Here is a 71,970-nt window from a genome sequence, read left to right on the forward strand (position 1 = left end):
TCCTCAGACACAGGGGCATTCCCTTGCAATGACTATTACTGATCAATGAGTATTAAAATTTCTATAACAGTCCACTACGCCACCACCACTCCATATTAAGAATGCCACCTATATTAAGCATATTTTGACTGTAATAAAACGGGTTCCCAAGGGGCTGGGCACACAAAAGTGTAATATGTTTCACGTGGAAAGATCCCCATAGCGTGTGCAAAATTTGGGAACGATCGCTCGTTTCTAGCCAACACAGCGGCCTAAAACGTAATCATTTCACATAGGCCCTTTATGGTTTAACCCTGCTGGGTGGCAGTCTATACAATGTGGCTCTATGGAAAAGTGCTCACAAATGTTAAGAGTTTTTTACATCTGAGGTGTACTGTTGCAGAAATTATTTTTAATGTCATTCTGAATTTTGCAAGCACAATATTAAAGTGAATAATTCAGGTGGAAATATACAATTATACGAGGAAAGTTTTATTGATGGAATAATTCGGATAATAACAAGAATAACTATAAATATAGCTGCAAGCAGCAATGCGATTCCTCCTCAAAATGGCAAATCATTTAAAATTGATCAGTAGAGGGTTGGGGTTAAACCGTCTCAATGGATGAATCCAAAAAACATGTATTTCTGTCTGAATCCTAAACTAAACATTTTCAGTGTACAGGAAAATCCATCATACCAGACCTTATGGATCATTGAGGCTTTTTTGTTTCCAATGAGAAATGAGGTATGTACATTAAGTTTCAGAAGAATTGAATAAATGTGTTGGAAATTACATAACTTTGAAAATAGGACATTTGGGCATGGTCTGTAGCACCCTCTAAGGGTAAATGTGGGCCATTCTTGGTTTGTGGGTTCCTTTTGGCCTGTAGTATCAATGTACCAAATTAGAAAAAAATTTTACCGAAAATGACACATTTGGGAGTGGCCTGTAGCACCCCCTAAGGGCGAATGTGGGCCATTCTTGGTTTGTGGATTCCTGTTGGCCTTTACTATCAATGTACCAAATTAGAAAATGTTTGATCAGAAAATGGGAATTTCGGCATGACCTGTAACGACCCCTAAGGGCGAATGTTGGCCATTCTTTTTGCGGTACTTCAGAGTGAAGTCATCTTGAAGCATGTTAGGTTTGAAAAACCATCAGTCAAAATTACATTTGATTTATTGACACGTATATATTGTTAAAATGTGGACATTTACGTAAACACGCTCCTTTCAGCCATTTTGTATCGTATTCATTTTTCCAAAGTCATTTTTTCAAAGACTTCAATTCTACACGTGTACCAAATTTCAAGTAATTTGGAGCTACGGTTCAGGAGAAGAAGAGTTTTGTAGTTTTTCGCAAATTTTCACCGTATGGGAAAATCCATCATGGCGGGAAGTTATGGGTCCTTGAGGCTTTTTTGTTCCCCATGAGGAATGAGGCATGTACACCAAGTTTCAGAAGATTTGGACAAATAGCGTGGAAATGGTATCACTTTGAAAATAGGACATTTGGGCATGGTCTGTAGCGCCCCCTAAGGGTAAATGTGGGCCATTCTTGGTTTGTGGGTTCCTTTTGGCCTGTAGTATCAATGTACCAAATTAGAAAAAATTTTAACAGAAAATGAGACATTTGGGAGTGGCCTGTAGCACCCCCGAAGGGCGAATGTGGGCCATTCTTGGTTTGTGGATTCCTGTTGGCCTGTAGTATCAATGTACCAAATTAGAACATTTTTGACCGGAAAATGGGAATTTTGGCATTTCTTGTAGCGCCCCCTATGGACGAATGTGGGCCATTCTTGGTTTGTGGGTTCCTGTTGGTCTGTAGTATCAATGTTCCAAATCAGAAAATGTTTGATCAGAAAATGAGACATTTGGGAGTGGCCTGTAGCACCCCCTAAGGGCTAATGTTGGCCATTCTTTTTGCGGTACTTCAGAGTGAAGTCATCTTGAAGCATGTTAGGTTTGAAAAACCATCAGTCAAAATTACATTTGATTTATTGACACGTATATATTGTTAAAATGTGGACATTTACGTAAACACGCTCCTTTCAGCCATTTTGTATCGTATTCATTTTTCCAAAGTCATTTTTTCAAAGACTTCAATTCTACACGTGTACCAAATTTCAAGTAATTTGGAGCTACGGTTCAGGAGAAGAAGAGTTTTGTAGTTTTTCGCAAATTTTCACCGTATGGGAAAATCCATCATGGCGGGAAGTTATGGGTCCTTGAGGCTTTTTTGTTCCCCATGAGGAATGAGGCATGTACACCAAGTTTCAGAAGATTTGGACAAATGGCGTGGAAATGGTATCACTTTGAAAATATTTTTTTGGGCGTGGCCTATTGCGCCACCTATGGGCGAATGTGGACCATTCTTGGTTTGAGGGTACCCGTTGGCATGGAGTATCAATGTGCCAATTTAGAAAATTTTTGACCAGTGACTTTTTGAGCTATTGGGGCTCAAGGAGAATAATAATAATAATAATAATAATAATAATAATAATAATAAATGTAGCTGCAAGCAGCAATGCGATTCCTCCTCAAACTGGCAAATCATTTAAAATTGATCAGTAGAGGGTTGGGGTTAAACCCTCCCAATGGAGGAATCTAAAAAACATGTCTTTGTATATGAATCCTAAACAAAACATTTTCAGTGTACAGGAAAATCCATCATGCCGGACCTTATGGATCCTTGAGGCTTTTTTGTTTCCAATGAGAAATGAGGTATGTACATGAAGTTTCAGAAGAATTGAATAAATGGGTTGGAAATGACATAACTTTGAAAATAGGACATTTGGGCATGGTCTGTAGCGCCCCCTAAGGGTAAATGTGGGCCATTCTTGGTTTGTGGGTTCCTTTTGGCCTTTAGTATCAATGTACCAAATTAGAAAAAATTTTAACAGAAAATGAGACATTTGGGAGTGGCCTGTAGCACCCCCTAAGGGCGAATGTGGGCCATTCTTGGTTTGTGGATTCCTGTTGGCCTGTAGTATCAATGTACCAAATTAGAACATTTTTGACCGGAAAATGGGAATTTTGGCATTTCTTGTAGCGCCCCCTATGGACGAATGTGGGCCATTCTTGGTTTGTGGGTTCCTGTTGGTCTGTAGTATCAATGTTCCAAATTAGAACATTTGTGACCAGAAAATGAGACTTTTGGGAGTGGCCTGTAGCACCCCCTAAGGGCTAATGTTGGCCATTCTTGGTTTGGGGGTAACCGTTGGCATGGAGTATCAATGTGCCAATTTAGAAAATTTTTGACCGTAACTTTTTGAGCTATTGGGGCTCAAGGAGAAGAATAATAATAAATATAGCTGCAAGCAGCAATGCGATTCCTCCTCAAACTGGCAAATCATTTAAAACTGATCAGTAGAGGGTTGGGGTTAAACCCTCCCAATGGAGGAATCTAAAAAAACATGTCTTTGTATCTGAAACTTAAACAAAAAATTTTCAGTGTACAGGAAAATCCAACAGGAAAATTCAGTGTACAGGAAAAAAGGACCTTATGGATCCCTGAGGCTTTTTTGTTTCCAATGAGAAATGAGGTATGTACATGAAGTTTCTGCCCATCCCTACATTCTTTAGACATATGTTTTAAGTTTGTGTTATAAGTTTGTGTACATTTTTGTGACATGTTTCAGAAAGATGATTGCGAAGACAGAGACGGCGCACCCTGTTTATGATGTATTACATGTATCTGTATGGGCAAAAATAACAGTATTTTGTTTAAGCTGTTAATGCTGTTTTGAGAGAAAAATCTAACAGGACATCACAGCAGCATCAGTGTTGACCCGTTAATAATGCCAGAATTTAAAGGGGCCCGAAAGTATGGGTCCTTGAGGCTTTTTGTTCCCTATGAGAAATGAGGCATGTACACCAAGTTTCAGAAGAATTTGACAAATGGGGTGGAAATTAAATCATTTTGAAAATGGGAATTTTGGGCGTGGCCTGTATAGCCCCCTATGGGCGAATGTGAGACATTCTTCCATAGTACTTCAAAACTAGAAAAAACTCTATGATAACAATAAAACAAGATCACTTCAAAAATATGAAACGTGCAATTATTTGAAAATTGTTTAAGCTCTCCATGTCATAATTCCACATACGGCATTCACTAAGATTTTCACTTTGTTCTAAGACTTCATTTTATGCATTGTAAAAATAAGTGAATGTTTGATCATTTCCTCACCCTCATGCAGTCCCAAGGCTGACTTTCTTCTGCAGAAATTGAATGAAGATGTTTAGAAGAATATCTCAGCTCTGTTGGTCCTTTCAATGTAAGTAAATGAGAAGTGGTGAGAAACAGATCAATAATTAAGTCATTTTTTACTATAAATCTCTACTTTCACTTTCATAAGTGCTCTTCTCTCTTAAGAGTTCTTTTTGTGTTTTTTTTTTTGTGTTTTTTTTGTGATTTACATAAGCATATCACCCCTCCTGAGCAGGGAGGACAATTTATAGTCAAAAAAATAAAAATACTATATATACTACATATATACAATATATACTATTGATCTTTTTCACACCCACACCTATAATATCACTTCTGAAAGTATGGATTAAACCACTGGAGTGTTTTGGGTAAATTTTATGTTGCATTTATGTGTTTTTTTGTACCTTCTGAGTTCTGATCACCATTCAAGTGCATTGAAAGCATCAACAGGTCTGAGATATTCTTCTAAAAAGCTTAATTTGTGTTCAGCAGACGAAAGAAAGAAATACACATCTGGGATAGAAAGAGGGTGAGTAAATGATCTTTTTGGGGTAAACTAATTTTATTTGAAAGACTATCTAGGCACGTAATAACACTGCATAGCTGTGACTGTTTATAACTATTTCAAAATGTACAAGCTCACACTTTAAATGGTCAGTGCTTTGTTTTTTAAATCATTAAAATAGCAACAGATCCAGTTAAAAAAATGGAGATTGAGTGATTGTTTCTACATGCCATTCAAAAACTTGGCATTTTACAACGTAAGAGAGAAATAAAAAAACTTAAAATAATACAATTTGTACTTTTCAATTACTTGGGATGTCAATGCTCAGAGCGAAGGCTAAATTGTTACTGTCTCTTTAAGAGGGTTTTAGCGCATGATACGATATTCAAGGCACAGTTCAGTTTAATCTTTTGAGAACTGTGAAGTATCATCATTTTCGTTCTGTGCCGTGCTTGTTGCATCTGTATTCATTTCAGAGATTATGGGTGTGAGGTGATAAAATACAGACTGTGTGAATGGTTGATTTGGTTTCAGAAAAATAATCGCTAAGACAGAGACGGCACACCCGGTTTATTTTCTTTATTTTACAAAAGCATAAGGTTTTGTTGTTATTGTAAGTGTACGCAAATAAAAGTACACATTTCATAGTTCGTAATGATGTCTCGCATGTTTCTGTATGGGCAAAAATGACGCAGTATTTTATTTAATTTGTTTCCGCTGTTTCGAGAGAAAAATATAGCAGGACGTCACCTGGAATAATGCCAGATTTCAATATAATTATACCAGATTTCTTTCTCAACTGTTTGCTCACTTGAGACATAACAGGTTCCTCAATATATCATGTATTTTTACACTTTGTTGTATGAAATTGTCCATTCAGACGCAAGAAGCAGCGAAAGCGAACTCTCATCGGAGTGCGTGCGTTAGACGCAACGTGGCTCGCTGTGTCACACAATCTGCTCACAAACATTTGAGTTGTTTTGACATTTGTTGAGTTGAATAGTGTAAAATCGCTTGAATGTTCAAACAGGCATATATTGTATACAACAGACAAACCTTTGTGAAGATGCGAGCAAAAATGATCTCGCCTCGTGGATCGCGTGTTGTCAGAGACAACCCTAAAACAACATCATTCTCAGAAGTTTTGATACGTTAGGATCGATCAGCCCATCCCTACTTTCTTTAGACATATGTTTCACGTTTGTGTTATACGTTTCTGTAAGTTTTTGTGACGTGTTTCAGAAAGATAATCGCTTAGACAGAGACGGCACACCCGGTTTATTTTCTTTATTTTACAAAAGCACAAGGTTTTGTTGTTATTGTGAGTGTACACAAATAAAAGTACGACTTTCATAGTTTGTGATCATGTATTAAATGTATCTGTATGGGCAAAAATAATGCAGTATTTTGTTTAAGTCCTTACGGAGGAATCTAATAATAAAACTGTCAATTACAATAGATTCCCTCCTATTGGAGGAATCTAATAATAATAATAATAAAAATAATAATAAAACTGTCAGTTACAATAGATTCCCTCCTTACGGAGGAATCTAAAACTGTCAATTACAATAGATTCCCTCCTTACGGAGGCATCTAATAATAATAATAAAATCAATTATAATAATAATTCATTTAATTTATGAAGTGCTTTTCTAGACACATTCACAGCAAAGGCTGTCCATTTAACTGGCCATATAAAAACAGCATGTTTTAAAAACATTGCTGTAAAATAAAGATTTTAAGCAGCATAATTTACTTTGAAAATCATTGTATTGTATGAACAGGAACATAGTTTGTATTTTTCCTGTTAGATTTCTTTTGCAAGTATTTGTAAACTTCAGTTTTATTGATATATCATTCATGTTTCAAATGAACGGCTGTTCTTACATGGCAGTTCTCAATATGTCCACTATGTGTATTTGTGTGTATGTGCGTATATATTTGTATCTGTAAATCGTAAATCTATCTTTCTATCTATCTAAATATCTGTCTGTCTGTCTGTCTGTCAATCTATCGATCTGTCTTTCTGTCTCCGTCTGTCTGTCTGTCTGTCTGTCTATCTATCTGTCTGTCTGTCTGTCTGTCTGTCCGTCCGTCCGATGTATGTATATCTGTCTATCTATCTGTCTGTCTTTTCTATCTATCTATCTATCTATCTATCTATCTATCTATCTATCTATCTATCTATCTGTCTGTCTGTCTGTCTGTCTGTCTGTCTGTCTGTCTTTTCTATCTGTCTATCTGTCTGTCTGTCTATCTATCTATCTGTCTTTTCTATCTATCTATCTATCTATCTATCTATCTATCTATCTATCTATCTATCTATCTGTCTGTCTGTCTGTCTGTCTGTCTGTCTGTCTGTGTCTGGTTTTGTGTGTTTGTCTGTAACTAATAAAGCTTTTAAATAATGTTTAAACTTTTATTATTATTTCACAATATTTCTTTTTCTTGTATGTAAGGATTATTTTTGAGTCCAGTTAATTTTATCAAAGATATGTTTCCAAAAATGAAATAAATAAAAAAACAATAACAGAAGGATATTTTGTAGAAAAATTTTTTTTTGAAAATAAACTGCTTCAAATATTGCATAGGTTTGAAGTTGTAAGTAGTAAAGTGTAATAACGACTTTCACCCTCATTATCTCCACCCTCAATTGCATATCGAATCTAATTGGCTGGATTGTTTCATTTGTATACTCGGTATGCTGTATTTTATGAACACGAGAGTGAATTTGAGACTTTGAACACACTACAAGAGTCATCTGATACTTTTAAACTATCTTTTAAACAAGAATGGTAAAGTTTCCCCTCTCGGGCTCATTAGATTTCTCCGATAGGTCCACATTCGCCCATAGGTGGCGCTATAGGCCAGGCCCAAAAAAAATATTTTCAAAGTGATACCATTTCCACGCCATTTGTCCAAATATTCTGAAACTTGGTGTACATGCCTCATTCCTCATGGGGAACAAAAAAGCCTCAAGGACCCATAACTTCCGCCATGATGGATTTTCCCGTATATTGAAAATTTGCGAAAACCTACAAAACTCTTCTTCTCCTGAACCGTAGCTCCAATTGTCTTGACATTTGTTACACATGTGTAGAATTGAAGTCTTTGAAAATGTTACTTAGGAAAAATGAATACAATACAAAATGTCTGAAAGGTACGTGTTTACGTAAATGTCCCCATTTTAACAATATATACGTGTCAATAAATCAAATGTAATTTTGACTGATGGTTTTCCAAACCTAACATGCTTCAAGATGACATCACTCTGAAGTACTGCGCAAAGAATGGCCAACATTCGCTCCTAGGGGGCGCTACAGGCCACGCCGACATTCCCATTTTCTGGTCAAAAATTATCTAATTTGGTACATTGATACTACAGGCCAACAGGAACCCACAAACCAAGAATGACCAACATTCACCCTTAGGGGGCACTACAGGCCACGCTGAAATTCCCATTTTCTGGTCAAAAATTTTCTAATTTGATACATTGATACTACATGCCAACAGGAACCCACAAACCAAGAATGGACCACATTCACCCATTGTTGGCGCTACAGGCCACGCCCCAAAAAAATATTTTCAATGTGATACCATTTCCACGCCATTTGTCCAATTCTTCTGAAACTTGGTGTACATGCCTCATTTCTCATGGGGAACAAAAAAGCCTCAAGGATCCATAAGGAAATCCTCAAGGATTTTCCTGTACACTGAAAATGTTTCGTTTAGGATTCAGACAGAAATATATGTTTTTTGGATTCATCCATTGAGAGGGTTTAACCCCAACCCTCTACTGATCAATTTTAAATGATTTTCCATTTTGAGGAGGAATCGCATTGCTGCTTGCAGCTATATTTATTTAATTAGTATTATGTCTGTTTCACATATAAAGGTTTGTATCAGTTTGTCTAAATGATAGTTGGCAAGTGAATATGGTGAGTGAGGAGTATTGTTTGAGTCCAGTTAATTGTATTAAAGAAATGTTTCCAAATATGAAATAAATTTAAACAAATAACAGACGGACTTGTAAACATTTTGTTGTTTTGTTTAAAGCATCAGGGGGCAGCCCGGCGTCCACCATTCGAGTTTTGGAGCTGTAGCTGCAACGGTGCCTCAGATGGACCGACATATCTGAATTTAGTGCCAACGGGCGGTCTGGAACCAGCCGGAACTGCCCACGGCCGGGTGGCAAATCGGTCCATTCCTTAGATAGACCTTTGGATACCCAACTCGTATCCCGGCCCCTGTACGTCGGATTTTAACGACTTCGAATATTAACGGTCAAAACTTTGCTCGGTTGGCATGGCGGCGGGCAGGAACGACCGATCGGCCCAGATCTCCACGAGCGGCAGAAGGGCACTCGCCCCAGTCGCCCGGCAGAGTTTCGGCCCCACCGTGCGCAAAGTTGGAAACGGAGGCTCCGACCGGCCCGCAACTCCATGTGGGAGAGCCTTGAGAACTTCAGAACCGCTGCGCCTATGGTGTCGGAAAACGGCAGCCGAGCAATCCGGGGCATGGTGTTCCGCCTCGCAGCCCCCCAGGGACCGACATATCCGAATTTGGTGCGAAAAGGAGTGCGGGAACCTGTTTGAACGGATCTCGGCCTCTGTATTTAGTTGTACAGCCTTGGAAATGTATAACTTTGGATCCAAAATCCTTCTCACGCATGCGCCTTTTACCGAACAGGTGCCGGAAGAAAACTTCTGGATCCTAAAGCCTATTTATGACTATCAAATATCAGAGATTTTCAAAATCAGACTGATTTGCTACAGTAGTACTATGTTTATATTTTATTTTAACTTTATCCTGTTATTAGCCTTTGGCTGCTTAGCCTTTCAGAGTGGCCTTTTGGCATGTAGTAGTTGGCGTTATAGCACTTATCATTTATTGGTGTGACTGTTCGGATCTGGATAATAAGCCCATCGGACTGGCTGTTTAGCATCATGCGTTTGCAGGAGAAATAAATGTCCAGCTGCTGTTCAAATAATTAGCCCTGTAGGCCTCACAGGTTTGAAGCGGGTGTGTTTATTAGCAATAATTAATAATTATCATAGACAACCATCAATTATTAAGTAATAGAACATTGATTAGAATCAATGTTACATGGGCACCAATTTATGTAGGCTCACAGGTTGGTTAGATCAGTTTTACTATTAGACATAAATGAATAATTAATGTTTATTAATTATTAATTAATAATTCAGTTAAATAATAGAATTTAGTTTGTTAAATTCTATCCTCGGGGCACCACTCTAAAAATGATAGTAAGTGACTGATCAAGTATCATAAAATTCTACCCTGCAGATTGAGTATTGTAGTGGTAAAAACAAGTTTCCTTTTTTTAATCCTTGTTTCTTGTCCACTGTGGGAGATGCTGATGCTATGATTCTGACGCGTGCAAAGTACCATAAATAGATCCAGAGAGGCGTGTTGATGTTCCAAACAAATAACTGAAGTTTATTAAATCAAAAATAAAGATGCATTGTAACATAAACAAAACAAACAACTTTTAGGCCGCTTGCAGGTTTGTTGCACCATGCCACCCTAGCTCCATGTGCACAGTCAAAAGACTGTGTGCTCTTGCAACAGCGCCCCCTTCCTGTCAGGGGTGGCCTATCCTTTATACAACTTTTCCCCTCTCACCTATAGAGGGCACACACTCAGATAAATAAACACAATTAACAATACACAACAAACTGATATTTAAATTAACACATTTATAAAAATTAAATAAGGTGGTAAGTTTGGCTCCTACAAGTATTTTGATTGAGAACCAAAATAATCAAAAGGGGAAGAAGTTAGTCAAATTGTTGCCATATGAACCCAACAGTAATCTGGTTACAGTTTGCTTCTAACAACAACAATTTAACAGTACTGAAGTAATACAGGAGTTCTTGACGTGGCAGAGGCTGGCTTCAACACAATATTCAAACAAACAAACCAGGAATACTTATTATAATATAACAAAATTTATTATAATCAAACAGTAATGAACTGCCAATACTAAATGAATATAACACAAAAACATAAGATGGAGATCCTAACTAAATGGTGGAGCTATATGCTAGTGTGTGTGTGTGTGTGTGTGTGTGTGTGTGTGTGTGTGTGTGTGTCTCGAGTCGGCAACCAGGACACAAAATGGCGGACTAAACTCCTCGTGAGGAACTAGTCAAAATGGAGGGCTAGGCCGGAAAGGGCAGAGCCAACGATTATGTGAAGGTGTAGGGAAAAACAAGATGGCTGGATCAGATCCAGCACAACGGAGCTAATACCACGTGCGGGTGTTAATGAGCAGACACAAAGGAACTGAATGAAACAGGCGGGAGAATTTGAAAAACACCAGCCTGATTCATACATAAACTGAATTTCATTGTGTGTGTGAGAGAGAGAGAGAGAACGATCAAACAGGGGTTCATGAAATTTAACAGCGACACGTTGGTAACAGCGCGATTGAATCGTTGATTCAGATCACTCAATAAATTAACATTTCCCCAAAAATGACGATCTCATAACTCCAAACAGTAATCAGCGATCGTAGTTAAATGTAAAGTTTTAAACAAAACATCAAACATTCAGCGATCGTGGTTAACATACAAATGTATACAAAACATCAAACATTCAGCAATCAAATATATATGATTTAGTTTCTAAACGAAATCTGCCCAGATAACAAGCCTTACTTGTGAAATCCTGTGTGATTTCAGCAGGGTTGTCTGTTGGATTCCTGTTGCATTGAGCGGTCAGGAGAAAACAATCTGGATTCGGTCCTTGGTCTCAAAGCTCGTCAGTGAAAAGACGTGTCTCTGCATTGTTTCTCGGGTCTGGTGATCGCGAGAAACGTGAGAGGTAGTCAGTGTTGAGGGAAAACAATTGAGAAGGGAAGCTGGTCGCCTTTTCCGTTTTCTATATAAATTCTCTGTTGTTTCACAGTGAAGATGAAATGAACCGGTTGTACACTACACGACTGGAACAAAGCTAAGTTAATCTTACTCTTCTATGGCCAGATGGTGAGGTTTAGAAAAACATGGTCTTTCTTTGTACAGAAGGAGGGAAATTCCTTGGTGTAGATATGTCTCTTTAGAGCACAGCGAAGCTGTAGGTGTAACAGTCAGGCTGGATGCAGAGAGAGAGATCTCAAATGTGAGCGCTAGTTTTGTTAAGAAAATGACGTCATCGGTCATAGGCCGCTTTTGACCAATGACGTCTGAGATTGAGTCCATGGGCGGGACTTCCGTCCGGTTGCGATGCATTCTGGGAAACCGAGTTCAATGTCTCACCTTTGATCATAGAACAAAGGGCCATGCTGTCTCTGTTGCCATTTTCAGTGGGGCAAGGCCCTTCATCCCCCCTTTTGGTCTTAAGTTTGCAGTTCCTACCACAGTCCTTGAGAGCAAACCAACAGTTGAACAGTTCCCAAGTCCCTGAGAGCAACCCGAAAGTTGTTCAGTCCATATGTCCTGAGTTTGACTTTTTGACATCTGGGCAGTCATAGTAGACACATCTGGGCAGATGAATTCTAACTAGGCTAACTAACATAACTTTATCACAACATAGCATTTTTGTTATGGTAACACTTCAAACATTGCAACAACCCTTTGTTATCCCTGAGTTTTCAATGATTATTAAAAGGAAAGTGGAAGAGATTGTTACTGTTAGTAAGGCTGTTCTCGGGACAAGTTAGGAACAGTTAGTGGTAGAGGGGTAGACAGGTGTTTGAAACACTGTGGAACGAGTGTCATTGCATCCAGTCTAGTGTGTAGTGTTTGGATGTGTGCAATACCTGCCATAATGCGATTAATCGGGCGATTAAACCGATGTAGCGTTCTTGGTACAATGACGATTTGCTTATGACTATGAAATAGTGGTCAAGCCAGTCGGTTTGAGACTGAACTTTACCAATTTCATCCCTTCAGCATGGAGCTGCTGTTGAAGGGTGTCATGGTGAGGTTGTGACCTCTAAACAATTGACCTGCGTCATGTTTGTCGATGTTGAGATGATGGAGGACAATATCGTCAATGTGCACGGTGGTTCCTTGGGGTTTAGTGGCTGTATCATGGTAGTCGTATGACAGTAGGACTTCGGTGGCTGGTGTGTTGACAAGCCATCGACTGCCAGCTCCTTCTACCCTAGTTTCTGTGCCCTTGTAATGGGTAAGTTAAGGATAAATCCTAATTTGTGTCACTGCCAAGGCTGTATGCCAGATGTATTTGAGAAGATTGCACAAATGGTGGTAGTGGAAGATCTAAGGATTTGTTCGGCCATGTTAAGGAGAACCAAGTAGGATGGGATCCTTCCACCACTCAGGCTGTTAACTTAAGTGCTGATTTCCCTCACAAGGTCATGCATTAGAGCTCTTACCACTTACACATTATGTCTGATCTCATTAATTCTGACAAGGCATCCAAAGCATGCAAAGTGTTATTCAAGATAGCAGAATGCATGTTTACAGTGAGTATGTTACCCGGCAGGGTTTTGCCCAAACCCTGTAATTGTTCTTGTTGGAACAGGAGTTTCATTACCTGTGGTAATGTGGTATTAGTGTTAGTGCATGCTAATGTCGTGAATAAAGCATGCTACGCTTAACTATGGTGGACACTATTGTGGTGGGTCCACCCCCCTTTGGAGTGCAGACTGTTGAAAGGGTTTGGTCTGGTTTGACTGGACCCACTTGTACAGTGGTGTCTGCGTACATCGGTCACGTACTGATGTGCAGTGTATGCGGTTGCAAAACTGACATCTTCTGGACGGTCCAGCATAAATGGCCACTATGCAACCTGTTGGAGGGTGTGGTAGGTAGCTTTGTAGCTCCTGTGACCTCCAATGGGAGCATCGTGGGCATGTAGCAGCATCACCCCCCCCCCAAGGCTGGACGGAATGACCCACCAGGGTGGACCTGGGCCATGGGGAACAAGTTTCAGGTGTTGTTGTACCTGACAGAGAGCTTTTAGCCCTTTTGAGTCCTGTAAAGAGGGTGGTAGGAACTTTTGTGTCTGAGGTTCCATCAACTGCTGTCAGATTGTCTTGATCACCAGGTTCCGTTTCTGCATGACTCTCAAGTCTGCATTGCCCGGTTGTTGACCCAGCTTCACAGTCTGTAGGCAGCTTTGGGGATTTTCCCCATTCTCTGTCATACCTCTGTGCCAGGGCAGCGCTGAGGCAGGGGGAGGAGAAGCTTGCCTTGATGTGAATCTCCAAATCCTTGTCTGGGTAGACGAGGAAAGGGGCTGAACAGATCTTGGCCTTCGGTTCTCTGAAAGCCTGCTCTTGCAGGTCTTCCCTTTCAGATACCATGTCCTTCTGGAGGAGCTTGGTAAGGGGACTGTTTTGTGTGTAGCTGACAAGGCTCACATCACAGGGCTCTGTATGCAATGGTTTACCAAGGGAGAGCATTGCCCTGGCGACTTCTGCTAAAGTCTCCTTGCACCTTAGGCTGATTTCAGACCCGGTGTCCAGTAACGCACGGAGGTCTATACATCTCCCTACCAACCCTGAGGTGTATATGTGTCTGGCATTAACCTTGTGGACAAGGTCTCCCAAAAATTTAATGAGCGGAGCATGGGTTTTGTACATGACTGCCACTGGGAGTGTTGGAGTCTTCCCGGTGTTCTTCCCCCAGCCTACGAAGTAGACTCTGGCATTTGAGGGGGGAAGAGACTGGCATAGTCATATTGGTGGATTGTCACTATTGGCCCCCTTGTGGTCATTGTCTGACCCTTTGGGGGGACGGTGAGAAGCATCGAGGTGCTTCATCACGTCCGCTAGTTGTTTCTGGAGGAGGCTGACCTTCTGCTCCAGATCCACCACTTTGGGAGGCCCCGAATGATTCCCTTTGTTTCCATTCCAATGTCTGGGGTTCTTCTCAAACCCGACATTCCTTTTCTTTGGAAAGGGATATCGTTCTTTGGGCTCTTGCTGAACCTGGGAGTGACCCTTATGGTCACACCCCCTGTGGGTGGTTGGGCACACGTTTTGGGACAGATGCATTGCTGCGTACTCTGGGTTGAGGCAATTCGTGGCCCTCAAGCTCTAAGTCTGCCCTCTCAGAGAACTGGATGTCCAGGACTCTGACATCGTCGTCTTGTTTGTCAGTCGGACGCACAACTGTTTCCCATGTCATCTGGGCCATCTTCCTAATCTCCTGCATGGTCTGTTTACCCTGCTTACACATTATTGTAACGTGCGTTCGCATGGAGGGGTGGAGATTATGGAGGAAGAGAGATCTGAAACCTCGTTCTTCTTCCAGGCCTGGCTCGTTACTTCCTTGGAAGTATGCGTTCCTTAAACACCTGTAATACTCCCTGGGAGGCTACAAATGCTTCTGCTGAATGCGGATGGCACTGAGGGTGGCTGATGTTACATCAGTGTATGGCGAGTACTCCTCGCTCAGAACCCTACAAAGCCTCGGGTAACTGTTCCGAATGCGCGGTGGTTGAGTCTCGATGAAAGCGTGGACACTTCTGGAAGTGGTTTTCCAGATAAGCTTCAATTTCTCACACGCTGAAGCATGAGGCAAGTCGGCAAGACAATGTTCGATTTCCCTGAGGTAATCTTTGACATTCAAATCTTGGCTTGCTGGGTCGAAGCGTTCTATGTCCTTTGCAAAGGAGACAAGCTGGCGCATGCGCAGACCTGTGGCTTTGTCCCATTGGTGTCCATCTGACTCGGCAGAGGATGAGTACCAGTGCCTGCCCCCATTGCCACGGCGTTGGGTGAGACCACTTCCTCCTCCTGGTGAGGGAGGCGCCCTTCTGGGGCAGGGTCTGACAGGTGCCTGAGGGGAAGATTGCCGGAACGGGGTCTTGAAGTTTGATGAAACTTATTGGGCCATGCTTGTGAGGAGGAGATTATTTTGTTGCGAGCAGAGCAGACTTGAGTCCAGTAAATATTAAAGAAATTGTTCCAAAAACAAATGCATCAGAAAATAACCGAAGGACTTGAAAAACTTTTAAGAATACAAACGGCATCGAATCTTGCCACGATAATGGGATGACACACTTGTTAGGAGCGTTTTGCCCTTTGAAATGAAATCTGCAAAATCCAATAAAGCCCCTTCGTGGTTCAATCACTGAGTCATCGATTACAATAACAAACCATCAATTCAGATTTCCTTAAAGATAACTTTTTTTTTCTTTTTTTTATTAATAATCATGCCAAGGTCTTACATGAAATTGTGTCCAAAATTGCAGAACAAGAACAGCAAAAGCATTTAAAAAAAAAACACACACATACAACAATTATAAAAAAAAAAAGAAAAAAAAAAGCCAGATGGAGAAAAAAATAAATTTTTTTGTTTTTTATGCCCATCAAAGACATAATATAGAAGTTACAGTCAACCAGAAAAAGTGACTTGACATTGCAACTGTTGTAAACTTTTTCTTCGTCGTCGGTGCAGAGACCAGGAGATGTTGGGATATCTTTTAAGCAGAATTTACTCTTTATTGAGAAGTCACTGTTGCATCTCTGTAGTCATCCAAGTCTGACTCTATAACTCAGTACGATAGGGTTTTATACCTTTCAAGGGTGAGGGGACTTGATTATACTTAGAGGTGGAGACACTCTGAAACAAAGCATGTAAATGAGGTACAGGAGTCAACTCGTTACAGGAAATTCCCCAGCCCTGATCTCATCAGCATACCAATGTGATTCGAATGCACAGAAACTAATCTAATCAGTCGGACTATTCAACGACTGGGTCAGGGGCTCCAAGAGTCATTTAAGGACAAAGGGTGACAGTCTCAGCAATCTCAGTCTCAGCAAAAGGACAGGCAGGAATCTCCTGCTGGAAACCCTGACAGGCAGGTCTGTGACATCATTTATACCTCAAATAGTAAATTCAATCTACTAAACTTTCTCAGTTTATATACTATTGTATTGGAACCTAAATTAAACATTTAATAAATTTGTAATACAACAGAACTCTCAACGTGTCCAACTTGATGAAGCCGGCTAACCGTTGCATTTTAGAAATGAGTTCACAAGTGAAGGGATGATGAATTTTATTATGACAAGATGAGCTTTAAAAACAACATAATAACAATAAATAGCGATACGTGAAATGGCTGAGGCTCCAGTGAGTTAAAATTGTAACTACATGGTTTTGCGATGGGTTTTCACAATTCAAAGCCTTTTTTAAGACCAACTGAAGAAAACTCAAGGAATCGATTGAAAGGAACAATCAATCCGCCAGCGAGCTCTCGAATTGTAAACGTCTAGGGAGCGCATGAAGATTTACATTTGTAACGACCCTTCAAAGTTTAAAAATGCAACTTAAAGGCTTGAATCCCTCTGCTCCCAACCACCAGCACGTGGTAATAGCTTAGCCCCCTTAGCCAACACAGCGGCCTAAAACGTAATCATTTCACATAGGCCCATTATTGTTTAACCCCACTGGGTGGCAGTCTATACAATGTAACTCTATGGAAAAGTGCTCACAAATGATAAGAGTTTTTTACATCTGAGGTGTACTGTTGCAGAAATCATTTTTAATGTCATTCTGAATTTTGCAAGCACAATATTAAAGTGAATAATTCTGGTGGAATTATACAATTACACGAGGAAAGTTTTATTGATGGAATAATTCGGATAATAACAAGAATAACTATAATAATAATAATAATAATAATAATAATAATAATAATAATAATAATAATAAAATCAATCATAATAATAATTCATTTCATTTATGAAGTGCTTTTCTAGACACTGATGAGAGACAGACATTCAGAGCAAAGGCTGTCCATTTAACTGACCATATAAAATCAGCATGTTTTAAAAACATTGCTGTAAAATAAAAATTTTGTCACAAACGCCTACGAAGGCGCCTCCCCGATCGGCCACCAGAGATCCAATTCACCTGAATTCTAATGACCTCCGCACCCACATACCGGGTTTAATTAATCCACAGCTGATTCCCATTCATCTCCCTCTATTTATGCTACACGCAGTTACACACTCACAGCGAAGTCTTGTTTGTTCCGGCTACACTACTGAGCGTTCTAGTTTACATGCTTCATTGCTGATCTGTTTACCGACCTTGCTTTCCCTCCTGACCATGATTGACTGCTACCGGCCTACCTGAACTCTTGTCTGCCTCTCCGTATTGCTGTCTGCTGCCTGCCTACTATTGCCCTGTTCACCCATTGCTTGACCATTGCCCGTTCACATCTGTGTGTTCAATAAAAACTGCTTATGGATCCCAACTTACCTGAGTCCCTGTTACAGATTTTAAGCAGCATAACTTACTTTGAAAATCATTGTATTGTATGAACAGGAACATAGTTTGTATTTTTCCTGTTCTTTTGCAAGTATTTGTAAACTTCAATTTTACTGATAAATCATTCGTTTCAAATGAACGGCTGTTCTTACATGGACGCCCCCTAAAGGTTCAGCATTGGAACTGTCTGTGATTCTGTGTTAAAAAATCCACTTTTTTGCAGTTTTGCACAGTGCAGTTCTCAATATGTCCACTATGTGTATATGTGTGTATGTGCATATATATTTGTATCTGTAAGTCGTAAATCTATCTTTCAATCTATCTAAATATCTGTCTGTCTGTCTGTCAATCTATCTATCTGTCTTTCTGTCTCAGTCTGTCTGTCTGTTTGTCTGTCTGTTTGTCTCTGTGTCTGTCTGCCTATCTATCTATCAATCTAGCTATCTGTCCGTCTGTCCGTCTGTATGTATGTATATCTGTCTATCTATCTGTTTGTCTTTTCTATCTGTCTGTCTTTTCTATCTATCTATCTATCTATCTATCTATCTATCTATCTATCTATCTATCTATCTATCTATCTATCTATCTATCTATCTATCTATCTATCTACCTGTTTCTCTGTCTGTCTGTCTGTCTGTCTGTCTGTCTATCTATATGTCTGTATTTTCTATCTATCTATCTATCTATCTATCTATCTATCTATCTATCTATCTATCTATCTATCTATCTATCTATCTATCTGTCTCTCTGTCTGTCTGTCTGTCTGTCTATATGTCTGTCTTTTCGTCTGTCTATCTATCTATCTGTCTGTCTGTCTAACTATATGTCTGTCTTTCTGTCTTTTCTATCTATCTATCTATCTATCTATCTATCTATCTATCTATCTATCTATCTATCTATCTATCTATCTATCTATCTATCTATCTATCTATCTATTTGTCTGTCTTTTCTATCTATCTATCTATCTATCTATCTATCTATCTATCTATCTATCTATCTATCTATCTATCTATCTATTTGTCTGTCTTTTCTATCTATCTATCTATCTATCTATCTATCTATCTATCTATCTATCTATCTATCTATCTGTCTCTCTGTCTGTCTATATGTCTGTCTTTTCGTCTGTCTATCTATCTATCTGTCTGTCTGTCTATCTATATGTCTGTCTTTCTGTCCGTCCGTCTGTCTTTTCTATCTATCTATCTATCTATCTATCTATCTATCTATCTATCTATCTATCTATCTATCTATCTATCTATCTATCTATCTATCTATCTATCTATCTATCTATCTATCTCTCTGTCTGTCTGTCTGTCTGTCTATGTCTGTCTTTTCGTCTGTCTATCTATCTATCTATCTATCTATCTATCTATCTATCTATCTATCTATCTATCTGTCTGTCTGTCTGTCTGTCTATCTATATGTCTGTCTTTCTGTCCGTCCGTCTGTCTTTTCTATCTATCTATCTATCTATCTATCTATCTATCTATCTATCTATCTATCTATCTATCTATCATCTGATCATGGCTGCATTTCTCTTCTAGTGCTTTTAGATCTAAGTGCTGCATTCGACACGATAGATCACGACATTCTCTTGAATAGGCTGGAGAATTATGTTGGAATTTGTGGAGTTGCATTAGCATGGTTTAGGTCATATTTAGCAGTCCACTACCACTTTGTCTATGTAAATGAGGAATTGTCAAACCAAACAAAAGTAAAATATGGAGTGCCACAGGGATCAGTTTTAGGGCTTCTGCTTTTCTCCATGTATACGCTTCCCCTGGGAGATATTATCAGGAATCGTGGAATAAGTTTCCACTGCTATGCTGACGATACACAACTTTATATTTCTTCAAAACCTGATGAGATTTCACAATTCTCAAAATTAGCAGAGTGTATCAATGAAATAAAAGATTGGATGGCCAGAAATTTCCTTCTACTCAATTCTGACAAAACAGAGGTTCTAATTATTCGACCAAAAGACGCCGCTAAAATATAATTTAACTCTAGATGGATGTTCTGTTACATCATCTTCAACAGTGAAGAACTTAGGTGTTATATTTGATACCAATCTGTCCTTTGAAAATCAAATTACAAATGTTTGTAGAACAGCATTCTTCCACCTAAGAAATATTGCTAAATTAAGGCATATGCTCTCTGTTGCTGATGTCGAAAAACTAATTAATGCGTTCATGACCTCAAGACTAGATTATTGTAATGCATTACTGGGAGGATGTCCTGCAAGATCAATAAATAAACTTAATTGGTTCAAAATGCAGCAGCCAGAGTGCTAACAAGAACCAAGAAATATGATCATATTAGCCCCTTTTATCATCGTTACATTGGCTACCTGTTAAATTCCGTATTAATTTGAAAATTCTGTTAACTACGTACAAAGCTTTGAATGGTCAAGCTCCGCAGTACTTAAGTGATCTTCTGTCATGCTATATTCCTTCACGTTCATTACGATCGCAAAATTCTGGCCTGTTAATTGTTCCTAGAATATCAAAATCCACAAAAGGAGGTAGATCCTTTTCATATGTGGCTCCTTAACTATGGAATTGTCTCCCAAACACTGTTCGAGATGCAGACACACTCTCGCAGTTTAAGTCTAGACTAAAGACTCATCTATTTAGCCAGGCATACACATAATTTATCCTCCAACCCACAATTAGGCTGCTTTAGTTGGGTCTCCTGGAACCAGAAACAGTGATCATGATCTCTAACTCTGCAATAAATTTAATGGCATCTATGCTTACATCTTTTTAATTGTTTCCCTGTCTCAACCTCGGGACTCCTATCCTGAGGTCACCAGAACCGGCTGGATCCAGCACCATTCCTGCTTCATGTTGGACTCCACTGCTACATGTCGCTGAATGATGATGACTAAATGCAGCCAGTGCCAGCCAAACAACACTTCGGTCTATTATGATGGACTTCAGAGGATGAACTGATACCAACTCCAACCTGCATCACCTCGGTCTATTGATGGACTACGATCTTGAAATGGAATGCCTAACTATTGCCAACAAAAGCCTTCAACAGCCAATTAACAAGGACAATTGCATCTATGTGAACTTCTGCAATTAATCTAGATTGACTTCAAAGACTGTGGTCATTAATCTTACAGTTCAAACACAATTGATGTTTAAACACTGACCCTTAACACTTCCTAAGTTTAATAATTTTAAAACATGATTTTAACTATACATAAGTTTACATTACATTCATAATGTTAGCCAGAGGGGAACTGGCACCCACAGTGAGTCTGGTTTCTCCCAAGGTTATTTTTCTCCATTAATCCACATCTTATGGAGTTTTGTGTTCCTTGCCACAGTCGCCTACAGCTTGCTCACTGGGGTTATTAATACAATTATTATTTAATTATTTTTAAACAAAAGAATCGTATTTTATCTAATTACATTTTTATCGTCTGTTAATGCTGATCTTCTGTAAAGCTGCTTTGAAATATGTGTTGTGAAAGGCGCTATACAAATAAAATTGACTTGACTTGACTATCTATCTGTCTATCTGTCTGTCTGTGTCTGGTTTTGTGAGTCTGTCTGTAACTAATTAACTAACTAACTAATAAAGCTTTTAAATAATGTTTAAACTTTTTTTTCATAATTATTATTATTATTTCACAATATTTCTTTTACTTGTATGTGAGGAGCATTTTTGAGTCCAGTTAATTTTATCAAAGATATGTTTCCAAAAATGAAATAAATAAAAAACAAATAACAGAAGGATATTTTGTAGAAAACAACATTTTTAGAAAATAAACTGCTTCAAATATTGCATAGGTTTAAAGTTGTAAGGAGTAAAGTGTAATTCTCCATCAGTCCACTGGGTTTAGTTGGGGTTAAATCACTAGTTGACCCTAACCCCTAGCCCACTGGGGTTAAAAAATCTGTAGGTAGGTATAGAGATAATTACGACTTTCACCCTCATTATATCCACCCTCATTTGCATATCGAATCTGATTGGCTGGATTGTTTCACTGATAAATCTTTAGGACGGTCGGTCCGATTTTGCCAAGCTTGGTGTCATCGAATTCAGAATTCTGTCTGCTTTCATGAGACGAGGAGAGATGAACAGAAGAAGAGAGCAATGTAAATGTAGCGCTGAAAAGGGAGAAGAGTCATTTGCAAGTAGGTTTTGAGTGGTTTAAAAAATTAACATAAGATTTGCATGAATACGACTGTAAAGGAGACGTGATAATGAACGCATTTTTCACAAAAATGCTGAAATGTTTTTGTAGGAATTGTTGGGTGGGAGAAACTCAATCCTTTATTATTATTATCATTTCATGAAACTTATCGGGCCATGCTTGTGAGGAGGAGATTATTTTGTTGCGAGCAGAGCAGACTTGAGTCCAGTAAATATTAAAGAAATTGTTCCATAAACAAATGCATCAGAAAATAACCGAAGGACTTGAAAAACTTTTAAGAATACAAACGGCATCGAATATGAGATGACACACTTGTTAAGGGCGTTTTGCCCTTTGAAATGAAATCTGCGAAATCCAATAAAGCCCCTTCGCGGTTCAATCGCTGAGTCATCGATTACAATAACAATCCATCAATTCAGATTTCCTTAAAGATAACTTTTTTTATTAATAATCATGCCAAGGTCTTACATGAAATTGTGTCAAAAATTGCAGAAGAAGAACAGCAAAAAATGTATAAATAAATAAAAAAACCACACATACAACAATTATAAAAAATTAAAAAAAAGCCAGAGGGAGAAAAAATAAATAATTAAATCTATATAAGGTTGAACAATGAAAGCATTTTTTGACTTTTCAATGATTTTTTGTTTTTTATGCCCATAAAAGACATAATATATAGATAGTTACAGTCAACCAGAAAAAGTGACTTGACATTGCAACTCTCAACGTGTCCAACTTGATGAAGCCGGTAATCGTTGCATTTAGATCCGCCAGCGAGCTCTCGAATTGTAAACGTCTAGGGAGCGCACGAAGATTTACATTTGTAAAAACCCTTCAAAGTTTAAAAATGCAACTTAAATGCTTGAATCCCTCTGCTCCCAACCACCAGCACGTGGTAATAGCTTAGCCCCCACCGCTGAGCGGCAGTCTATACAATGTCAGTCTATGGAAAAATGTTTGTCTGTGGGTGGCTGCTGTTCTGAAGGTGATGGCGGTGTGGGCCTGGGGGTTGCTGAGAAGACCAGCATTTGCCCCGTGACTCTGGGAGGTATGCTCGCAGAGATACGGGGCTTTGCTATGGCCCCATATCTCATATATGGTGCGTGCTGTTGCGGAATTTGACAGCGTGGTTGCTTTCCCCGGTGGCGTCCCGGGGGACCGTGCTAGGAGCGCGTTTGGGGGCGTTTGGAGTCGATTGGTGTAGGTTTGAGTTGAGTGTTTTCTGGGGCCCGTGGCAGCCCTCGGTTAGGCCAGAGCAGGACAGAGGATAGAAACTGCCGATGGCAAACACACCATCTTCTTTAACTTTGGTTCCGTTGGTCCGATTTTTTTTTTAAATGTTGTATACATGTTCTATATGTGGTCCTCTACCTGTCTGATTGGCTTTGTCCTTGATCAGTCTTAAGAGTTTTGATTTAGACTCAAAAACATACTTCTCCTATGGTCTAACTTGCTCTATATTGTGTAAATGTTGTGTCTTTTTGATCAGTGTGACTTGTATTTAGTTTGGAAATGTGTTATGTTCAGAAGTTGGTTAAGTTTACAGTTAAAGATGAATAAAGAGATGCAATCTTAATTTGTGTAAGCATGGTATCTTTATGATACATTTGACTTTTGGCTTAGAAGTTGGTTATGTTAAGAACTTACGTTAGGTTATGGGATATAGGGATGAAAACCACCCATTTTGTGATGCACCAACAGTCAGCCATGCGGTCAGACACAGTCTGTGAGTGAGCTCGATCAGGTAAAGTGACTCCCTGTGACATGCTAGCGGCAGCTCTTTCGTGACCGCAGCGGTGCCAAGCAGAAATGGACATTTACGTTTATGCAATTGGCAGACGCTTTTATCCAAAGTGACTTACAGTGCACTTATTACAGGGACAATTCCCCCAGAGCAACTTGGATTAAGTGTCTTGCTCAAGGACACAATGGTGGTGGCTGTGGGGATAGAACCAGCAACCTTCTGATTACCAGTGTGCTTTTGTCCACTACGCCACCACCACTCCATATTAAGCATGCTGCCTATATTAAGCATATTTTGACTGTAATAAAACGGGTTCCCATGGAGCTCTGTCTATTTCTCTGTCTGTTTGTCTGTCTGTCTGTCTGTCTGTCTATCTATCTATCTATCTACCTATCTATCTATATGTCTGTCTATTTCTCTGTCTGTCTGTTTGTTGTGTGTCTGTTTTCTGTCTTTTTCCCTGTCTGTCTGTCTGTCTGTCTGTGTATCTATCTATCTATCTATCTATCTATCTATCTATCTATCTATCTATCTATCTATCTATCTATCTATCTATCTATCTGTCTGTCTGTCTGTCTGTCTGTTACTCTGTCTGTGTCTGTCTGTTTGTCTGTGTGTCTGTTTGTCTGACTGTCTGTCTGTCTGTCTTTCTATCTATCTATTTGTCTATCTGTCTCTCTTTCGGTTAGGGTTAGGTTAGGTAGGGTTAGGGTTAGGTAAGGGTTAGAGTTAGGTTAGGGTTAGTTAGGGTTAGGCTTAGGGTTAGAGGTTAAGGGTTGGGGGTTAGGTTTAGGGGTTGGGTTTAAGGTAAGGGTTAAGGGTTGGGGATTAGGTTAAGGGGTTAGGTTTAGGGGTTGGGTTAGGTAAGGAAGGTAGGCGCTAACCAGTGTGCACAGGCCATCATTGTCGCTCACTCGACTGGATTCACTTCTCATTCAGGCCTTGGGGATATATAGTGCCTAATTTATTGATCCAAATTCTCTCTGCTCTTTTTCTCTGGGGCATGGACCACTGTGGGTTGGCCTGTAGGACCGTGACCCAGAAGGATTCCCATCCGTGTTTAAGAAAATGTTGGACCAGGTAAGTGTTCTTTTGTCTTCCTCTCAGAATGTTGTATTTATGTTGTGTCATTCTGACCAGAATGGTGTTGCCCCTCTCTCCCACATATTGAGCTCCACATTGTTTGCAGGTGATGAGGTAAATGCAGTTTTTACAGTGTACCGTTCCTGATTGGTAAGTATTGAAAACCTCTTTTGTGAACTTGTTTTGTACGTATCCTTTTTGTTCCATATATTGTCCCTGATGTTTGGGTTTCGTGTTGTGAAGAGGATGGAGTTTGGCTCTAATTAGATAGTCTTGTAAACTTCAGTTATTTCTAAATGCTGCAATAACTCTGTGGTTCTTCAATATTTGTGTCTGTCCCAATATTTACTGGAAGTTAGACTTTACCTCTTTGGTCAGTTTCAGAGCGGCCGAGGAGTAAGTCAGGACAAAGGGGACGCCGGTCCCCTCCGCCTGGGCCCTGCTTGTCAAGTATGATTTCTCAAGAAGGACCTGTTATATCCTCTGGGCCGGAGTGCTTTGATGAGGATTTGTGTCACTTCTCTGAAGTCCCGTTCCTGGGTGCATATGCGATGGAACCTCAGGAGTTGCGACTTGACTAGGCCTGAGTAAGTGTGTTTGGGGTGAAAACTCCTTTTATGTAGTAGGGCATGTGTGTCGGTTTCTTTGAATTAGACTTTAATGTCCAATTTGTGTGACAAGTTGAAATCTGGACCCTTGTAAGTTGTGGTATCCAGAAAGTCTACCGATAGGTGACTGGTGGTAGATTTAAATTTTATAGATGGGTTATGGTTATTTAGTGTGGCCACATACTCCCCAGATATCATCTAGGTACCTAAAATAGTGAAGGGGCAGTTTGTGGCATCGGGATCAGGCCGAAGCCTCCCATTTTGCCATAAATATGTTGGCGTAGGCCGGGGCAAACTTCTTGCCCATCGTCGTGCCTTTAATTTGCAGGAAAAATTCCCCATTGAACTCAAAATCGTTTCTGTTTAAATTTATTTCTAATAATTGGATGAGTTCTTTGTCGGGCCTGGAGGTGTCTTTGTTTTTTTGAAAAATATTTTTAATGGCCTGAATTCCTTCTTGGATGTCGATGTTTGTGTAAAGACCATTCACGTCCATAGTGATCAGGATGGCCTTTTGGGGAATTTTTAGTCCTTTGACTTTCTGGACAAAATCATAAGTGTCTTTTATATAGGGGTGGCCCGTCGAGAGGGGATTTAAGTAAAAATCAAAAAATTTGGCCATATAGTACGTTTCACTGCCACAATCGGATACTATAGGCCTTCCTGGGGGAATTTCGTGAGGTTTGCTCCATTTGGCCGGGTCTTTGTTTATTTTGGGGAGCATGTACAACCTCCTGCTTCTAGGTTCCGCGTTACCCAATAGGTAGGACTTTATATTTTTGACCATAGGTACCGTGTCTAAATAAATGGGTCTATCCAATTTCTTGTAATATTTTGGGTCATTCAATTGTCTATATCCCTCCCATAAATATTGTTCTCGGTCCCATACGACTATCGCACTGCCCTTGTCTGCTGGTTTAATGACGATCTATTTATCGCTCTTTAACTGTTTTAGAGCATTAGTTTCCTCCAGAGTGAGGTTAGGCTCTTCCTAGGACGGTCTAAAATGTTTTTTAAGATATTCCAGATCACTTTCGAATAACGTGCAGAGATCTGCGGGTAGTTTGTCTGCGGATGGGACACAGTCCGATTTGGGTGTGAACGGAGGGGGATTTGAGTCCGTCTCATTTTGGAAATAGGCTGCCAATTTAAGTCTCCTATGGTATTGTTGCAGGTATCGTGTCTGCATTTCGTGGAGTAAGTTTTAGGCCGCTGTGTTGGCTACAAACGAGCGATCGTTCCCAAACTTTGCACATGCTATGGGGGTCTTTCCACGTGAAACATATTACACTTTTGTGTGCCCAGCCCCATGGGAACCCATTTTATTACAGTCAAAATATGCTTAATATAGGCGGCATGCTTAATATGGAGTGGTGGTGGCATAGTGGACTAAAGCACATCACTGGTAATCAGAAGGTTGCTGGTTTGATCCCTACAGCCACCACCATTGTGTCCTTGAGCAAGACATTTAATCCAAGTTGCTCCAGGGGAATTGTCCATGTAATAAGTGCACTGTAAGTTGCTTTGGATAAAAGCATCTGCCAAATGCATAAATGTAAATGTCAATTTATGCTTGCCACCACTGCATTCACGAAAGAGCTGCCACTAGCATGTCAGGGAGTCACTTTACCTGATCGAGCTCACTCACAGACTGTGTCTGACCGCATGGCTGACTGTCGGTGCATCACACATCCCTATATCCCATAACCTAACCTAACTTCTTAACATAACCAACTTCTAAGCTTATAAAAGTCAAATGTATCATAAAGATACCATGCTTACACAAATTAAGATTGCATCTCTTTATTCATCTTTAACTATAAACTTAACCAACTTCTGAACATAACACATTTCCAAACTAAATACAAATCACACTGATCAAAAAGTCACAACATTTACACAATATAGAGCAAGTTAGACCATAGGAGAAGTATGTTTTTGAGTCTAAATCAAAACTCTTAAGACTGATCAAGGACAAAGCCAATCAGACAGGTAGAGGATCACATATAGAACACGTATACAACGTTTTAAAAAAATCGGACCAACGGAACCAAAGTTAAAGAAGATGGCATATTTGCAATTGGCAGTTTCTATCCTCTGTCCTGCTCTGGCCTGACCGAGGGCTGCCACGGGCCCCCAAAAACACTCCACTCAAACTTACACCAATCGACTCCAAACGCCCCCAAACGCACGGCACGGTCCCCTGGGACGCCACCGGGAAGCCACCCGGGAAACTAACCACGCTGTCAAATTCCGCTACAGCATGCACCATATATGACGGGGCCAACGCTGGTCTTCTCGGCAACCCCCAGGCCCACACCGCCAGCACCTTCAAAACAGCAGCCACCCACAGACAAAATTTTTTCCATAGACTGACATTGTATGGACTGCCGCCCAGCGGTGGGGGCTAAGCTATTACCACGTGCTGGTGGTTGTGAGCAGAGGGATTCAAGCCTTTAAGTTGCATTTTTAAACTTTGAAGGGTCGTTACAAATGTAAATCTTCATGCGCTCCCTAGACGTTTACAATTCGAGAGCTCGCTGGTGGATTGTTCCCTTCAATCGATTCCTTGAGTTTTCTTCAGTTGGTCTTAAAAAAGGCTTTGAATTGTGAAAACCTGTCGCAAAACCATGTAGTTACAATTTTAACTCACTGGAGACTCACATATCATATGCAAATGGCTCTTCTCCCTTTTCAGCACTACATTTCCATTGGTCTCTTCTTCTGTTCATCTCTCCTCATCACATGAAAGCAGACGGAATTCTGAATTCGATGACACCAAGCTTGGCAAAATCGGACAGACCGTCCTAAAGATTTATCTGTGAAACAATACAGCCAATCAGATTTGATATGCAAATGAGGGTGGACATAATGAGGGTGAAAGTTGTAATTACCTCTATACCTAACCCTAACCCTAACCAAACAAGTTCACAAAAGAGGTTTTCAATACTTACCAATCAGGAACGTTACACTGTAAAAACTGCATTTACCTCATCGCCTGCAAACAATGTGGAGCTCAATATGTGGGAGAGACAGGCAACACCATTTTGGTCAGAATGACACAACATAAATACAACATTCTGAGAGGAAGACAAAAGAACACTTACCTGGTCCAACATTTCCTTACACACGGATGGGAATTCTTCCAGGTCACGGTCCAACAGGCCAACCCGCAATGGTCTGTGCCCCAGAGAAAAAGAGCAGAGAGAATTTGGATCAATAAATTAGGCACTATATATCCCCAAGGCCTGAATGAGAAGTGAATCCAGTCGAGTGAGCGACATTGATGGCCTGTGCACACTGGTTAGCGCCTACCCTCCTTAACTAACACTTCCTAACCCCTTTGCCTAACCCCAACCCCTAAACCTAACCCCTAAACCTAACCCCTTAACCTAACCCCTTAACCTAACCCCAAAACCTAACCCCTTAACCTAACCCCTAAATCTAACCCCTAAATCTAACCCCTAAACCTAACCCCAACCCTTAAACCCAACCCCTAAACCTAACACCCAACCCTTAAACGCTAACCCTTACCCTAAACCTAACCTAACCCTAAGCCTAACCCTAACCCAACCCTATGCAGAAAAAGGTATTGTGGATGACTCCTTTGAAATTGAATGAGGAGAGAGGAGGCGCTTACCTTTTCAACAAGAAAAATAAATAAAAATAGACAATGTCTGAGAGGAAAGGGTCTGTTGTTCCTTTTTTAGAGCTGCAATATAAGACATGTGTCAATGAAGGAAGAGCAGTGTAAGGATGCGTGCAGTGCGCTTGCTTTAAATAGCCTGCTGTTAGCAAAAAAGCTTGCTTACGGCCATACCACCCTGAGCACCCCTGTTGTTGGAACCTTAGTGGTAATATCCAGGAAGTGTTAGAGTGGCAATTCAGAGAGAAAGGCTCTCTGGTTTTGTTTTTGTATGTTTTTTTTATTTTTTTGAATAAGTGAAGTGAAGAGTGTGGTTTACTTTTTTTTGTTTTAACCACTAACCAGCAGCCTTTGGCTGCCTGGGGATTGGTTTGTTTGTTTCTTTTTTAGTGAGAATGAGTGCAACGGACGGACAACATGGTACTGACATGGCAATGGAGGAGGGACGAGTAATGGCGAATGACCCAGGAAACAGATCAACGCAACGACACGAGACGATAAGGAAAGAAAACCAATGAAGGATTTATGCAAAAGAGGCTACAGCATAGATTGATATTGGAAAAGTACTGAACGGAAGGGCAGAGAACATCATAACAGCGATCAAGCTGAAAATAGGAGTTGGGAAGATACTCGCTGTAAGACCGAAAAGCAACAGGCAATACAAGGTAACTTTTGAAAAAGAAGAGGATTGTGACGAGTTATTAAATGGACTGCAAATAAAAGGACAAACATGTGAGGTCAGGAAGCTGCAAGACAGAGAATACGTAATCTCGTTCATGCATCTGCCTGCCTATCTGGACAACAGCGACATTATTGCAAAGCTGCAAGGATGGGGAGTAATTCCCATTTCAGAGATCAAAAGGAGGCATTACCCGGAAACGGATATTGAAGATGGAACGAGATATGTGAAGGTCAGGTTCCCAAAAGAGGTGGCATATTTGCCGTATAGCACCTGGTTCGAGACAGTGGAGGGATCACAGTATTTCAGGATAATACACAATAGGCAAGTGAAAACGTGTCGAAGTCCTGATCACATCCTCAAAAACTGTCCCGAATTCAGGTGCTTCAAGTGTGAGGAACAAGGACACTTTGCGAGGGATTGCACAGCAATCAAATGTCCAGACTGTGGTAAGCCTCTGAATAAATGTGAGTGCTGGATGGGAAGCGATGAAGAGGAAACGTAGGAGAGACAGATGGATGGGCAGATGCAGGATGAGACTGCGGATATCTCAGAAATGACTGAAAAGGCTGATAACAATAAACAACAAGAGGCAGCAGAGAATGAGGGGAGTGAACAATTGGAAGATCGGCACAGTCAAGAAGAGAAAGCGGAAATAATGGAAGACATCACAACTGAAATGGTGGAACTAGAAACAATGAGCGGAATATAAATAAAAGGCAAAGAAGAAAACAAGGAAAAGGAAGATCTGGACTGAGAACTGCAAGAGGCAAGGAAAGAAAGAGGAAAACCAAGAAGAAGATCTTTGAAGGTAATGCCAAATCTTGAAGTAGCTAGGAAGAAAAAAATTACTGAAATGGATAAAACGAAACTGAGAATGGGACGAGAGCAGGAGCAAGGGAAAGACTGATGATGGGTGTTTTTAGATATTTATTCTCTTTTTGTATGGCTTTAAGTGTGGTTAGTTTAAATGCAAGGGGTTTAATGAGTAGAGGAAAGTTTGAAAAGGTAAAAGAATTATGTAAACATCAGGATATTATCATGTTACAAGAAACAAACTGGAAAGAAGAAGGAATGGAGAATGTGAAAAGTAAATGGAGGGGGGGACATTTTTTATAATAATGGAGATTATTTTTATTATGTGGTTTTTGATACACCATCTGGTGCACCTGGACATATCATCAGTGATGTAACCTAGGATCACGGGGGGTTTCGGGTCTTTCAACAATCAGACCCCCTCCCCTAGGCGACCCAGCCGGGGTGATCAAGTCCCAGCTTATGTCCAGGTGGCGCTACTACCCTACACGCCATTCCTCTCCTCTCCTGATCCACAGCCACCTTGATGCTACTTCTGCAGCATCAGTGGCCAACTTGATGGCCCTTCGCTGACTCGCCCCTGTGATGCCAAGCATTTTGTAGGCCCTGCAAAGGGAATGGCCCACAAACCCTCGACATCCCACTTCGACAGGTTGGCATATTGCCCGCCACCCATTGCTCCGGCAACCCTCCACAAGCTGGGAGTACTTTGCCCTCTTTCTTTCGTTGGCCTCCTCCATACGGTCCTCCCAAGGCACTGTTAACTCTAAGAGAATCACCTGCTTGGAGGCCTCTGAGGTGAGCACAATGTCAGGCCTTAATGTTGTTATGGCAACTGCTTCAGGGAACTTCAGCTGCTTGCCCAGATCAACTGCCAGCTCCCAGTCGCTCGCCGTTGCCAACAGGCCAGAGGAGGTGCCCCGGGCAGCTGGTATTGACTTCTCCCCAGCTCTGACAAAGGCTGTGGTCTTCACTGGGCGAAGGCTCTTGCTGTGGCTAATTCCACTGCAGATATAATCCGCTACGGCTTTTAGGACCTGGTCATGCCGCCAGCGGTAACACCCTTCGCCCAGGGCTTTTGGACAGCAGCTCAGGATGTGTTCCAACGTTCCTCTCCTCTGGCATAGGGGGCATGCTGGTGTCTCCACCTTTCCCCAGGAGAAGAGGTTGGATGGACTTGGCAACACGTCATAGACCGCCTGGATCAGGAATTATATCCTGTAGGGTTCAGCCTTCCAAAGCTCAGTCCATGTGACTTGGCGCTCCACTGTTCCCTCCCATCTTGTCCAGGCGCCCTGTTGCCGCATCCCAGCCATCTGGCAAGCTCGTTTCTCCTCAACTCCTGCACGCACCTCCTCCAGGATCAGGGACCTCCTCTCATGCAATTTTAATAAGAGAAAATGTTGAAATTAAAGCAACTGAAATATATAATGATAAAAAAGGGAAATGGAATGGAATTCAAGTAAGTCTAGATGATGTAGAATTTGTGATAATTAATGTACATGCACCTACACAAGAGCAGGAAAAGAAACAATTTTTGGAGGAGCTAAAACTTTTAGCTGAGAAATGGGAAAATATAATTTTAGTTGGAGATTTTAATACTGTTTTTAGTAAAAATGATATGGCAGATGGAATGGTTTTTAAAATGGATGTGGGAAGAAAGCAATTGAAAACTATGATGGAGGAGAGATATTTGATTGATGTTTGGAGGGAAAGGAACGAAAGAAAAAGAGATTTTTCTAGAAGACAATTAGTTGGGAATTTTATGTGTCAAACAAGAATTGATTTTATATTAAGCACAAGAGATCTAGAACGTTTCCTGGAGGATATTTATTATAAAGAAACAAGTTTAAGTGATCATAAAATGCTATTATGGAAAATTGATTTTAACAAACAAACAAAAGGGCCTGGTGTGTGGATTTTAAACTCGGACATTTTAGGAAATGAAATTTATAAAAATGGAATTGAGGAATTATTAGAAAAAGAGAAGGAAGACGGGATGTATGTAGAAGATAAGAGAATTTGGTGGCAAAATGTAAAGTATGAAATAAAAAAATATTCTATGAATTTTAGTAAAGGGGTACAGAAAGCAAAAAAAGAAAAGGAAAGAGAAATAAGGAAAAAATGAGAAGAAACAAATAGAAGTGAAGTACAGACAGAAAAGTTAATACTGTTAGAGGAAGAGTTAAAGAAATTTGAAGAGGATAAATGTAAAGGAGCAATGTTAAGGAGTAAAGCAAAATACACTACTGAAGGGGAAAAATTTACAAAATGTTTCTTTGGTTTGGAAAATAAAAGAGGAAAAGCAAAGTTAATAAAATAATTAAAAAACCAAAAGGGGGAAAATGTAAAGGACACAGATGGAATTTTAGAGGAAGTGAGAAGGTATTATGAGGCGCTTTTTGAAACTAAAGGAATAGATGTAAAGGAGAAAAAGGAGTTGTTAGATTGTGTTACAGCTAAAGTAAGTAAGGAGGTTAAAGAAAAATGTGATTGAGAAATTAATAAGGAGGAAATTATACAAGCAATAAATATGTTAGAAGGAAAGAAAAGTCCGGGCATAGATGGATTAGTAAATGAATTTTATAAAGTTTTTAAGGAAAAAATAAGTGAGATTTTAATGGAAGTATATGGAGAAATTTTTAGGAAAAAGGAATTGAACCAGCGGATGAGTATGGGGTTAATGAAGTTGATTTATAAAAGAAAAGGAAGTAAGAATATGTTAAATAATTTTAGGCCCATAACAATGTTAAATTCAGATATGAAGATTTTAGCCAAGATTTTAGCAAATAGATTAAAAAAAGTTTTACCTTCTATTATGATGACAAATCAAGCGTATAGTGTAAAGGGGAGAGATATTGCGGATATAACGAGCGGGATAAGGGACATGATGAGCTATCTAAATGAAGGGGAAAAGAATGGCTACGTTATTAATTTAGATTTTGAAAAAGCATTTGACAGAGTAGAACACAGTTTTTTATTTTCAATTTTAGAGCGATTTGGTTTTGGGAAAAATTTTAACGAATGGATAAAGATTTTATATAAAAATGAGATTTTATATAAAAATGATTTTATATAAAGATTTTATATAAAAAAGTGAAGTGCAATGGCTTTTTAACGGGACCTTTTAAAATCACGAGGTCAATAAGACAAGTGTCCACTTTCAGTGCAATTGTACACTGTAGTAGCGGAACCATTAGGATTAATGATTAGGTATACAAAGGTATACAAGGCATTACAATAGAAGAAGGATATGAGGATAAAAAGATTTTTCAATATGCAGATGACACATCATTAATATTAAAAGATTTTGAAAGTGTGAAGGAGGCAATGAAGAATGTGGAGACGTATAGCAAGGGCACAGGTGCGAAAGTTAATGAAGAAAAGACTGTTTATATGAGATTTGGTGGACTACCCAATCTAGTGGGGTTTTTTAATTTCGTAGAGGTACAGGAAACTAAAATCTTAGGAGTTACTTTAGGAAAAGATGAAAAAGGGGCAAGAGACAGAATTTTGGAAATGTTGGTGGGGGAAATGGAGAAAAGGTTAATTTTCTGGAGAGAAAGGGGCTTTGAGTTTGAAGGGGAGAATTTTAATTGTAAATACTCTAATGTTATCTAAACTGTGGTATATTTTATCTGTTAATGCAATACCAAGGTGGGTGGAAGTAAGACTGAAAAGACGTGTTCTAGATTTTATATGGGAGAAAAAAAAAACCAAGAGTTGCATATAATACTTTGATAGGACAAATAGATAAAGGAGGTATGGGTTTAGCTGATGTGGAGATAAAGAAGAAAAGTATGAGAATTAAAGTTGTCAAAAAATACATAGATAAAGAAGTGAAAGGAGATTGGAAAGAAACCATGAGATATTTTTTAAACAAGTGTAAAATTAGGGGAAAGTATTTTATGGATGAAAATGAAAGAATGGATGATTAAAGGGATAACAGATTTTTATAAAGAAGTTTTAAAGGCTTGGGGTTCTTTTCTCCCAAAGGTGGTTTTTAAACCAGAAGGAAGGGAAGTGATTTTAAATCAACCACTGTTTTTTAATAAACATATTGTGAGTAAGGGGAAAGAAATGTTTTTTAAAAAAATGGTGGGAGGTTGGGGTTACAAGAGTGAGAGATATTTTATATGAGATAAGGGATGGATTTTTACCGGTGCAAGTTATAATTGATGAATTAGAAATAGCCAAGGAGGAGTATGACATAAAGAGTGTGAGGAAACAATACGAGGAGATGAAGGGTGCAATACCAGAAGTGTGGTTGGATGAAATAAATAGGGGTGAAAGGAAAGAGGGAAAAGTTGGTGTTTTTTACGAGTCAAAATAAAAGAATGGAATTTATTTTAGGGAATGTGAAAATGTTTTATCAGGTTTTTAGAGAGGAGGTTTTTAAAAAGCCGAATTCAAATGAAATGTGGTTTAAGAGGGCCAATTTTAAGCACAAATTTGGAATGCTTAGACTATTTTACAAGACACAATGTGATTTTTACAGAAATGAGGCTGTGTGTAATAAAAAAGGAACAAACTGCTCTGTGTAGGGTGTGTAAAAAACAAGATGAGGGTTTGCTGCATTTGTTTTTATTGTGTGAAAATTTGAGACCTTTTTTAAAAGTTTTAAAAGAAATTGTTAATGAGCTGAGATAAAAAACAGAAGAAGTGGACTGGAAACCAATTTTAATTTTAGGAATGTGGGAGACGTGCAAAAACAAAAGTGTGATAAATCTACTAATTGTACTAGCGAAAAATGCTATCTGGAAAAGAAGAAATGTAGCCAAAAACAAAGATGTGTGGATCTTATATAAAAATATGTTGAAGGACTACATGTTTACACTGTGTAACTATTGGAGGTTGGAGGGAAAGGAGGATGTGTTTTTTAGAATGTACACAATTGAAGTAGAGAACATTTTTATGAAAAATAATATGGAGATAACCTTATAAAAGAAAATTATTACACTATTACACAAAAAAAATTTAATGGAATGTTTACTTTATTTGGGTTGTTTTTTATGCTGTTAATTTTTTTTTTTTCTATTTTAAGAATTTATGTTTAAGAAAGTAACATGTGTATGTAAAAATGTATGTTCTGTATGCTGATATTTCTTTAATAAAAAAAATTAATAAAAAAAAGCATGCCTGCTCTTGTCTGATCTCTAAAGCTAAGCAGGGCTGGGCCTGGTTAGTACTTGGATGGGAGACTTCCTGGGAATATCAGGTGCTGTAAGTTTTGCCTTTCCTTGTTTGTTTTAACTCATACACTCCCCCCTGCCTCAACTGGGATTTATTTATTTATACTTGGAAATTGGTTGTTTGATTGATTTAATTTCATTTAGCTTTCTCTATGGCAAAGGACAGCCTGCTCGTTTATCTCGCCTCCTACAGAAAGCTGTAGAGGGTTTGATTTTTTTTCTCTTTCTTGACTGCAACATACAGAGTAGGAAAGTACAAACAAAGTGCAGTGCTTCCAAAATGTGGTGGACACTTCTGAAAGAAAGCGTCCTGATGTCATTTTTTAATTAGAGAAGAGTTTTCTTTGGCCACTGGCTTATTATTACATGTTAAGCATATAATTGTGCAGCTGACTATGCCCTCTTTTAGCAAACTACATGGATGCTATGACACAGGTATGCAGAAAAAGATATTGTGGACGACTCCTGTGAAATTGAATGAGGAGAGAGGAGGCACTTACCTTTTCAACAAGAGAAATACATAAAAATAGACAATGTCTGAGAGGAAAGGGCCTGTTGTTCATTTTTTAGAGCTGCAGTACAAGACATGTGCCAATGATGGGAGAGCAGCGTGAGGTACAAGACATGTGTCAATAATGGGAGATAAGGATGCGTGCATTACACTTGCTTTAAATGGCCTGCTGGTAGACGCAGTTCTCACTTATGGCCATTCCACCCTGTGCACGCCCGAACTCGTCTGATCTTGGAAGCCGGGCTGGGCCTGGTTAGTACTTGGATGGGAGACTTCCTGGGAATATCAGGTGCTGTAAGTTTTGCTTTTCCTTGTTTGTTTTAAGTCATAAACTCCCCCCTGCCTCAACTGGGATTTATTTATTTATACTTGGATTTTGGTTGTTTGATTGATTTAATTTCATTTAGCTTTCTCTATGGCAAAGGACAGCCTGCTCGTTTATCTCGCCTCCTACAGAAAGCTGTAGAGGGTTTGATTTTTTTGCTCTTTCTTGACTGCAACATACAGAGTAGGAAAGTACAAACAAAGTGCAGTGCTTCCAAAATGTGGTGGACACTTCTGAAAGAAAGCGTCCTGATGTCATTTTTTAATTAGAGAAGAGTTTTCTTTGGCCACTGGCTTATTATTACATGTTAAGCATATAATTGTGCAGCTGACTATGCCCTCTTTTAGCAAACTACATGGATGCTATGACACAGGTATGCAGAAAAAGATATTGTGGACGACTCCTGTGAAATTGAATGAGGAGAGAGGAGGCACTTACCTTTTCAACAAGAGAAATACATAAAAATAGACAATGTCTGAGAGGAAAGGGCCTGTTGTTCATTTTTAGAGCTGCAGTACAAGACATGTGCCAATGATGGGAGAGCAGCGTGAGGTACAAGACATGTGTCAATAATGGGAGATAAGGATGCGTGCATTACACTTGCTTTAAATGGCCTGCTGGTAGACGCAGTTCTCACTTATGGCCATTCCACCCTGTGCACGCCCGAACTCGTCTGATCTTGGAAGCCGGGCTGGGCCTGGTTAGTACTTGGATGGGAGACTTCCTGGGAATATCAGGTGCTGTAAGTTTTGCTTTTCCTTGTTTGTTTTAAGTCATAAACTCCCCCCTGCCTCAACTGGGATTTATTTATTTATACTTGGATTTTGGTTGTTTGATTGATTTAATTTCATTTAGCTTTCTCTATGGCAAAGGACAGCCTGCTCGTTTATCTTGCCTCCTACAGAAAGCGGTAGAGGGTTTAATTTTTTTGCTCTTTCTTGACTGCAACATACAGAGTAGGAAAGTACAAACAAAGTGCAGTGCTTCCAAAATGTGGTGGACACTTCTGAAAGAAAGCGTCCTGATGTCATTTTTTAAGTAGAGAAGAGTTTTCTTTGGCCACTGGCTTATTATTACATGTTAAGCATATAATTGTGCAGCTGACTATGCCCTCTTTTAGCAAACCACATGGATGCTATGACACAGGTATGCAGAAAAAGGTATTGTGGACGACTCCTGTGAAATTGAATGAGGAGAGAGGAGGCACTTACCATTTCAACAAGATAAATAAATAAAAATAGACAATGTCTGAGAGGAAAGGGTCTGTTGTTCCTTTTTTTAGAGCTTTAGTACAAGACATATGTCAATGATGGGAGAGCAGCGTAAGGAGCGTGCAGTGCGCTTGCTTTAAATGGCCTGCTGGTAGACGCAGTTCTCGCTTACGGCCATTCCACCTTGTGCACGCCCGAACTCGTCTGATCTCGGAAGCCGGGCTGGGCCTGGTTAGTACTTGGATGGGAGACTTCCTGGGAATACCAGGTGCTGTAAGATTTTGCTTTTCCTTGTTTGTTTTAACTCATACACTTCCCCATGGCTCAACTGGGATTGATTTATTTATCCTTGGAAATTGGTTGTTTGATTGATTTTCTTTCATTTAGCTTTCTCTGTGGCAAAGGACAGCCTGCTCATTTATCTTGCCTCCTACAGAAAGCAGTAGAGGTTTTTTTTTTTGCTCTTTCTTGACTGCAACATACAGAGTAGGAAAGTACAAACAAAGTGCTGTGCTTCCAAAATTTGGTGGACACTTCCGAAAGAAAGAGTCCTGAGGTCATTTTTATAGTAGTGAAGAGTTTTCTTTGGCCACTGGCTTATTATTACGTGTTAAGCCTATAATTGTGCAGCTGAGTATGCCCTCTTTTAGCAAACCACATGGATGCTATGACAAAGGTATGCAGAAAAAGGTATTGTGGACGGCTCCTATGAAATTGAATGAGGAGAGAGGAGGCACTTACCTTTTCAACAAGATAAATAAATAAAAATAGACAATGTCTGAGAGGAAAGGGCCTGTTGTCTCTTTTTTAGAGCTGCAGTACAAGACATATGTCAATGATGGGAGAGCAGCGTAAGGATGCGTGCAGTGCGCTTGCTTTAAATGGCCTGCTGGTAGCAGCAACTCTTGCTCACAGCCATACCACCCTGTGCACGCCCGAACTCATCTGATCTCGGAAGCCAAGCAGCGCTGTGCATGGTTAGAACTTGGATGGGAGACTTCTTGGGAATACCAGGTTCTGTAAGCTTTTGCTTTTCCTTGTTTGTTTTAACTCATACACTCCCCCCTGGCTCAACTGGAATTTATTTATCCTTGGAAATTGGGTGTTTGATTGATTTTCTATCATTTAGCTTTCTCTGTGGCAAAGGACAGCCTGCTTGTTTATCTTGCCTCCTACAGAAAGCAGTAGAGGGTTTTTTTTTTTGCTCTTTCTTGACTGCAACATACAGAATAGAAACATACTAAGTGATGTGCTTCCAAAATTTGGTGTACACACCTGAAAGAAGGCGTCCTGAGGTCATTTTTTAATTGGAGAAGAGTTTTATTTGGCCACTGGATTATTATTACATGTTAAGCATATAATTTTGCAGCTGAGTATGCCCTCTTTTAGCAAACTACATGGATGCTGTTACGTGTTTAAAAGATGTTAGTGGGATGACTGCGTAACAGTTAAGTGAGGTACTGCGGCTAGATGAGCAGGTGGGAAAAAACGATCATAGAAACTAGGTCCTTAACGTTGAGAACGTTACAAAATATATAGTAAATGTAAAAGAAAAGAAAACATGAATAACCAAAAAAAGCAAGAGGGTCATCAAAGTAACGAAATAATCAAAACATAACCCCCATATCTATTTAACTCAAAACCTCTAGAACTAACTACCAAAAAGAAAATGCAGAAAACAACCCGCAATCTTCGCGTAGTCGACGCCTTACCTACACTATACTAACTACCTAAACAAACAAAACAACATTGAATGACGACCGCTCTCCGACTAAACTAACAATTAGAATGCTATCTACCGTGGTCTTTCTTAATTGCAGAGACAGAATGAGGATTAGACAACTCACAATACAAACTTCACTCTAATTGGTCTACAGTTGGGCTACTGCGTACAACGCTGTTTTAGAACAAGGTAAACTGCACTCAATTTCAGTCATTAGTCATACTCACAAATGCATAAACAAGTTTAACCATCTCTGAACCAACAAGTAGGTATCAACATAATAATAATAATAATAATAATAATCACAAGACATACACGTAAACTTAAATCTACCAATAATCAAGGCATGGATGTGTGCTGAGATCTGGCGCTGCTCTCACACGCTTCTCTTCAATGGGGCTTTTAAATCAGCGGAAGCATCCAGGGATTGGTGGACGTCACAGGTGATGCATAACACGATGACGTCACGCCTGACAAGCAGCCAATGAGTCACGTCCCAGGAGCACGAATAGAAAGAGCACAAAAGAAAAAAAGCAAAACACAAACAAACGTGGAACGTAACAATTTCCCCCTAAAAGAAACAAAACGAAAAAAAACATTAATGACAAAATTTGAGGTTTTTTTTTTTTCCCTTGGTTTCTCATCCTCTTCCTTAAATATTAAACTCTAGATAGGGCGTCAGCAATTACATTCTTGGAACCTTTCTTGTGTTTAATCAGTAAATTGTAACCTTGTACCATCAAGGACCAACGCATCAATCTTTGATTCTGGTTGTACATTCGATCCAAAAACACTAAAGAGTTGTGATCTGTGAATACAATTACAGGCAGATTACTAGAGCTCACATACACATCAAAATACTGCAAAGCCAATAGCAATGCCAACGTCTCCTTCTCAATGGTAGAGTAGTTCAGCTGGTTTCTATTGAACTTACGCGAGAAGTAACACACAGGATGGTCAATACCAAGAGCATCTTCTTGTACAAGAACTGCCCCCGCACCAACAGAGCTTGCATCGATTTCCATTTTGAAAGGTCGCTCGACATCAGGAGCTGTTAAAACAGGTGTACTACACAGTAAAGCTTTTACGTTATCGAAAACATTCTGACACTCATCATTCCATAGAAAAGAACGCGAAGGACTAAGGAGTGATATCAGGGGGTTGGCCACAGTAGAAAAATTCCTACAAAAACTCAGATAATAACCGGCCATCCCCAAGAAGCTGCAGAGTTCTTTGCGTGTAGCAGGAATTGCAAAGTCTGAAATAGCAGTCACTTTCGCTTCTATTGGTCTTACCTGCCCTTGACCCACTTCTTTACCCAAGTACGTAACTGTAGCTTGACCAAATTCACACTTGGCAAGATTTAACGTCAGAGTAGCTTTTTTTAGACGCTCAAACACCTCTCTCAATGTCGAAATATGGGCGGACCAATTAGGCGAGTAGATTACAAGATCATCCAAGTATGCATTACAGTTTCGAACACCAGCAAGCACAAGATTAATAAGCCTTTGGAACGTGGCTGGTGCGTTGCGCATACCGAACGCCATTACGCAATATTGCGTAAAATCATCCTGTGTCACAAAAGCAGAAATGTCAGATGCGCGCGAAGTTAGCGGCACTTGCCAGTAACCTTTTAATAAATCGAGTTTACTGACAAATTTAGCAGACCCTAGATTGTCCACACAGTCTTCCATACGAGGTAAAGGAAAACAATCAGGAACAGTTACCGCGTTTACCTTTCGATAATCCGTGCAAAATCTAGTGGACCCATCACTCTTAGACACAAGCAGACATGGAGAACTCCATGGGCTAAAGCTCTGCTTTGCAAGACCGTTTTCACATAAATACTCGACTTCAGCTTTGATCACCGAACGCTTAAAAACATTCACTCTATAAGCATATTGCTTAATAGGAACAGCATTACCCACATCGATGTCGTGTTGCAAGACCGTAGTACGAGACGGAACGTCATTAAATAATGAAGGAAAGTCATGAATTACTTTTGCAACATCTTTTCTCTGAGACTCGGATAAATGAGACAAATGGGAATTTAGATCAGCCAGCACCTCAGAGTTCTTCAACCTGGCGCACTGCTGATACGTGTGTCGTACTAAAACTCCATCATCTTCATTGACATGCATAGCAGGAACATCAAGCGCCTCGCATGCCAGCGCAGCAGCAAAAGATGTGCCCGACTCATTTACTTTTAAAACCACATCTCTCTAATATGATAAGCCTTCAGCATATTCACATGACATACGCGAGATTTCTTTCTGCGGTCAGGAGTACGTATCACGTAATCTGTGTCACTCATTTTCTTAATCACTTCATATGGACCCGAAAAGCGTGCAGACAAAACAGAACCTACAACAGGCAATAAAACAAGCACCTGATCTCCTTCCTTAAAATTACGTTGAACCGTTTTACAATCAAATTGACTCTTCATTGTCTTTTGTGCGTTCGATAATGACTCTCGTGCCATTTCACAAGCCTTGTGCAATCGCTCACGAAATTTACATACATAATCCAACACTGGGATTTTGGCACTCGACTCTTGAGCTAAAATATCTTCTTTGGACTTCCGGTTATTGCGGCCATGTAGGAAGACGTGTTTTTTGCTGCTCAGCTGCTAAGTTTGCAAAAAAAGCTCCCCTGCTCACTTACAGTTCCAAATAGAAGAAGATTTTGAGGTGTGATGCCTAGCTCGGTAAAGTCACAGAAGGGGAAAGGTGGAACGACCAGACAGTCGAGCCTGTTTGACTGTAGTCTTCGTAACGAAGCAACCAAGGCCATGACTACTCAAACTGACAATGAAAATGAACCTGCAGGCAACAAAGCTGACCAAATACTGGCAAAATTAGGCTCAATGGAAACAGGATTTACCTCTAGGCTTGATAGTTTGGCAGCGACTCTACAAGATGTGAAAAAGGAGATTAGTGACTGCAGTGAACGCATGTCTCATGCGGAGGAGCGCATTTCCACCGCGGAGGACAAGCTAATTAGCCTGCAAGCTAAAGTCAATACGCTAAAAACTAAGAACAAAACCATGGAGGATAAACGTATGGATTTAGAAGCCAGATCTCGTTTAAACAACCTACGGCTTGTGAACTTGCCAGAGGACGCTGAAGGCGGGGACATATGTGCCTTCTTAGAGAAATGGATCCCCGAGTAGTTGGAGAATGAGGGGCTACAGTCCGCTATTGTTTTGGAAAGAGCACACAGAATTGGACCAAAGAACGACAAGGCATCACGCCCGAGGACCGTGTTAATGAGGTTTCACAACTATAAGAACAAGCAGGCAATTTTTACCGCTGCGCGGGAGAAAAGAGAGGCTTATTACGAAGACCAGCAAGTCCGTTTCTACCCAGATTTGGCTACGGGAATTGCCCAGCTGAGGAAGAACTTTGACCCAGTTCACTTGGAACTACGTAAACTGGGGATTCGCCATGGAGTTTCTCATCCCGCGACCCTTCTGGTGACTCACGAGGGCAAAACTCATTCATTTAAAACCCCGGCTGAGGCACACGTCTTTCTCAGTAGAATTTAGGAACACTTACATGAAGAAGAGACAGGAACACAAGAAGATAGAGCCTGAAGATAGATAGAATGTGGTATGGGATTTGTTGTAGGTAGGATAATGACCATGACACGCCCATTTTGTATTTATTTTTATTTTACTTAGTGACTGACACATAATTATTTTGTACTAAGTTTGAAGCTATATATTTACAAAAGTGTATTATATAGTATGACTGTATACTTCATTTCAGCAGTGATCATAAGATGTCACAATATTATGAGACAAATTAGGGTGTTAGTGTCATACAACAAGCTGAGTGTTAATTGAAGTGAGCAGGAGTTATAAGTTAATACTTGTTAAAGTGTAGCAGCAGCAGTAGTATTTGGAGTAGGTTAGAGAAGAGAGTGGTTTGACTGATCCTCACAGGTGTGGACCGGTCTTCGTAATAACGGGAGACCAACAGCGGGGGGTGCCCTCTTAAATGGGGGGTGCCCTCTTAAATGGGGGTGCCCTCTTAAATGGGGAGGGGAGAGGGGGGTTATGTTAGTTCAGAGTGTTGGATGTTTGTTCTAACATCCCAATGTGTTATGCCTATAAGCAAGGATAGTTTTACATTGCAAAGCAACCTGGTAAATTTTATTTTTTTAATAACTTTTGTCTCAAGAAGTGAATCTTAATTTTATTTCATGGAACTGCAGAGGTCTGCAACGTCTTCAAAAGATAAAACAGGTTATGAATAAACTGAAAGAAATGAATGCTAAAATTGTACTGTTGCAAGAAACTCATCTCATTGATGATAGTATAAGGGTGAGAAGGAGGTGGAAGGGCACTGTGTATGCAGCATCGTTTACATCTCAAGCTAGAGGGGTTATGACACTAATTCATGAGTCGGTTCCATTTAAAATAAAAAATATTACTAAAGATAAAAGGGGAAGATTTCTAATACTTCAAGGTCTTTTGTTATCAGAAATGCTAAATATAACAAATGTTTATGGTCCTAATGTAGATGATAGCAATTTTTATAATGACCTATTTCTTACTCTTTCAACGCTTCCAGGACTTCATATGATAGCCGGGGATTTTAATTGTACATTAAACCCAGAAATGGACAGATCAACTGGGGTTGACAATTCACATAACAACTGTAGGGCTACAATCCATAGGTTTATGAGAGATTTAAATTTATTAGATATATGGAGAAAGAGAAAACCGAATATTAGAACTTATTCCTGTCATTCGGGTACTTTTAAGACATACTCTAGAATAGATTTCTTTCTGGTCTCTTCAGAATTGCAATCTAAAATTTCTGACTGCTCTTATGACAATATTGTGATCTCAGATCATGCACCATGCTGTTTGGTCTATAAGGATGATAAATTATTAAGAGATCCACCCAGATGGCATTTTCAACATAAATGGTTACAAGATGAAGACTTGGTTAAATATTTAGAAAAACAGATAGATGAGTACTTTCAAATTAATACTACACAAACTACTGCATGTGTTAAATGGGAAGCTTTCAAGGCTTTCCTGAGAGGACATATCATCAGTTACACAGGATCTAAATCAAAAAAGGCACAGGAAACTAGATTACATTTGGAAAATAAAATAAGTGCCCTTCAAACGAAAGTAAATAATTCTGAAAATATTAGCAATTCACAATTGGAGAAAGAATTATTATTATTGAGAGCTGAATATGATAAGCAGTCTGCTTTTAGAGCTGCCTCAAGTCTTCTACGCTTGAAACAGACATTTTACGAGCAGGGTGATAGGGCTGGCAAATTGTTGGCATGGCAAATAAAAGAGCTTGAAACGAAATCGCCAATCACATCAATAATATCAAATGGGCAGACACTGTTGGATCCAATAGAAATTAATAATGCGTTTAAGGACTATTATGAAGAATTGTATAAAGCACAAGCAACAATTAAACTTGACAATATAAACACCTTTTTAAATAAAATAGATATACCCATTATTTCGGAGGAAGATAGAGTTAATTTAAATTCAAAATTTACAATAGAAGAAATTGGACAAGCCATTGACAGCATGAAATCTGGAAAAAGAGCAGGGCCTGATGGCATTCCTATAGATCTGTATAAGAAATTTAAGAATAAACTTTTGGTACCTATATTGGACATGTTAGAAGAAATCTTTCAATCGAATATTCTTCCTCCTTCATTGAATATAGCCTTGATTACTCTCTTGCCTAAGCCAGGAAAACCTTTAGATAAATGTGAGAATCTAAGACCCATTAGTCTTTTAAATTCAGATTTGAAAATCATTTCTAAATTATTAGCAAAACTACTCTCCCTTATGTAATAAATCAAGATCAAAATGGATTCATCGTGGGAAGGCAGGGCTTCCATAATGTACGGAGATTATTAAATATTATTCATTGTAAACAGGATGCCTAAATACAGCTCTTCTATCATTGGATGCCGAAAAGGCCTTTGATAGGGTCGAATGGCCATACCTTTTCCGGGTATTAGAAAAATTTGGATGTGGTAACAATTTTATCAAATGGGTCAAAATATTATATGACAGCCCCACTGCTGAAATCATCACTAATATAAATATTTCTCAACCGATAGCAATAAAACGCGGGTGCCGACAAGGCTGCCCGCTCTCGTCTTTATTATTCACGTTAGCAATAGAACCATTTGCAATTGCAATATGCTCCCATCCCCAACTCAGTGGAATTACAGTAGGACCAACTGAGCATAGGATTTCTCTGTTCACAGATGATGTGATCTTATTTATTTCGAATCTAAACACATCAGTACGGATCATTCTTGAAGTCATCCAGTTATTTAGTGAAATTTCAGGTTACAAACTCAATAAAACTAAGTCTTCTATTTTACTGTTAAATAAACATGAAAGAGCAAACCCAATCCCAGATGTTATACAGTTTAATGTTGTGACACAATTTGAGTACTTGGGGATACAGATTTTACCAAGTTTAGAAAAAATAGTTGAGGAAAATTACAATCTTTTAATAACAGGAATACAAAATTCAGTTGATAGATGGATGCCGCTGCCAGTATCTATAATTTTATAATTAAAAATGAACATTCTTCCAAAGCTACTATATCTGTTTCAGAATATTCCCCTCCCACCCCCTCTTGATTTTTTCTCACAAATGAAAAAAATGTTTATACGTTTTCTTTGGAATAATAAAAGGGCAAGACTTCGTTTGTCTTTAATCTACTTGCCTTATGAACGTGGAGGTTTGAAATGTCCTAATTTCAAGCTGTACTATTGGGCTGCGCAACTAAGGTCTATTATGTTTTATTATACTAATCATTCACCACACTGGATAGAAATGGAATCACAAGGATTGAACATACCTCTTCCCTCATATATATACTCAAATACAACAAAAAAACTATTAAGAGAAATTAAAAACCCAATTCTTAAAAACATGATAAAAGTATGGAGTGATGTGAAGAGACTTTTAAAAGATCCACACTGTCTGTCTCAGTTTAGTCCATTATGGGGCAACCAATCTTTTCCACCAGGCAGAGCAGACGCAACATTTAAGTTATGGAACACCAAGGGACTGAAAATGGTTCGAAATGTGTATTTTCCAAAATCTGACATACTAATGACCTTTCAAGAATTACAAGATAAATTTAACCTAGATAAAAAACATTTCTTTAAATATCTCCAACTCAGGAGTTTTATAGGAGCATGTCAAAACAATGTATTAACGAAACCCACTACTTCAGACTTGGAAGAAATGTTGTTAAAAGATAGTCAAAAGAAAGGCATTATTTCTCAGTTCTATAATCTGATTATGTCCTACGTTCCTGAAAGTTCTCATGATAGATTTAGAGCTTGGAAAGAGGATTTGTCATTGCAACTTTCAGAGGAAGACTGGCAGGATGCATGTACTTTAGCCCACACAACATCAATAAATACTCGTCTTAAAGTTATTCAATTTAAATGGTTAATGCGAACATATGTGACACCAGTGGAACTCTGTCGATATAATGGAAACATTCCTGATGTGCGTTCAAAGTGTAACCAATGTAAAGGAACACTGGTTCACTGTATGTGGCATTGTACAAAAATTACACTCTTTTGGGAAGACATAAGAGACATTATTCAAAATATTATTTCCAAACAAATAATATTAGAACCAAAATTGTTTCTTTTGGACTTATATCCAGAGAAGCATAACTATACTAAAAATGAACGTACATTTATAGATCTTTGTCTGCTTAATGCCAAAAGATGTATAGCTTTATTTTGGAAAAAAAACATGTAGACCAAGAGGCACTTTCTGGTTACGACAGATGCTGTCTGCTCTGCCACTAGAGAGGATTACATATGTGCTAAAAGGCAAACAAGAACTATTTGAGAATATCTGGAATACTTTTATTGAATATGCCAAAGATTTGGATTTAAAAGATGACAATGACTGAGATGTGTGGACACTGCAGTTCACTTCTGGACAATAATTTGTATCACCTGATTTGTACAACTCATTTATTTTATTTTATATCTTTTATTTTAAAGAAAAGTGATGAATATTTGTAGACTGTTGCATTGTACAGTGATGGCTTTCTGATAGGCATTGTGGTTGTTTGTCTTGTGTTTGTGTATGCACAAAACTTAATAAATATATTCTGGCAAAAAAAAATATCTTCTTTGAGCATCTTTAAAGGACCCCTCACAGTATGACTGAATACAAGATCAGCAGGACTAAATCCCAAACTGTCTTGTACTGCTTCCCTAGCAGCAAATAAAACTAAAGGTATACCCTCGTCCCAATCTTTATCTGTGTCCAGGCAATACCGGCGTAACATCGCTTTCAACATCTGTTGAAAACGTTCTAAAGCTCCTTGACTTTCTGGATGGTATGCACTCGAAGTTCTATGTGAAATATTCAGAGTAGCTAACACTTGTGTAAAAAGTTTTGACAAAAAAATTTGTACCTTGATCCGATTGTACCACCTTAGGTAACCCAAACACTGAAAATGATTTTATGAGCGCACTACTGATCACTGGTGCTGTAATTTTCCTCAACGGTATCGCTTCAGGAAATTGCGTCGCTGCGCACATTATCGTTAATAGTTATTGGTTACCAGTTCTTGATTTGGGCAACGGACCCACACAGTCAACAATAACATGTTCGAAAGGCTCCCCCATTGCTGGAATAGGAACCACCTGATTTGGCTTCCCGGAGAATTGACAGGTCTGACATGTCCTACAGAACTTTGCTACATCAGTCTTCATTCTAGGCCAAAAGAAGTGCTTCAGAATTCGATGATACGTTTTCTTAATGCCTAAATGTCCAGAAAGTCATGATCATGAGCTAACGAAAGTACTATATGTCTGTAACATGCAGGAATGACAACTTGATTTACAGAAGTCCAGTCATAATCACTCGCGACATCAGCACACCACCAACGCATTAGCAACCCATTCTGCATATAATAGGAGCTTTTCCTCTCTCGTGCCATCTCCACAGGAACGACAGATGAAAAACACCTTCGCAGAGTAAAATCATCTTTTTGAGCTGCAATAATTTTCTCACGAGTGACTTGCAACTTCAAATCATCTGACTTTAAAACAATAGCTTCGTCATCTGGCTTACCTAAATCAGCCAACAGAGCATCGTTCACAAACGCAGGTGCCATAAAAGTGGAGGACAAATTATCGGCATCAGCGAATTTACGAGCTTGTGCTCGCGTCACAGCGCACACAGAAAAAATCTCAGGAAATCTCTCTAAAAGTTCATCAGTGTGATCAGACAACACAGGTTTATCACAAACTTCTAACAGTGGCAAAACTTTACCACCTGCTATATCGTTACCAAGAATAAAGCTCACTCCATGCACTGGTAAGTTGTCACGTATGCCAACCTTCACAAGTCCTGAAAATAAGCCTGACTTCAGATGAATCTGATGCAAAGGAACCTTCATAGTGCTCATTTCTAAGCCGCACACTAACACGTGACTTCCACAGAAAGTACGTTCAGAGAACGGTAATGTAGCTGCTACTATAAATGACTGCATCGCACCCGTATCCTGCAACATAGTCACTTTAACCTCCTCCATCGACTGGTCATTAACAGACACGAATCCTTCCATTAGGAAAGGTTTATAACTCACATCCAGGACATTACAAATCTCATCGTGAGGTTCACTAACAGTCTCCACAAAAGCGACACTTTTAGTACTAACACCCTGCTCTTTGCGCTTTAACGCAAGGCATTCAGCTATAAGGTGACCTGGCTTACGACAGTAAAAACATTCTCTCCCTTCCCTAGATTTTGTAACGTTCTTGAAACGCGACTGTTCTTTTGAACCAGGGGAAACAAACGGAACCTTCTCAGAACGTGCGGAAGAAAAAACACTCTTATGAGTCAGCGCAAACTCATCAGCACACACAGATGCCTGCGACAATGATGTCACCTTCTGCTCATTCAGGTAGACAACAATACGATCAGGAATACATCCTTTAAATTCCTTTAATAAAATTAGTTCACGTAACGCCTGAAAATCTGACACTTTATTCGAGATGCACCACCTGTCAAACAACAATCCTTTTTCCCTAGCGAATTCAACGAAAGTCTGATTCGAAATTTTTTTATGGTTTCTGAATCGCTGCCTGTATGCCTCTGGTACGAGCTCATAATACCTCAAAATTGCCATTTTGACAACATCATAATCTAAACTATCCTCCAAAGATAGAGCAGCACATACTTCCTGAGCTTTTCCCGTCAACTTACATTGCAGCAGCAAAGGCCACACATCCCTAGACCAATTTAAAACAGAAGCAACTCGTTCAAATACATTAAAGTATGAGTCAACCTCTGCCTCCCTCAATTGTGGTACAAGAGAAATGTGTTTACTCACATCAAACGTACTTGACGAGCTCACACCTGTCGAGACAGCAGCAGACTGCACAGGTAGCATAGAGGGAACTGGGGTGTCTCTGGCTATTCTCAGCTCCAGCTCTCGCAACTTGATTTGTTTGTCCGCCTCTATTTCCAGACGGCGGACTTGGAAATAGAGCTTAACGCTCCGCTGCCCTCTCGCGCTCTCCACGTTCGATCTTTGCCAAACGTACTCTGAGACGCGGATCACTTCCAGACCCAGTCAGGGTCGGAGAAAAAGGTTCGAAGGGCGGCAACACTGTTTTGGCTTCGGAACCCTCCGCCTCATCAGTCTCACTCGCATCCTCCTCACCAGTCCAAATAGGGTCAGCTTCAGAACCCATAGGATCCTGCTCAGATCTATCAGCCAGTTTCAACACACCCAATTTTCCCAGCTCATTTACTCTTTTTTTGCTCATTCTTGACTGCAACATACAGAATAGATACATACAAAGTGATGTGCTTCCAAAATTTGGTGTACACACCTGAAAGAAAGCGTCCTGAGGTCATTTTTTAAGTGGAGAAGAGTTTTATTTGGCCACTGGATTATTATTATGTGTTAAGCATATAATTTTGCAGCTGAGTATGCCCTCTTTTAGCAAACTACATGGATGCTATGAAACAGGTATGCAGAAAAATTTATTGTGGACGTGTCCTGTGAAATTGAATGAGGAGAGAGGAGGCACTTACCATTTCAACAACAGAAATAAATAAAAATAGACAATGTCTGAGAGGAAAGGGTCTGTTGTTCCTTTTTTTAGAGCTTTAGTATAAAACATATGTCAATGATGGGAGAGCAGCGAAAATATGCATGCAGTGCACTTGCTTTAACTGGCCTGCTGGTAGATGCAGCTCTCGCTTACGGCCATACCACCCTGTGCAGGCCCAAACTCGTCTTATCTTGGAAGCCAAGCAGGGCTGGGACTGGTAAGTACTTGGATGGGAGACTTCCTGGGAATGCCAGGTGATGTAAGCTTTTGCTTTTCCTTGTTTGTTTTAACTCATACACTCCCCCCTGGATCAACTGGGATATATTTATTTATCCTTGGAAATTGGGTGTTTCATTGATTTTCTTTCATTTAGCTTTCTCTGTGGCAAAGGACAGCCTGCTCGTTTATCTTGCCTCCTACAGAAAGCAGTAGAGGGTTTTTTTTTTTTTGCTCTTTCTTGACTGCAACATACAGAGTAGGAAAGTACAAACAAAGTGCAGTGCTTCCAAAAGTTGGTGTACACATCTGAAAGAAAGCGTCCTGAGGTCATTTTTTAAGTAGAGAAGAGTTTTATTTGGCCTCTGGCTTATTATTACGTGTTAAGATATAATTGTGCAGCTGAGTATGCCTTCTACATGGATGCTATGACACAGGTAGGCAGAAAAACGTGTTGTGGACGACTCCTGTGAAATTGAATGAATAGAGAGGAGACACATACCTTTTCAAAAAGAGAAATAAATAAAAATAGACAATGTCTGAGAGGAAAGGGCCTGTTGTCTCTTTTTTAGAGCTGCAGTGCAAGACATATTTTAATGATGTGAGAGCAGCGTAAGGGTGTGTGCAGTGCGCTTGCTTTAAATGGCCTGCTGGTAGCCGCAGCTGTCGCTTACGGCCATACCACTCTGTGCCGGCCTGAACTCGTCTGATCTCGGAAGCCAAGCAGGGATGGGCCTGGTTAGTACTTGGATGGGAGACTTCCTGGGAATATCAGGTGCTGTAAGCTTTTGCTTTTCCTTGTTTGTTTTAACTCATACACTCCCCCTGGCTCAACTGGGATTTATTTATCCTTGGAAATTGGTTGTTTGATTGATTTTCTTTCATTTAGCTTTCTCTGTGGCAAAGGACAGCCTGCTCATTTATCTTGCCTCCTACAGAAAGCAGTAGAGGGTTTGTTTTTTATGCTCTTTCTTGACTGCAACATACAGAGTAGGAAAGTACAAACAAAGTGCAGTGCTTCCAAAATTTGGTGGACACATCCGAAAGAAAGTGTCCTGAGGTCATTTTTTAAGTAGAGAAGAGTTTCCTTTGGCCACTGGCTTATTATTACGTGTTAAGCATATAATTGTGCAGCTGAGTATGCCCTCTTTTAGCAAACCACATGAATGCTATGACACAGGTATGCAGAAAAAGGTATTGTGGACAACTCCTGTGAAATTGAATGAATAGAGAGGAGGCACTTACCTTTTCAAAAAGAGGAATAAATAAAAATAGACAATGTCTGAGAGGAAAGGGCCTGTTGTCTCTTTTTTTAGAGCTGCAGTACAAGACATATTTTAATGATGGGAGAGCAGCGTAAGGATGCGTGCAGTGTGCTTGCTTTAAATGGCCTGCTGGTAGCCGCAGCTCTCGCTTACGGCCATACCACCCTGTGCATGCTCATAGTGGTACAGTCCAGGAAGTAACAAAACAACAGGAGAGTGTTTGTTTGGAGAATTTCTTTATATTATACTGCTTTTGTACAGATTTTTTCTTTCTTGAATAGTTATTGTTCTTTTCAGTGACTTTCCCCCCAACACTTTGGTGTTAGGGGGACCATTGTGAGATTTATATTACGGATGGATAGCATGGCTATGAACAAGAAGATTGAACAAACAACGACGAGACAGGCAATGGACACAAACGATGAAGGAGAGGAGAGAAGTAAAGACAAAGTTTGGCAAACCGTGAATGACAAAAGAAAGAGAAATAACAACGAGAAAGGACATGGAACAAGCAAAGATACAGGAAGTGAACAACAAGAGAGTGGGAAGAACTGCAGAGAAGTGAGTGAAAAACAGTGAGTGAAATACTGCAAAGAGCTAACAGTGGAGGTGGAGGTGGAAGGAACTGAGAATATTTCCATGATGGAGTTATTGAAGGGAGTGATGGAGCAATGTGGAGAAGTGATGGGATGCAGAGTGAGAAGCGAAAGGATATATGAACTCACAATGAAAGACAAAGATAAAAAGAGCAAACTAATGGATGGGTTGAGAATAAAAGGAGCAATGGTGCATGCCAAGGACATTATTAACAACGAGATGGTGGTGTCTTTCATCAATCTACCGGTGTATCTAGAAGACGAAAAGATATTCACTAAACTGGAGGAGTGGGGAGTAAAACCACTTTCAACAATCAAACGGCGGGTATGGCCTGGAACAGAGACAGCAGATGGAACAAGATTTCTTAAGGTGCGCTTCACTGAGCAAGTTCGTTCACTTCCATATTCAACAAAGTTTGAGACATTGAGGGGCACAGAATATTTTCGTGTTATTCATGATAGACAAGTGCATGTCTGTAGACTTTGTATTAAACCAGGCCACATATTCAGAGAGTGCCCTGAGTTTAAATGCTTCAGATGTAATAAGGAGGGACACTATGCGAGAGAGTGTGATGATCGAAGGGGAGATGAAGATGACAACCAAGAGAATGAGTGCTAAGAGAAAGGTGGAGAAGGACAGAGAAAGAGCTGAACAGATTAAAGAACAGCAATCTGGTATGTGATGTTTGTTTTAGTTTAATGTTTTTGAACACTTTTCCTTGTTTGTTTGCTCTCATGGCCACTGTAACTTCAATTAATGTGAATGGTTTAAGTGAAAGAAAGAAGATGAAGGAGTGCTTGTTTACTTTTCGAAACAATATTATTTGTTTACAAGAAACTAATTGGGATGAGGATAAGGTGAGAGAGGTGAGAGAGGAGTGGAAGAGAGACATATATTATAATAATGGGGCAAGGAATGCAAGGGGGGTAGCAATAATGATTAAAAAAGACAATGCAGAAGAAAGGAGGTGTACAAGGATCAGATAGGGAGAATAATAGTAACTGAGTTCAAATAAATGAAGATAGAATTTAGATTAATCAATATATATGTCCCAAACATAGAAATAGATAGGAGAGAAATTATAGAGGTGTTAAAAGTGTTAATTGAGGGGAGGTGTATTGTAGTAGGAGACTATAATATCAAATGTAGTAGGCTTGATGTAGGGAAGGGGTACAATTTAGATGGGAGAAATCGAGGATGATGTTGATGGAGGTGATGATAGATGTGTGGAGGTATGAGAACCCAGAGAAGAGAGAATTCACTAGGAGACAGATGAGGAATGGAATTTTAAAACAGAGTAGAATAGATTTAGTGTTAGTGCAGGGGAAAATAATTAGGTATATAGATGGAATAAGACACCAGGAAAATAGTTTAAGTGATCATGATGGGGTTAGGTTTAAAATTAAAGTAGGGAGTGAGGAGGTAAGTGGAGGAATGTGGATTATGAATGCAGGGTATATTGAGGAGGAAGAATATGAGCAACATATTAGGGACATTTTAGATAAGGAAAATGAGAGGATATAGGAATATAAGGAGAGAGATATGATAGATTATAGTATAGGGAGGAGATAAAGAAAAAAGTAAAAGTAGTTAGTATTAGGCATAGCAAGAAAAGAAGAGAAAAGATGAGGAAGGAAGAGAGGTTATTGAGAGAAAGGTTGAAGGCAGAGTTGAGCAGAGCTGAAGATGAGGAGGGATACAGTATGGAAAAATATGTTGAGGTGAAGATGGAATTAGAGAAGTATGAGAGAGAGAAATGTAAAGGAGCAATCCTGAGAAGTAAGGCAAAGTATGCGCTGGAGGGTGAAAAGTGCACAGGGTACTTCCTGGGACTGGAGAAAAGGAGGCAGAACAGGACATACATAAATGAAATAAACACAAAGGAGGGAGTGGCAATAAAAGATTATGTGGATATATTGGAGAGGGTCCAGGAGTTTTATGGTGAGTTACACAAGAGGGGAGGAGTGGAGGAGTAAAGTATAGATGAAGTCCTAGAAAGTGTGGAAAGTGAGTTGAGTGAAGAAGATAGGAGGTGGTGTGAAAGGAAAACAGACGAGGAAGAAGTGATAGAAGCAATAGACGGATTAGGAAGTGGGAAGAGCCTGGGAAGTGATGGGATAGGAATAGAGTGGTATAAAGTATATAAAAAAGAGATAGCACCAATACTAGTGGAGGTATTTAGGGGGATGGAAAGAACAGGGACAATGCAGGATAGGATGGTAGAAGGGGTGATAACATTAGTGTATAAGAAGGGGAACAAATTAGATTTAGAGAATTATAGGCCAATCAGCTTATTAAATGTCGATTATAAAATACTTACTAAATTATTAGCAAATAGGAAAAAAGAGTGATAGGGGACATAGTTCAACCAACGCAGAGTTATAGCATACCAGGTAGGGACATAGCGGATACAATAGGGACAGTTAGGGAAGTGATTGAGTATATGAAGCAAGACAAGATAGGGGGAATAGTGATAGGGATAGATTGGAACAAGGCCTTCGATAGAGTAGAGCACACATTTTTGTATAGCACATTAGAGAAGTTTGGTTTTGGGCAGAGAATGGTGGGATGGGTGAAGAGACTATATGGAAGTGCACAGAGTTGTGTTAAAGTAAACAGAGTATAAACAGACAGATTTAAGGTGGGGAGGTCGATAAGGCAAGAGTGTCCACTATCTGCATTATTGTATGCTATTGTAGTGGAACCCCTGGACACACTAATCAAAAGAGACAAAAGGGTAGTAGGGATTGAATTGCCATATGGAGGGAGATGTGTAATAAACCAATATGCAGATGACACAACAATCACAGTGAGGGAGGGTGGAAGTGTGCTAAGGGTTTTAGAGTTAGTTGGGAAGTATGGGAGGGCATCCGGGGCTAAAATAAATAAAGACAAATCAGAATTAATGTATGTAGGAGAAGTAGAGAAAATAGACGTGGGATTTAGAGTAGAAGAAATGTATATGAAGGTGTTAGGAGTAGAGGTCGACCGATTAATCGGCCGGCCGATTAATCGGCCGATTTTTTGCATTATTTACATAATCGGCATCGGCCAATATCCACGCATATCAACCCGATTATTAGGCAGGCGCATCTGTGGGCAGCCTAGTGTTGTTGTGGAACACGTGTTCGACGCACGCTGCCCCTAGAGTCATTTTCCAGCAGAGTGAGCAGACCTCCAGTGCCTAAGGAAGGAGCTAAGTTCCTTGGAGAAAACAGTAAGGGTTAAATTTGTATAACTTTAGATTTAATTAAAAACTTTTGATATGTTACTGCCAACTTCAAGAAAAAACGTGACAAACGCGATAGTTGACATGACGTTCGGCTACTTTGAATATTGATAGCATAGTTGAAGTTGCATTATCACAGCAGAAGGGTTGCTATCATGTCACAATAAGCAATAATTTTGAAATTACAGACAGTGAATCTGAGACTTTTATTGTTCTGTTTGTGTGTCTTATATTTGAGAGGGTTGTCACTCAATGCAGATAAATAAGTAATAAAAATATACCAACGCAGTATAGGCTATTGAAGGACTGGCTTTGGTAAGCTCGGACGTTATCGGTTCTGCTGTCGGTACTGGAGAAATTAAGAAAATACATTCTTTATTGCTATAAAGAGAAAGTTATTTTATCTCGCCAGCCATTTCTATGTATAATAATAATATGAAACCATTCTCTGTGATGCAATTTAGCTATTCGCAGTCAGAGAGAGAGAGAGAGAGATCTCGCTCACGCGGTGCCACAGCGAGCACAAAACGAGCCCAACACGAGCACAGCTTAATGAGTGACAGAACTAAACATTCAAACGTAACCTGGTTTAGATCTGTGATTATTAGTCTGATTTTATTTTAGATTTCACCTTCCAAAGATTATAAAAAGAATATTTATACATAAGCCGCATTCTGTCTAGCACAACTTCCTTCCCTTCACAGCGGTGCACTGACATTTCTCCCTAAAACTCAAACTTAACGTCAGAATCAGCACGATCGGTGATTGTTGTAAAATGCTACTGTTGCTAAATTGCGGGACGCGTTTAATAATAAAAAGAGCGCAAGAGATAGCCTACCGTTCCCAAGGCGCAGCTCGAAACACACCGCAAAGAGACAAGCAAAGTATAGGCTACTTTGGGTTTCATGCATCTAAACGATCAACTATACACCAAAATATGTCAAAACGACCGGCTTGGAGATTCACTTAAACACAGTTTATGTCTAAAATGGACGTAGTTATGGAAATAGTTGGGAGAAAATATGCTGCATCAGGAGTCTATTAGATCTGAACTTCGGTCTTAAAGGGAAGCGGTCTAATGAAAATGTTGACGATTGAGCCATTACTGCGAATCAAACAACAAAAGGCAAAGAGAAAATCACTTACAGCTCTTGAATGAATAACTTCTGCATTAATCTATCTATGATAAACTATGCAGTGTTATTTTACAATTGATTACTTTATTAGATTTCTTTTTAGACCACACCTGAACAGTAATGTTAGTAGACCTTCCTGAAATTAAATCACTGTGCCTATATAACGTTTATATTTGTGTAATATATATATATATATATATATATATATATATATATATATATATATATATATATATATATATATATGTCTATCTATATGTCTATATTTTGTCTATCTTAAGTAATTATTTGTGTTACATTTTAACTTTCAAATAAAAGGTTCAAATAAGAGGTTAAAAACAAGCACATATCGGCCAAATATCGGCAAAAATAAATCGGCAGCATTAATCGGCCATCGGCCGACCCGGATTTCAAAAGATCGGCATCGGCCTGAAAAAAACAATATCGGTCGACCTCTAGTTAGGAGTGCACTTAGGGGTGGAAAGTAAGGAGGCAAGGGATGTGTTGTGGGCAGGGGTGATAAATAAGATACAGCGTGGAGAGGGAGGAAGTTAAGGATAAAAGGGAAAATAATTGTCGTTAACAGTCTTTTGTTATCAGTATGCGTGTATGTTATTGAAATGCCAGAGTGGGTAATGAATGAGTTAAACAAAATTGTGTGTGATTTTATATGGGAAGGGGGTAAAAATTGCACAGAAAACACTGGTGAGGAGGAGCTGGGAAGGTGGTATAAAGCTGATGGATCTGGAAATATAAAAGACAGCAATGAGAATAAAAACTGTACAAAAATATATGGTAGGGAAGTGGAACTAGGGGTGGAAGGAATTTTTAAGGAAATACATTGATGATGTAGGAGGAATAGGTGATTATGGCTGGTACATGGGTTTTAAACAGTCAATGACTATAGGGATACCAGAAATTTATAGGGAGGTTTTAGAGGCTTGGAGGCGCTTTCTACCTAAGGTAGATTATGAGTGTGATGGAATACAAATGTTTGTAAACCTACCTCTGTTTCTAAATGAAAAGTTCAAATATAACAACAAAACTTTATATGAACCCAAATTCATGAAAGGTGGTATAAAGCAAGTAAAATACATTATTTATGAGGTAATTCCAGGATTTCTAAGAGAGAGAATTGCATATATGATTCCTTAAGTGAATTTGAGGGGATGGAAAATAAAGAGAAGGTAAATAAAATATACGAAAGAATTAAATCATGTATACCTGTGAAATGGGCTACTATCATTAAAAGACAATGTGTAAATAAAAAAAGAACAATGTATGCCTGAGGTTTATGTGATGGAAGATGAAGAGAAATGTAAAATAAAGGATATGAGTGTGAAAAAAGTGTATAGATGGCTAATAGTTGACATGCTAAAAAAGCCAGCAGCATAAAATGTGTGGTGCAGAGTGTTTGAAGATATAGAAATAAAGAAAATATGGTCCAATTTAAATGTAAACTATAACAGCATAGAATGCGAGAATAATGATTTCTTAATTAGGCATAACAGAATTTATACAAATGTGGTACTAAATAAAATAAACAAGGATGTAAATGTAATGTGTGATGTTTGTAGTCATGGCCATGAGAGTTTTTTACATTACTTTTTGGAATGTGATGCTTTAGTTGATTTTTTTCAATTTTCTGAAAGAGCTATTAAAAAAAACTGGGATGTGGAGTTTGATTCAGACGTAGGATGGAAGAAAATGTTTTTGTTTGGTTGGTTTGAAAAAAAAGAAAAAGTAAAATTTTGTTTAATTAATTTTGTCTTAAGCCATGCCAGACTTGCAGTCGTTCTCAGAAGGAACTTTGCACATTTTGAAGGGAGGGCAGTAAAAATGAAAGTTCTATTTAAAGCAATAATGAAGAGAGATGTAAAATAATTCTTAGTAAGCAGGAATAAGTTTATCTATGAAGGGGAGGCAGGAGGAATCTGCTTTAACTGGTAAACATCTGAAGGTTTACATTTTTTGTTTTACTGTAAAAGACGATGTTATAATTTATAACAACGAGTTATAAATGAGATTTTTTGGAAAATTGCACTCTTTGGGTTAAGCAAAGGTCAAAGGTCATATGTAAATATGAAGTGGAATGATTTTTTTGTTCTAGGATGTAAAAATGTGTTAAAAGTATTTGTTCTGTATGTAAATATTATATTGAATAATGAAAATGTAAATTTGTCAATTGAAAGACTAAATAAAAAGATTTAAAAAAAAGAGCAGGCCCGAACTCGTCTGATCTCAGAAGCCAAGCAGGGCTGGGCCTGGTAATAGTACTTGGATGGGAGGCTTCCTGGGAATACCAGGTGCTGTAAGCTTTTGCTTTTCCTTGTTTTTTTTTTAACTCATACACTCCCCCCTGGCTCAACTGCGATTTATTTATTTATCCTTGGAAATTGGGTGTTTGATTGATTTTCTATCATTTAGATTTCTCTGTGGCAAAGGACAGCCTGCTCGTTTATCTTGCTTCCTACAGAAAGCAGTAGAGGGTTTGTCCAGGCCTAAAACCTTGTTCAGGACCTTGGACAAACTCCTCAAACCCCCTGTCACTGCCTGTCCTAAGACCCCTGAGCAGTGTCAGGCCTTCTTACACTTCTTTGATGACAAAATTAGCAAAATTTATCACTGCTTCAACCCCAATGCTATCTCTCTCTCTTCTTCTTCTCCTCCTTCTCTGGGCCCTCAGCTTTCCCATTTCACTGCTATAGACTGCCCCACTATCACTGACATTATAAATAAGTCCAACTCCTCATCGTGTCAGCTTGACCCTGCCCCCACCCTTCTACTTAAAGCTTGCATCACATCATTATCTGAACCCATTGCATTGATTGTAAACACCTGCCTCAACTCTGGTGTTGTGCCTGCTGCCCTCAAGAATGCTGCAGTCACACCCATTCTCAAAAAACCGGACTGCGACCCAACATCTTTATTAAACTACCATCCTATCTCCAACATCCCCTTCCTGGCCAAGGTATTAGAAAGAGTGGTGGCCTCACAACTACACACCTTTCTTAATCACTATGACCTGTATGAGCCTTTTCAATCTGGCTTCCGTTCATGTCACAGTACAGAGACTGCCCTTCTACGCATAGTTAACGATCTTCTCTTGTCCGCTGACTCTGGTTCACTTAACATTCTCATCCTCCTTGACCTTAGTGCTGCTTTCGATACTATCAACCACAATGTTCTAATCGCCCGTCTGTCTGCTATTGGTGTTTCTGGCACAGCCCTAAATTGGTTCCAGTCATACCTCTCCAACAGAACGCAGTTTGTAACACTTGGTTCACATCACTCTTCCAAGTCCCCTGTCACCCATGGTGTTCCCCAGGGTTCTGTACTGGGGCCCCTCCTCTTTCTTGTTTACATCCTCCCTATTGGCCCGATTATACGCAGCCACGGTCTAAACTTCCACTGTTATGCAGATGATATCCAACTCTACTTTACCATTCCTTCTCCATCTGATCCACCACCATGTTCCCTCACTGACTGCCTCTCTGATTTAAAATTATGGATGCAAAACAACTTTCTCAAATTCAATACAGATAAAACCGAAATTCTGCTGATTGGCCCTAAAAGCATCCTCTCCAAATCTCACAGTCTCACTCTCAACATTGATGGTTCACCTATCCACCCTACTCCTGTTGTTAAAAACCTTGGCATTTTGCTTGACTCCACCCTTAGCTTTGATCCTCATATAAAATCACTCACTAAGACTGCCTTCTTTCACCTCCGTAACATTGCTCGCCTCCAACCCTTTCTCTCTGCTAGTGATGCACAGATTTTGGTAAACTCCTTCATTATGTCCCGTCTTGACTACTGCAATGCACTTTTCCTTGGTCTCCCTGTTAAATCACTTAAAAGGCTACAATATATTCAAAACTCGGCAGCCAGGCTGCTCACCCGTACCAGACGATCAGCACACATCACACCCATTCTCCACCAACTCCACTGGTTACCAATTCCGTCCCGGATCAAATACAAAGTACTACTAATCACCTTCAAAGCCCTCCACAACCTTGCTCCCCCCTACATCCGCGACCTCCTGACCCCGTACACTCTTTCATGCTCACTGAGATCCTCTGACCAAAATCTCTTGGCTATCCCTCGCTCCAGACTTTCAACCCTGGGTGGCAGGTCCTTCAGTGCATTGGCCCCCAAACTCTGGAACAGCATCCCACAACCTCTTCGTGACTGTGCTTCTCTTCCTTTCTTTAAAGCACATCTCAAAACCTTTCTGTTTAATGATCATTTCTCCACAACAAACTCATAGCATCATACAGATAACATGTCTTTGTTGAATTGTTTTGGTTTGTTTGCAGTTGTGTTTCATTGCCTTTCCACTATGTAAAGCGACCTTGGGTTTGTGAAAGGCGCTATATAAAATAAACCTATTATTATTATTATTATTATTATAAATGTATTTGTTGAGAAATTTTGTCTATCTTAAGTAATTATTTGTGTTACATTTTATCTTTCAAATAAAAGGTTCAAATAAGAGGTTAAAAACAAGCACATATCGGCCAAATATCGGCAAAAATAAATCGGCAGCATTAATCGGCCATCGGCCGACCCGGATTTCCAAAGATCGGCATCGGCCTGAAAAAACCAATATCGGTCAACCTCTAGTTATGACACAGGTATGCAGAAAAAGGTATTGTGGACGACTCCTTTGAAATTGAATGAGGAGAGAGGAGGCACTTACCTTTTCAACAAGAGAAATAAATGAAAATAGACAATGTCTGAGAGGAAAGGACCTGTTGTTCCTTTTTTAGAGCTGTAGTACAAGACATATATCAATGATGGGTGAGCAGTGTGAGGATGCAAGCAGTGCGCTTGCTTTAAATGGCCTGCTGTTAGCAGCAAACACTGGCTTACGGCCATACCACCCTAAGGGCGCTAGAGGGAGCTAGTGAGCAATTGGAATTGTTGGCTGCAGTTGGAGAGGAAGGCTCTCCTCCATTTTGTGCTTTTTTTGTGTTTTCTTACTTTAAGTTTGTTTTTTTGACAGTTTTTAAACCACCTAACAGCAGCATTTTGCTGGCTGGAGGGTGGTTAGTCTTTTCTTTCTTTTTTCTTTCTTAAAATGGACGGATTATCGACAAACGACACTGGACTGGCTGAAGGAAGACGCATGGCAAACGACACTGGACTGGATAGAGGAACACGAATGGCAAACGATACTGGAATGGCTGGAGAGAAACGCATGGCAAACAACACTAGACTGGATTATCAACAACGAGCAGGACACGGGAAAAAACAAGACGTTCAAGACAAAATCGGTGGAAGGAAGTACTTAAAGGAGTTGACTATGATTGTGGAGAATGTTAATGAGGTGAGTGCGGTGGATATTATCAAAGCAGTGGTGGATAAATGTGGAAAAGGGAAAATTCTAGCGTTAAGACCAAGACAAGGAAATTAATATGAACTAACAATGGAAAATGAGGAAACATGTGAGGAATTGACTGATGGACTGAATATAAAAGGGGTGAATTGTGAAATTAAAAAACTACCAAATAGAGACTTTGTTGTTTCCTTCATGCACATGCCCGTTTACCTAGATGATAGAGAAATAATTGGAAAATTGGAGGGATGGGGAGTCAACCCCATATCAAAAATTAAATGAAGATGCTACCCGAGCACTGGAATCGAGGATGGAACGAGGTTCCTTAAAGTAAGGTTCCCTAAAGAAGTGGCATCATTGCCCTACAGCACAAGGCTGGAAAGAGCAGAAGGGCAGCAGTATTTTAGGGTGGTGCACAGTCACCAGGTGAAGACCTGTAGGCTGTGCATGAGCCCGGATCATCTGCTTAAAGAGTGCCCAGATTTCAAGTGCTACAAATGTGAAGAAAAGGGACACTTCACAAGAGACTGTAATGTAGTCAGGTGCCCGGAGTGTCAGGAGATTTGAAATAAATGTAAGTGTTGGATGGAGAAAGAGGAAGGAGGTAGGGAGCATTGGGTGGACGGACAGGTGCATGAAGGAAACAATGGGGATGAAAGACAAAACGATGAAGGACAAGAGGAAGAAAATGTACGACAAAAAGAAACGGAAGGAGCGAGCAACAGAGAGGAAGGAGAAATAGAACAAGGGAACGATAAGGAATAAACAATGGAGCAGGACACACAAAGGACAGCAATGGAGATATCAGACAATTTTAAAAGCTATCGGGATAACATGGAGAAAGATGGACAAGGAAGGATGGATCAAAGTAAAGAGACTGAAAGTGATAGAGGAAATAACAACGGACAATTTGGACAAAGACAGGAGGGGGAGAGGAAAAATAAGAAGATCATTGAAGGTAATTTTGAAAATGTAAGAAAAAAGACTATGAAAAGAAGCCAAGGTGAACAGGGAAACAGATATGAAGTGTTAAAGGGCCTGGAGGGAGAAAATGGAGAATAATGGTTTTTAGGTATTTTATTTTATTTATTTTAATGGTTTTAAGTTGTGTTACTTTTAATGCAAGGGGACTGATGGACATGGGAAAATTTGAAAGAGTGAAAAAAAAATGTAGAGGAGAAGATGTCATTGTTTTACAAGAAACAGATTGGAAAGAGTGTGATGATGGAATACAAAAAGAAATGGGAAGGAGATATTTTATATAATAATGGGGATGGTAGGCTTGGAAGAGGGGTGGCGCTTTTAATGAGAAAATAAGTTTTTAATACAACCGAAGTAGTGTACAAAGATAAGATGGGAAAATGCATGGCTGTGGAAGTAAATTATGAAAGACGTGAATTAATTTGAATGAATTTACATGCACCAACAGAAGAAAAAGAAAAGAAAGAATTTTTTAACTGTTTAAGGAGTGTAATAAAAAAATATAAGGAAATAATAATGATGGGGGATTTTAACACAGTTTTCAGCAAACTAGACATGGCAGAGGGGATGGTTTTTAAATCGGACACAGGAAGGAAAGAATTAAATGAATTGATGAGAGAAAATAAATTAATAGACGTATGGCGGGAAAGAAAGAGGTAAAAAGGTTTATTCAAGGAAACAAATAGTGGGGCATTTTATATGTAAAACAAAAATTTATTATGTGCTATGTACAATAAATATGGAGGATTTTAGGTTTAGGGTTAGGTTAGGTTAGGGTTAGGGTTAGGGTTAGTTAGGGTTAGGGGCAAAAAACTCCAAGTCTCAGGCCCAACGGGCCCCAGACATGGTTGTGCACGGACCATCTCTCTCCCGAAAACCACACACCAGACCCAGATCATACCTGGAATGACCAACAAACACATCTTAATTAGGGTTTAAGAACAGTTCACTTTCCTCTAGGGTTATTCTAATTAGTGCTTTTATTATCATGTCTTTGCGCTGCCGGGTTCCTGCGGTTAGGTTTAGGGTTCTTTTGGGGGTATTATTAGCCCAGTGTGGTTAGGGTTAGGGTTTCTGTAAGTCCAATCGACAGGTCCCGAGGGACCTGAAGACGGTTATGCACTGTCCATCCGTTCCGCTGACCGCTTTGAAATGGTGTGGGATCAGGAGGGATCCCACCACAGACTCCTACTTGTTATATGATTTTGTTTTTGTTTTTTGTCATTTCAGGTCCCAGGATCACTCACCAGTCTGGAAGGTCAGGAGGTCAACCTGTCTGGCATCGAAGCCAAACTGAACTCCAGGATGAAATATAGATGTGATAATGTATAATATTTTATAATATTTATTTATTTAATTGAGTGTCCGGAGTGTTCATGAGCGGGCTATTTGGCCTCGGGCTATTTTATGGAGGGCTGTGTTGCCCAGGGATATTCTGGTTAGGGTTAGGGGCCTGTTTTGGGGCTGGTCAATTCAGGGATAATAAATAGAGGGTTAGAATGGTTAGGTTTAGGCGCTGGGAGGGGTCATGTGTCACGGGTTGGTGATACACAGGCAGTTGTGACGGTTAGGTTTAGGGCTGTGGAAGGGTCAGCCGTCGAGGTTTTGACCACAGGGTTGGAGGACTGTGTTGCCCAGGGTTATTCTGGTTAGGGTTAGGGGCCTGTTTAGGGCTGGTCAGTCCAGAGATAATAAATAGAGGGTTAGAATGGTTAGGTTTAGGTGCTGGGAGAGGTCATGTGTCACGGGTTGGTGATACACAGGCGGTTGTGACGGTTAGGGTTAGGGTTAGGTTTAGGGTTAGGGTTAGGGTTAGGGTTAGGGTTAGGGGTAGGTTAGGGTTAGGGTTAGGGTTAGGGTTAGGGTTAGGTTAGGGTTAGGGTTAGGGGTTAGGGTTAGGGTTAGGGTTAGGGTTAGGGTTAGGGTTAGGGTTAGGTTAGGGTTATGGTTAGGGTTAGGGTTAGGGTTAGGGTTAGGGTTAGGTTAGGGTTAGGGTTAGGGTTAGGGTTAGGGTTAGGTTAGGTTAGGGTTAGGGTTAGGGTTAGGGTTAGGTTAGGGTTAGGGTTAGGGTTAGGGTTAGGGTTAGGTTAGGTTAGGGTTAGTTAGGGTTAGGGTTAGGGTTAGGGTTAGGTTAGGGTTAGGGTTAGGGTTAGGTTAGGGTTAGGGTTAGGGTTAGGGTTAGGGTTAGGGTTAGGGTTAGGGTTAGGGGTTAGGGTTAGGGTTAGGGTTAGGTAAGGGTTAGGGTTAGGTTAGGTATAGAGGTAAAAACGACTTCCACCCTCATTATGTCCACCCTCATTTGCATATCGAATCTGATTGGCTGGATTGTTTCACAGATAAATCTTTAGGACGGTCGGTCCGATTTTGCCAAGCTTGGTGTCATCGAATTCAGAATTCCGTCTGCATTCATGTGACGAGGAGAGATGAACAGAAGAAGAGAGCAATGGAAATGTAAGCTGAAAAGGTAGAAGAGTCTTTTGCACGTAGGTTGTGAGTGGTTTAAAAATGTCACATGCACGCCTTTAAGATTTGCATGAATACGACTGTAATGGAGACGTGGTAATGAACGCATTTTTCACAAGAACGCTGAAATGTTTTTGTAGGAATTGTTGGGTGGGATAAACTCAATCCTTTATTATTATTATCATTTCATGAAACTTATCGGGGCATGCTTGTGAGGAGGAGATTATTGTGTTGCGAGCAGAGCAGACTTGAGTCCAGTAAATATAGCCTATTAAAGAAATTGTTCCAAAAACAAATGCATCAGAAAATAACCGAAGGACTTGAAAAACTTTTAAGAATAAAAAGCGGCATCGAATCTTGCCACGATAATGAGATGACACACTTGTTAGGGCGTTTTGCCCTTTGAAATGAAATCTCACGAAATCCAATAAAGCCCATTCAGCGGTTCACTCGCTGAGTCATCGATTACAATAACAACACATCAATTCAGATTTCCTTAAAGATAACTTTTTTTTTTTTTTTATTTATTTTATTTTTTATTAATAATCATGCCAAGGTCTTACATTAAATTGTGTCCAAAATTGCAGAACATGAATAGCCAAAAAATAATAATAAATAATAAAAATAATATAAGGTTGAACAATGAAAGCATTTTTTGACTTTTCAATGATTTTTTGTTTTTATGCCCGTCAAAGACATAATATAGAAGTTACAGTCAACCAGAAAAAGTGACTTGACATTGCAACTCTCCACGTGTCCAACTTGCAGAGGTGGGACCAAGTCATTGTTTTCCAAGTCACAAGTAAGTCTCAAGTCATTGCATTAAAGTCCAGTGAAGTCCCAAGTCAAGGCAGTCAAGTCCCAAGTCAAGGCAGTCAAGTCCCAAGTCAAGGCAGTCAAGTCCCAAGTCAAGTCCAAGTCAATTTACAAATCGTCAACTTTTAGCTTCAAGTCTTAAAGAAGTCATTAGTGCGCTTTGCCCAAATTAGTGTCAGAGTATTAATTACTATAGTAAATGTATACTAATTTTATCTAGAAGTTTCTAATTTAAAATCTAATTTTATCTTTCTTTTTTTTTATCGATATCTACCTGTAAAGACCAAAGAGGGTAATAAAGATGATACATGGATCTTATCTTTGGACACACATTAAGGCAAACCAAACTTTTACTATAAACACGCTGTGAAAGGACGCTGAGCGTGCTGAACTGGTGAGTGAAATCTGAAATATTACCAGGCAGTGGCTAAGGGCAGACATTTAAGTTGCATATACGAGTTATATACTGTAAAGGGCAGCAAACCGAGTAAATGATCGGATTTGTGATTTTTCGAACCACAACCAGATTTTACAGGGACAATTCCCCCGGAGCAACTTGGATTAAGTGTCTTGCTCAAGGACACAATGGTGGTGGCTATGGGGATCGGACCAGTGACCTTCTGATTACAAGTGATGTGCTTTAGTCCACTACGCCACCACCACTCCATATTAAGCATGCCGCCTATATTAAGCATATTTTGACTGTAATAAAACGTTAGGGTTAGGGTTAGGGTTAGGCCGCCTCGTTCGTAGCCAACGCGGCGGCCTTAAATGTAATCATTTAACAGAGGCTTAATAGAATCAGACTATATTAAGCATATTATTACTGTAATAAAACGGGTTCCCATGGGCCTGGGCACACAAAAGTGTAATATGTTTCTCGTGGAAAGACCCCGATTGTGTGTGCAAAGTTTGGGAACGATCGCTGGTTCAGTAGCCAACACAGCGGCCTAAAGCGTACTCCTTGGCCGTTTATTGTTTTCCCCACTGGTATACAATGTGAGTCTATGGAAAAGTGCTCACAAATGATAAAGAGTTTTTACATCTGAGATGTACTGTTGCAGAAATGATTTTTAATGTCATTCTAAATTTTGCAAGCACAGTATTAAAGTGAATAATTCAGGTGGAATTATACAATAACACGAGAAAATTGTATTGATGGACTTATAAGGATAATAACAAGAAAACTATAATACTACTAATAATAACATTAATAATAGTAATAATTCATTTAATTTATGAAGTGCTTTTCTAGACACGGATGAGAGACCATAAAGGCTGTCCATTTAACTGGCCATATAGATATTTATAAAATCTGCATGTTTAAAAACACGTGGACGCCCCTAAAGGTTCAGCATTGAAACTGTCTGTGATTCTCTGTTAAAATATCCACTTTTTAGCAGTTTTGCACAGTGCAGTTTTCAATATGTCCACTATTCAATTCAATACAATTCAAAGGGTCTTTATTGGCATGAATATAAGCGATACAGTATTGCCAAAGCAGAGGCTGTGTAAAAAGAACTACACCTTAATCTATAATTACATTTAGTTTAACAAATATAAAAATAACTAATCAAAATAAATTCACTATGTGTATATGTGTGTATATATTTGTATCTGCAAGTCGTAAATCTATCTTTCTATCTACCTAAATATCTCTCTGTCTGTCTGTCTCTTTGTCTGTCTTATCTATCTATCTATCTATCTATCTATCTATCTATCTATCTATCTATCTATCTATCTATCTATCTATCTATCTATCTATCTATCTATCTATCTATCTATCTATCTATCTATCTATCTATATATCTGTCTGTCTGTCTGTCTGTCTGTCTGTCTGTCTCTTTGTCTGTCTATCTATCTATCTATCTGTCTGTCTGTCTGTCTGTCTGTCTGTCTGTCTGTCTCTTTGTCTGTCTATCTACCTATCTGTCTGTCTGTCTGTCTGTCTGTCTGTCTCTTTGTCTGTCTGTCTCTTTGTCTGTCTATCTGTCTGTCTGTCTGTCTGTCTGTCTGTCTGTCTCTTTGTCTGTCTATCTATCTATCTATCTATCTGTCTGTCTGTCTGTCTGTCTCTTTGTCTGTCTATCTATCTATCTATCTGTCTGTCTCTTTGTCTGTCTGTCTATCTATCTATCTATCTATCTATCTATCTATCTATCTATCTATCTATCTATCTATCTATCTATCTATCTATCTATCTATCTATCTATCTATCTATCAGCTATGCTGATGACACATAACTCTACTTGTCTTTCCAGCCCAGCGACACCACAGTGACTGCTCGAATCAGCTGCCTGTCTGGCAGACATCTCAGCCTGGATGAAGGAACACCACATTCAACTCAACTCAGCCAAGACCGAACTCCTTGTCTTTCCAGCCAACCCTGCTGTTGAACACAACATCACCGTGCAGCTGGGTCCAACTACAGTTTCACCTTCCAAAGCGGTCAGAAATCTAGGGGTAACCATTGATGATGAGCTAAATTTCACTGACCACATTTCAAAGACTGCAAGATCATGTAGATTTACACTCGACAATATCAGGAAGATAAGATCCTTCCTCTCTGTACATGCCACACAACTGCTCGTTCAGTCAGCCTTGTCATAACTAGACTGGACTACTGTAGCAGCTCTCATTGCAGGCCTTCCTGCATGTGCTATTAGACCTCTCCAAATGATCCAGAATGCAGCAGCACTTCTGGTCTTTAATGAACCTAAGAGAGCACATGTTACACCACTTTTGTCTCTCTCCACTCTCTGTCTATCTATCTATTCACTGTCTGTCTCTTTGTCTATCTATCTGTCTGTCTGTCTATCTGTCTGTCTATGTATGTATGTATGTATCTATCTATCTATCTATCTATCTATCTATCTATCTATCTATCTATCTATCTATCTATCTATCTATCTATCTATCTATCTATCTATCTATCTGTCTATCTTTCTGTCTATCTATATGTCTATCTATATGTCTATCTATATGTCTGTCTTTTCTTTCTATCTATCTGTCTGTCAGTCTGTCTTTGTGTCTGTCTGTCTTATCTATCTATCTGTCTGTCTGTCTATCTGTCTTTTCTATCTATCTCTGTCTGTTTGTCTATCTGTCTGTCTATGTATGTATTCTATCTATCTGTCTGTCTGTCTGTCTGTCTGTCTGTCTGTCTGTCTATATGTCTGTCTGTCTGTCTATCTATATGTCTGTCTTTTCTTTCTATCTATCTGTCTTATCTATCTATCTATCTGTCTGTCTGTCTGTCTGTCTGTCTGTCTGTCTGTCTGTCTGTCTATATGTCTGTCTTTTCTTTCTATCTATCTGTCTTATCTATCTATCTATCTGTCTGTCTGTCTGTCTGTCTGTCTATCTATATGTCTGTCTTTTCTTTCTATCTATCTGTCTGTCTGTCTGTCTGTCTGTCTATATGTCTGTCTTTTCTTTCTATCTATCTGTCTTATCTATCTATCTATCTGTCTGTCTGTCTGTCTGTCTGTCTATCTATATGTCTGTCTTTTCTTTCTATCTATCTGTCTTATCTATCTATCAATTCAATTCAATTCAATTCAAAGGGGCTTTATTGGCATGAATGTAAACAATACAATATTGCCAAAGCAGAACTACATCTTAATCTATACATTTAGTTTAACAAATTTAACACATATAAAAATAAATACAGAACAGGTTCAGAACTGCTGAAGACCACAGTGTTTAAATAACTGAAGAGAACTGACATATACTGACACATAAATGAATATACACACATACACTGAGGGTCACTGTGGGGAACATTGGGGTGACACACGGGGTAAAACACATAACACAGATTCACCCACTGTCTCTCAGACTGTGACACGTTAAAGCGTATCTTGCAGCCAGTGCTGCTGTGTGTCCCTCTCCAAGTATTATATTAATTTGTTCTTGTTCTGTCATTGTTATAAATGTGTCTATGCTGTGTGTTAATTTATCCATATAAATGTCCCTTGTATTTTTTAAATTTTGGGCAGTGAAGGAGAAAGTGCACCTCTGTCTCAACCTCACCTGTCGGTACAGTGAGCACACACCCTTTCTTCTCTGGGTAACCATGTTTTTCTGTGTCTGCCTCTCTCGATGGCGAGACTGTGCTCACTGAGCCTGTACTTGCTCAGGATCTGTCTCTGCTTTGTATCTCTGACAGTCAGGAGATACTCTTCCAATTCATACTTTGATTTTAGAGTCCGATAGAATTGTAATTTGCTTTGTGTTTTAGTTTCTTGATCCCAATGTTCCAGATAGGTGATTTGAGATTGTTTGATGATCTGATTTATTCTGATGTTTGGTTGTAAAGCAGTGCTGGTCTGAGGCTGGTTACTGTTAGTACTGTTAACCGGGTTAGTGAGTCTCAGAACCAGCTGACTGAGGGACTGTTTTCAGGGTTCAGTTCTTGGGTTTGTAAGCTTTATAATGAAGCGACTCTGTGGGACTTGATTTTAAATGCATCCAAAAATTTAGAGATCTTTTTTGTATGTTAATGATCAATGGGAATCGTCCTAATTCTGCCCTGCATGCATTATTGGGTGTTTTCCTTTGTAATTTCAAAATTAATTTGCAGAATTCTGTGTGTAGGGCTTCTGTTGGATGTCTGTCCCATCTAGTGTAGTTCTGATCACTGAGATGTATTCTATCTGTCTGTCTGTCTGTCTGTCTGTCTGTCTGTCTGTCTATATGTCTGTCTGTCTGTCTATCTATATGTCTGTCTTTTCTTTCTATCTATCTGTCTTATCTATCTGTCTGTCTGTCTGTCTGTCTGTCTGTCTGTCTGTCTGTCTATCTATATGTCTGTCTTTTCTTTTCTTGTCTGTCTGTCTGTCTATCTATATGTCTGTCTGTCTGTCTATCTATCTGTCTGTCTGTCTGTCTGTCTATATGTCTGTCTGTCTATCTATATGTCTGTCTTTTCTTTCTATCTATCTGTCCTATCTATCTGTCTGTCTGTCTGTCTGTCTGTCTGTCTGTCTGTCTATCTGTCTTTTCTATCTATCTCTGTCTGTTTGTCTATCTGTCTGTCTATGTATGTATTCTATCTATCTGTCTGTCTGTCTGTCTGTCTGTCTGTCTATCTATATGTCTGTCTTTTCTTTCTATCTATCTGTCTTATCTATCTATCTATCTGTCTGTCTGTCTGTCTGTCTGTCTATCTATATGTC

The 71,970-nt window shown here is 39.5% G+C and overlaps 6 pseudogenes; all 6 read left to right on the plus strand.

Moving 5' to 3' along the window:
* Positions 1–36,555: 36,555 nt before the first annotated feature.
* LOC127623427 (uncharacterized) lies at positions 36,556–36,669 on the plus strand (annotated as a pseudogene).
* A 659-nt stretch (positions 36,670–37,328) lies between these two features.
* On the plus strand, positions 37,329–37,442 carry LOC127623429 (uncharacterized; annotated as a pseudogene).
* A 628-nt stretch (positions 37,443–38,070) lies between these two features.
* Positions 38,071–38,184, plus strand: LOC127623426 (uncharacterized; annotated as a pseudogene).
* A 627-nt stretch (positions 38,185–38,811) lies between these two features.
* Positions 38,812–38,930, plus strand: LOC127623425 (uncharacterized; annotated as a pseudogene).
* An 11,963-nt stretch (positions 38,931–50,893) lies between these two features.
* LOC127623441 (uncharacterized) lies at positions 50,894–51,012 on the plus strand (annotated as a pseudogene).
* Positions 51,013–51,630: 618 nt separating this feature from the next.
* LOC127623423 (uncharacterized) lies at positions 51,631–51,749 on the plus strand (annotated as a pseudogene).
* The last annotated feature ends 20,221 nt before the right edge of the window (positions 51,750–71,970 follow it).

This window comes from Xyrauchen texanus, chromosome 29 (assembly GCF_025860055.1).
Source record: "Xyrauchen texanus isolate HMW12.3.18 chromosome 29, RBS_HiC_50CHRs, whole genome shotgun sequence".
Lineage (NCBI taxonomy): Eukaryota > Metazoa > Chordata > Actinopteri > Cypriniformes > Catostomidae > Xyrauchen > Xyrauchen texanus.